This window comes from Bidens hawaiensis, unplaced genomic scaffold (genome assembly GCF_021521415.1).
Source record: "Bidens hawaiensis isolate Kalapana, Puna unplaced genomic scaffold, B.hawaiensis_p1.1 tig00000512_1, whole genome shotgun sequence".
NCBI lineage: Eukaryota > Viridiplantae > Streptophyta > Magnoliopsida > Asterales > Asteraceae > Bidens > Bidens hawaiensis.
The window spans coordinates 4,453,097-4,525,185 of record NW_027491033.1 but is presented as its reverse complement, the minus strand read 5'-3'; the positions used below and the strand labels follow the sequence as shown (position 1 = coordinate 4,525,185).

Genomic DNA, 72,089 nt, shown 5'->3' with positions numbered 1-72,089 from the left:
AAAAACCAACCCCAAAAAGATTAAAACTACCGATTTAAACTAAAACGAGTATTCATTATTAGAAACATCCGTGTCCACGAATCGATACTTGGTTCTTACCAATACTATTCTAAATATACGATATGTACACTTGCCTATTTTGTGTGTGTTTAGTCTTAGTAGAAATAACTTTTATAAATTTAAAACACGATCTTGTGTGAAAGCTAAAATTCCTTTCAACCATTTTAAGCACTCAAACGCAGCACATCACATCGCCTACCCTACGTTAGCAACATAAACGTATCGTCAACCCTATGTTATGTTATGTGGGCCGGAGAACACATCGTCGACGACCTATTCCGGCCAGATTGCGGCCAAATTTAAGGGGGATAAATTTGGAACCACATTCTATAAGTGAGCCATTTTGAGAATTTTCCCTAAATATTTTATATATACCAGTTTGTAGCCAGTGTTTCATGACGATTTTTTAGAGTTATTTAAGTCTAACACGATCTCTAATCAAACTTTCCTTTGACACTGATTATAATTGACTAATAATAATAATAATAATAATAATAATAATAATAATAATAATAATAAATAAATAAATAAATAAATAAATAAATATGCATTTTTACATGTCCTTTATGTATAGAATTAAATATGCACTAAATAATGCATACTAATTATTAGTTGTTACAGAAGACAATTTTACGCTTATAAAAAATTATTAATAATTAAAATGAATGCATCAAACATTGTTATATATCAAAACTTGTAAAAGTCTTAAAATCAAAAAAATCTTAACATGTATATTAAATGCTTTATAATATAGTATAGATGTCAAGTTATAACCAATGCATTATACAGGTTTCATTTCCTAAATGTTTTATAATATATTATAGATTATAGATATCAAAGTTAAAACCATGCGCATTAAATGGTTTTGAAATTTAAAATTACATGCAATAAGACCACTTGTAATGCGGCCCAATCCCCACCCAAGGATCCCCATAGAGCCGAGAACCACCCCCCCGGACACTATGGATATATATTTATATATGTGTGTGTATATATATAAACTAGAACCACATGTTAATGAAGCCATCAATGAGGATGATATTTATGATGAATAAATCTTCCAAATAAACATGAGGTAAACTTGTCAACAATTAAAGAAGTGAATGAGAAGAAAATTTCACATTTCTTGTCACGGGAGATGCCATCTAACTCGATGATGAGGACAATACTAATTATGATGACGACGATTCTAGTAACGAGGAATAAAGAACTTGAGAGTTGAGAGAACATATGAAACATAGAAAAAAGGATGACCGGATTTTGTATGATCACGAATACCATTTTTTAAGCATATAATATGAAACATAGCTTTGGAGCTCAAAGGCCGTTGCTATTAATACGTCAGTCAGACTTTTCGAATTTCTATATATTTTCATTGAAATATGTAGGTTAGTTGTAATGTTACTTTACGACCACGTGAACAAGTTAGGATAACTATACATAAAGATGGATTGACAATTTGACATTGTACTTAGAAAACTATAATGGAGACAACTGTTAGGTTGTCGAAACTTCAATATATTATATATAGATGGGTTGACAATATCTTACTTTCGGTTAAATTATAAGATTGAATTGGATGTTCCTCCAAAAGTCATGCTATACCCGATCCCAAGACAAGTTCACCAAAAGTACTTAGAGCACCCATAGAGGATGCAATGTCCTAGGTTTGTATGAGCTGGCAAGAAAGACGAACAAGAATGTGCTCACTTCATTATTGTGGGAGCAAAGTTTGTATGACTGGGAGCAAAGTTTGTATGACTGAGTTTGTTTTGCATACCAAGAGGTAAGAGCAAACAAAGGGTGGTGAGCCCATTTCTCCACCCTCTCACATGCATATATACATATATATTATATATGTAATTTTAATAATATTTGAAAGGGTTCTTAAAACTTTGTTATTATGGAAGTAACTTAGGTTTTTAAGTAAAAACTGAAATCTGATGTGAAGCTGATTTGTCGGTTTTTAGTTGTGGATGCTCTTATATTTGATTATTAGTACTTTCGTAATTTAAGGAAAACGTTAGCCAGAGATATTTATTTGTTTGGTATATTAAGGTAGTGCTTGGTACGCATGAACGCCAGACTAAATCGACCATTGTAAGATACTGAAAATATGTGTGTTTGATTGGTCAATAGAATAGAATCACCAATTACACAAGAAACTCATTCTCTCTAAACACATTAACAACATTCTATCCCCACCACCGCATACCTGGCCTTCACCACCGTCACAACCACCATCGTCGTTGCTAGCACTACCACAAGACCATCACCACCTCAGTTTCCACTACCATTTGACAACCAACACTGTTATCGCCACCACCGATATCACCACTTAACCATTACCACCATCGTTTCCACCACCACCATTACCATTTATTTATTATTGTAAAATTAGTATATTTTGAGACAAAAGTATTTTTGTAATTGTATTTCTTTCATTTCTTTTTCTTTTTTATGGCGACCAAACAGCATAAAATAGTGATTCATTCTATTCTCATGAGTTAATCAAACAAGTAAATGGAATGACAATGATGCATTTCATTCACCTGTCCATATCACTCCTCGTCTATTTTATTACCCTACACTAAACATACCCTAAGTATGTTGTCAACCACGCCCTTTGGAAGCGGACTATATAACCGAGCGAAAATTTTACTTTGTGTAGATGAACCGTTTTGTGTCAACTTTATTAGAGTTGGCCATGTTGTCCTCACCATGGAAAGAAAACAACAAAAGTGTCCATTAAGAAGAAATTAATTTTCTCTTTATTAGTTGAAGCATACCAAAGTACAACTTAAAGATTATTCCTTAATCAACCAAACTATATCATACATCACACAACTAAAAACATGTTACATCAAGTCCCTTATTTTGTACAATAAAATAACAAATTAAACAAACCACATTACCAAACGTGCATGTTCTTAAAACCATTTTCGTTTTCTTACTAGACACAAATGAAAAAAGAGCTATAGCTCTTCACGGATTAGTCGGGATAGGAGTGTCGCCAATGCCGCCAACTGGATTCGGAACCTCAACACCAGGAGTAGTGCCAATGCCACCAGCAGGATCTGGAACCTCGACACCAGGGTTAGTAGGGGCGTTGCCAATGCCACCAGCAAGACCTGGAACCTCGACACCAGGGTTAGTAGGGGCGTTGCCAATGCCACCAGCAGGACCTGGAACCTCGACACCAGGGTTAGTAGGGGCGTTGCCAATGCCACCAGCAGGATCTGGAACCTCGACACCAGGGTTAGTAGGGGTGTTGCCAATGCCACCAGCAGGTTCTGGAACCTCGACACCAGGGTTAACAGGGGCGTTGCCACTGCCACCAGCTGGATTTGGAACCTCGACCCCAGGGTTTGGAACCAACGTATCATCACCGCCTGGCAAGTAGCTCCCACCACCAAACCCGCCAAAATTAGGGACCGAAACTCTTGGGAAACCATTGTTGCTGCCAGTAATAGGGTTGTAGGTGAAAGGGTTGAACCCTTTCTTGGACTTGGGTTTGATACCTCGTCCAAGACCAGGAATTAGGTATCCGCGGTCATAATAAAAGAAATTCTCAGGGTGTTTAACGTCGTCATCGGGTTTTTTAACGTTGGTGTTTGGAATGTTTCGGCCTGCCATTGTCAAGGAGATCAAAAGATTAAAGACAAAAAGGAGAGCCATAACTGAGTAGAAAGTTTTAGCCATTTTGTTAAAACTTTGAAATGGTAATTTTGAGGGTTGGATGAATGTACGTAAAAGTGAATATGTGCATTATTTATAGTTAAGGTTACACTAGACATTCACCTACTTTCTCCATGCACAAGTTGGCTACAATAAATACGTGAATTATGATCTGGGTAAAATGTGCATAACGTACTGTTAATATATTTAAGCGTCAGAAAGTATAAAATAAAAGGTGATGACGCAACTTCTTCATCATGTCAACTAATTTTTTTAAACCAGAGATTTCTTTACTTCACAGAACCTTTAGATAATTAAGAGGTTTCTAGGACCATCATGTCAATTAATTGGTTTTGTAGTTTTCTAAAGTTCTGAATAAAACAAATAAAAATGCATAGGATTAGTACTTATGTTTTACAAACTTTTTATTATAGTAATCATCTTTGAGTAAAAACTAAATTCCACATTTCTTAAAATAAATATAAACATTTTATATGAGGTGTTTACTAATGTGTTAATTTGTTGATGCATCTGGATTTCTTTACGGGCGTGTTAAGCCAAAGCCGGCCTTGAGAGGGGCAGGGAGCCGGGTGATTATATATTCCAAACCCGAATTTAACAACATAGCCCGCTTTATAATCCAATTACCTAATTAAGTAACCCATTTAAAAGGGAAATTATGCACCGGTACAACCCATTAGGGCTGTAAACGAGCCGAGTCGAGTCGAGCTAGAGTGTGCTCGAGCTCGAGCTCGAACTTAATCGAGCTGGCTCGAGCTCGGCTCGTTTTCTTTATCGAGCTGAAAAATCGAGCTCGAGCTCGGCTCATATAAAGTTCGAGCCGAGCTCGAGCTTGTCGAGCGGACTCCTTTAATTTTTTTAATTTTTTTTATTTATTATTTTTTATTTTATATTTTACAAATTTTGATATATAAAATACAAAAAATATAATTTTAACATACATATTATTTAAAATTTATAAACTAGAGAATTTATAAATTTATTTGTTTTATTTTCGTTATTTGTTTATCAGGTTTTAGGTATCAAGTGACATAATATATGTATAATTTTTATTTATTTATTTTTTGGTATGATATTATTATATATAGACATTAAAATTTAGGGTTTTTTCTAAACGAGCTAACGAGCCGAGCTAACGAGTCGAGCCAAGACCGAGCCACGAGCCGAGCTGACCCTGGCTCGAGCTCGGCTCGTTTAGAAATCGAGCCGAGCTGACCCTGGCTCGAGCTCGTCTCGTTTAGAAATCGAGCCGAGTCGAGTCGAGCTCATTTAGAATCGAACTTTTTTCAAGCAAGTTTCGAACGAGCCACGAGCCGCGAGCTTTTTGAACAGCCCTACAACCTATACCATGACCCAATTTAATCTTATTTAAAAGTTTAATCGTTTAAACTCACCTAATAAAGTATACACTCGTTCACTTACCAATTATTCATCATAATCGTTTTAGATGACGTCATGTTAAATGTTATCTTTATAAAAACATATAATGAGTTTCGAATGATTCTCACGGACGGCTGTCAAACCATAAAATGAATTGTCATCTTTGTGTGAATTATGAGCTGGATTTTTGTGACTTTGTCGGACGCTTTTATTTTTGTTTAGCTTGTCGGTTGTTTCTTTCACCTATTAGAAACTTTGGACAAAATATTTTGACATTTAACTTGAAAAGCGTACTATCAATCTTATGTTTGTTTGGGAAAAAGATGTATATATATTTTTTTATATAGTTCAGTTTTAAACTTACGTCATACGGTATACAATCATGTTTCTTACCTCTTTTTATTCCGTCTCACGTGAAGAAAATAGTTAAACACCAATTAAAGTCCGTTAACATTTTAACTCATATTATTTTTAACGCCACTTCACTCAAGAAGGGAGCGATGTTCCACTCATTAACATGTGTCAAATCAGCTTTAACACCATGATAGTTAAGTATACCCTGGACCTTCTGCCATGGGGGTATACGTTCACATTCCTAAACTTCGCGTAAACACCAAATCACCTATTTTACCCCATTTCACTCATCATGACCGTCTCCGAGAATCCCTTAAAATTTTGAGGCAATGGGCGAGTAAAATAACGAGCCCCTACAATCACGTTCTCAATTATGTGATAGATAATTTAACAATTTTACCAATAAAGTTGTATTTCAAAATCCCAAAACGGACCAAAACAAAAATAATAATAATAAACATGTTACTAAAATGACTCATATAAAACACAAATGAAAATAACAAAAAAAAAACCACTTGTGGAAATTAAACCCGTAACATTTGATTTCATAGTCTAGAAGTCTTTTCATTCAACCAATGAACTATTTTGTAGTATATTGTTTTAAAACAAAACTATATATAAAATACAAACATTTTTTTAAACAATTATGGACCTCTAGGGAGAGTGGGCCTGTGTCCGTCGCCCTCCTCGCTCTTCTTTTGGGCCGGGCCTGCCGCACACCTCAACCTAAGGAAATTGTTTAATCCATATATACATCTCTTTATTTAATGTAAATTGATTCTTAAACTATTATGTGTGTAGATAATTTTAAAGTTCGTTAACATTTTAACTCACATTTCATTTAACGCCTCCTAATCCATGAAGGGAGTAATATGCTACTTATTATCACTTATCAGTTCTGATTTAACGCTCTGAATATCAAGATATACTCTCAGACCTTATGCCAAAAAGAAAATTGAAAGAACATATATATATTTACAACGGTTTGGGCGGCCATTTAAGTTTGTAGGCTTGAATTTAATCCTATTCATGAAGATGCCAAAATTTTATTAAATGCGCCAAAAAATGTACATATATTTTTACTTGTATATTACCTAAATTTCTAAACAAATATTTTCAGTTAAAAAAGCCGTTTAAGGTACAAGTCGTATTACCTAGTCAAATGGTTTGATCAGTGATTAATTTTTAAAGGGACACTTAACTTTTAATTCTTCGCCACCATTTAATTTCAAATAATGCCGATTTTGGTAAGAAATAAAGTCAATTTCATATAGCCTTTTTTTACAGCGAATTTTCTTTTCTAATCACTGTTATCTGTCGAAATTGAATTCAAGACATCCCTTCTCCTATACCGAGCCACTCAGGCGTTTAAAGGTTTTACCTTTGTTTTGTCAATAAAACACCAACTCCATTGGTGCCAGTTCCATATTGCTTGATAAATCGAAAGATGGTAATCACGCAACAATCAGTAACTTGAAGACGAGGGATTTGAGTGAATTGTTCGACTCTTTTCTTATTGCTAGAAAACCAAAGACACTTAATTAAAAATACAAAGAATGGCTTAAATACAAAACCAAACATTTGTCTTTAAAAAAAAAATAAACTAAACTTTATCTTCAAGTAATTAAAATTAACTTTAACCCTTAAACTTTAGATGATCTCACCCTCTAGATCGGACTTTACCTCCCTAATTAACCTTGCTCGTTTTTAATATATGTATCAAATAACAAACTTCCATATCAACCATTATCCAGGCCGTATCAACAATTAACCCGCATTTAATTTAGTTATGTATAAACAATAAACCATTGTTATAGTATAAATATACCAAGAAAATATATAGAAGCATTTGTCATTCGCAATCAATATTCTCTTTGTGTTAAATGGTGAAAGAAATTAAATGGCTCATGGATAGATTACTTTAATCATGACAAGGAGTGTGCATATGTTAAATATTCTATCAAAATCGATTTGATCGACCATATATACAGAGGAGGCTTTGAGGGTGTGCGAGTTGCACCATCGGCCGGGGCACATAAGTTTCGGGGACACAAACTTTTTTGTACATATTACATATATATGTTTTTTTGGTGTTAATAATAATGTTATTTGCAATGGTTTATGAGATAATTGAATGCTCGGAATAGATTCTGCTTATAATAAATTGGTCGATAAAAGTTTTATCCATGTACATTAATACCGAATAAAAAATTTTCGTTAAGGCCTACGGGCCTTTTAGTTTTGGCTTGACCGAGGTTAAGCTCTCGGAGATGCCCTGCATACCGAAAGTGAGGAGAAAGAGAGACGAGAAACCGAACCGCTAAACAATTTCCATTTCGACCGGTAATTGGTTGTCTTATAACAGTAATGTACCACAAGAACGTACCTTCACTCTCCAATGGAGATCGATAGACAACATAAACCATTTGGTTCGTGTTTCGGCCCTTCAAGTCCGGCTTTGGATCAATATGAAGTGCCCAACTAATTGGGCAGGAAGTGAATAGCAATCCTTTGGACCAATAGAATTGGTAGAGTTTTGTTGTTTAATGTAACACACTACGTAAACTATAGTAATTTATCATTCCAGTTTAAAAGTTTGTTGTACGTTAAGCTTATGTTTCGCCTTTGTTTTATATACACAAAAGTTGTGTTATGAAGAAAAATTAGAAATGGGCGTTAGAGCATCCACAACAACAAACCTTCACAAACCGACACATCATCACAACATCAGATTCCAAACCTTTTTCAAAAACCTTACTTTTTTCCACGACAACAAACATCTACAAACCTATTAAAAAATTATTAAAGTTATATTGTGTATATATATATATATGTATGTGAGATATAGAGAGAGAGTGAAGGTGCCACCTAAAGTTTGTTTCAAGTTTGCATAAGTAAACTTTTCTCACAAAAACTTCTCTTCACAATGGTGGACTTGGCTTTTCTCGAGTTTGCCGTCCGCCACATAGATCCGGACCTAGGGAGATGGAGTTTGTTGTGGATGCTCTTATAGTGACTGAGCCAAACATGACAAAAAAAATCCTAAAATCCAGTTGGTTATTGTTGTTGAATAATTAGAAAAAGGTTTTATGTCTTGAAATCCTGGTGATTTATGGGTGTGAGATTTGAATCCTGGAATGTAGAGGTTTGGTGGTATTAAAAGTAGTTAATATGAATAGAGAGGTGGCGTTTAAAAATTTGCTTTTGCCAATAATGTATACAACAAACACATTCTTTTTCACTTCTTTAGGTTGAATACGATACATTTTATACTACTGTGTAAACAAAACTAATAAATGTTAACTAGCTACTTCCAATAACAACTTCTAATATGATTTGTCATATAACACTATAAGATACTTCTATCTTTTTTGTCTTTGATTTTCCTTAAATCATTTGTATCAGTCCAAGTGTCCAACTAGTGAGCAGGTAAAGGGGCTGGTTTGATCGAGCACCGGTCCAAGTACGAAAATGTATATATATGTTTTGTTTTAGTGTCACGAAGGCCTCATGCAGCGAAACCAAAGAGAGAATTATATACATAGACATCCAGGAATTAATAATCTTTATCCATGTTGTCCTCACCATGGTAAAGAAAAGAACAAAAGTGTTGTACTTGTACCATATATAAAAATAAACCAACTTAAGCATTTATTAACTGGCGTACCAACTTACACTACTTTGTTTATTAATTGGTTACACCATCACTCAACTGAAAGACGTTAAATAACATCTTGTAGAAAGTACAACAATATAACAAAGCAAAACAAATCAAACCACATTACCAAATTAACATGACCCTTCATTTCACCAAACTCGTTTTCTTCAAGGATTGGTCGGGACCGGAGTGTTCCCAATGCCGCCTGCTGGAACCTCGACACCGGGGTTTGGAACTAACGTATCATCACCACCTGGCACGTAGTTACGACCACCAGACTGGCCACCAAAACTAGGAACCGAGACACCCGGGAAACCATTGTTGCTGCCAGTGATGGGATTGTAGGTGAAGGGGTTGAACCCTTTCTTGGACTTGGGTTTGATACCTCGTCCAAGACAGGGAATTAGGTATCCGCGGTCATGAAAAAAGAATTTCTCAGGGTGTTTGATGTCATCGGGTTTCTTAACGTCAACGTTAAGAAGGTTTGGCCTGCCAGTGTCGAGCCAATCAAGAGATTAAAGACAAAAAGAAGAGCGATTGCGGAGTACATAGTTTTAGCCATTTTCTTGAAATCTTGTAAGTTGTAATTGGGAGTGTTGACGAAGGTACATGGAGTAGGAAGGTGTCCTTTTATAGCAGGATGGTTGAAGGATGGTTGATGATACGAACATGGATATATGATACAAACAATCCGATTCAACTAGGGTTAACGTGTCTAATATTATAGAAAATGAGAAGAAATTATTGAAGAATTAAAGTGCTAAACCAAAGAGGTTCAAAACATAGTACAAGATGTCCAAACTTAAGAAACAGAAATATTAATATCATTTTATTGATTTCTTTTGGTACATTTGAAGTTTCCAATAAGTTTTATTATTATTCTTCATTTTTATGTTTTAATATATAATTTTTCATTAATTAAGTCTTAAAGCATTTGAAGTTTCTAATAGTTTTATTATCATTCTAATTTTTTATGTTTAAATATTTAGTTCTTTCATTAAGTAAGTCTTAAAACTTATTTATCAAAGATCTTGACATTTATATATGTTATGAGTAGTATCAATATTATATACTTTTTAATTATTTTAAGATATTAAATGTTCATATTGTTATAAAAACATAGATATATGATACGAAGCATGGAACACACAGATGTGATAAAGTTTCTTTGGCCCAATAAATATACGCATTCTTTGTTTACAATCTTCGAGACATAAGTGGTGGGGAAGCTTGGACAAATTAAATGTGTAAATGTGGGTGGTGTTTAATATTTTCAGAAAAAAACGGATAAATTTATACCACTGAAAAAAAAAGGGTAGGGGGGGTCTTCGTTAAGCTGTGCCACTACTCTGATATTCATACAAAATACATAGCTAAGTAGGAGTGACTTTCCTCCTTCTTAATCAATTATTTTTTCTTTTTAATAATTATTTTTTAATTTAAAATTTTAATAAAAACATAGATATATTATATAGTTTTATATAAGCTTTTATAAGTAACAAACTTTCAAGTTGATTTAGATAAAATAATTAATTCAAATTAAGAAATTTTAACTTTATGTTTATTTTGCAATTAAGATTAATAAAAGTTAAAGTCAATCCTATAGATGGTTTTAATTTGCTTTTTAGACAACATATTTTAACACATGGTAGGTTATGTGTTTCATTATCTAAAGTTGAAATAAAAAAAACAAAACGAAACTACTAATTTTGATATGTAGGTTAAAATTACAAATATTGTATACAAAAAATATTTAAAGATTTGTGAATTTTCAACAACTTTTTTATTTTCATATTATGTAATATGTAATTTATTCTAACATATATTATATCTTTATATCTTTTGAACATATTTACATTGTGTTATTATCTAAACAAATTTATTTATTCTAACCCGTGTTTTACACGGGTCTTAATGCCATATGCCATTATACATGAGTGATCGTTACAAAATTTTCTCATTTCTCTCATGTTAAATATATATTTCTTTTTCTTATTTATAGTTTTATATTTTATTCTTTTTGTTTCTTTTCAATATATTATCATTGAGTGAACTGCGGTTTTCGTCCCTATGTTTTGTTGAAATATGCGGTTTTAGTCAAATAGTTTTCCCCCATCGCTCTCATATTAACTATGTTGATCCTTACAAATTTTTCTCTCATATCTCTCATATTAACTATATTTCTCTTTTTATTATTTCAATTTTTAATAATTCCATCCTAATTTAAAAGAATTAATACCATCATAAATATTAGATTTTTATAAGTAACAAATATGAAACGGGTGGGTTTCTTTAACCGATTAAAGTATCAAACATTGTTCACGTCAAAACAGTTAAAGATTAGAAATGAGTTTTGGTTCACGAATTGGTTTAAAAAAGTTGACATTTACAACTAAGTTTTGATATAAAAAATAACAAAGAAATAATTTATGATTTATGAATTTTCTAACATTTTATTTTCAAATTGCGTAATTAGTAATTTTTTTACTGTATAATATATCTTTATATATGTGATACATTTTTTTTTATTTCAGATTATGTTATTATTTAAAAAAATTACTTATTTTAACCCGTGTGCTACACGGGTAACTAACCTACTAATATAATAAAAGTATGTATTTTAAAGTGTTTTAATTTTGTACTAATTTAACGTGAATATGTGGAGTAGGTTTATAGCTAAAAATAGCACATGGCAATATAGTAGGTTTGTTTGTTTTAGTTTAAAAGCTAAATCGTACATGACGTGTAGAGTCAAACAAAAACAAGCAAGTTGAAAGGGAGTCGATCAATACACCGGCTTGGGCGGCTACTTATGTTTCTAGGCAAGAATTTAATTTTATTCAGAAACTATTACTATTACCATTGTACATTTGCCACTACAAAAAGACCATCTGCCACTAATTTTTACGACGGTTAAAGCAAATCTATAGCGAGTCTCTTTTGTATCTATAGCAAACCTATACTGACAATAAACATTCGTTTGTAGTTCACTGACGAGCATCGAGAGATACTGTTAAAGTATATTGAAATTTAAATGTTCGTTAGTGATCTATGACGGTCTACCAACCGTCAGTGATCCATAGGTGATAAGAGACCAATTATTGTCTTCTGCCAGACTTTTTTAGGTTTGGTTCCTGATCATTTGTTTGGTATTGGTTATCAACGGCTAATTCGTCGGAAACTTACGTGTCTTTCGTAAATAGTTAACTTTATAGAATTGGTTTTAGATTTTGTCTCGTTAATTTTCCGACGGACTTTTGTTGGCAACGATTCCCATGTATGCGCGTAGATTCTTACTAAATACCAAACAAAATGTTTGTTCATTTTAGTTATCGTTTTCATACCCACCCAGGCAACATGTTGGTTCGTTTTCGTTGTCGGTGTTAGTTTAGTGCTAATAACATTTATTGAATTAGTGGTCTCGTAATTTAAATCACTTATTTTGTATGTGGTATACCCATTAATACAAGGTATATCACCTTAAAAAATGAAGATGTGCTCACGAGGTGGTCTTGTAATCCTTATCTTTGTATGCGGTTTACCTATATATAATACCTGGTAAGCCACCTAGGAAAACAAAGTTGCATAGCAGATGGTTTATTAAGGGCTATAGTTAGAAATTCAGAAGTAAAGAGTTTATTAAGTAATGGTTTAAAATTGAGATAATGTGTGTGTTATGTACGTTGAGAAACAATGGTTTAAAATTTAAGTAATTATATATATCAGTTTTCGTAATGACTCTTTGCCCATATGTGACTTGAATTATTACTAGTTTTTAATAAATTATGCTTATATGCCACATACGTGTTCCTAAACGATTAATCATCTTAAGTCACATTACAAGTATGATTAATACACCAAAAGATATGGATCAAGGATAACAAAAGATGGATCAAGATGCTACAACATAAACCATGTTATTATGAATCACGAGAGGTTAAAATACATAACATAAAACTAACACAACAAAGGTTTATAAAATAAGAGATTTTAGAGATTTTATAAACTTAAAAGGTTTTTATAAAAACCATTTAACAAAAAAATTTAATTTCATTTGAAGTTCAAATAACTCTTAGAAGTATAATACCATTTAAGGAATGTCTTTAATCTAAATTTTCCTATAAAACTCTACTTTGATTAAAAAAAAGTTAGTTAAGTTGAAAACATAGAAGGCATGTATAGTGTTTATGAATAAAAGATATGACCTAATTAATTTGGTGAAATACTTGAATAGTGTTGCAAGATCAAAACCTATGAATTGAGACGTTAAAAATGATGAAAAACATCTTTATACAAAGTGGATAAAGATAACTCACAACTTTCAAACTGCAAATCATCACAAGAATGTGTGATCTAGTTGTCCACGGTCGATGGGATTGACCGTTTGCATCGACCATCGGGCCACCAGATGCACGAACGTTGGGCTTGTGTTTTAGGCTATAAGTAGATGTCTTATGTAAAGTTTAATCTCACCCCTTTTGCTCTAATTAATACATATACTTAAATTAGATATCTCTCTTGATTCTAACATCATTCAAACATCAAACTGAACAAGATAAGATCAAAGAAGAGCAAGAGATAAAACATCATTCATCATTCTTGTATTATAGAGTGGGCATTAATAAAGCTTGTTATAGTGATTGACTGACTGGTTAGAAGATAGTTCATCATTGTGTAATGTGTTGATGATTTTATCAGAGGGAAACACTATCTTGATATTGAAATGTATTGAGGGTTGGGAACACTATCTTAACGTAGTGTTGTAAACAGTGACGGAGCCAGAAATTTTTTTCTATGGGTTCAGATTTTTCGATGCTTGATTTTTTTTCCAGCGTCAAAGTTTTCGCGCCCAAATGGGTCGGGTTGGGTTGATCATTCGGTTAGATAAATAAATGCAATATCACTATAATAACAAAAATATGTCGTTAACATTCAATAAAATATAAAATCATTAAATATAAAGATATTGCATATTATAATTTTTCTTTACGTGTTTTCATGTTTTGAAAAATATCTTCAAGTTGCGATTTTGAAAAATAACACATTCTCAATACAACAAATACAAGTATCATTTATATAATCGTCACCCTAAATGATACAAATCCGACTTCACATGCTTCATTGAAAGAAAAACATTTCTCTAACGATAGACCAACATGTATTGGTTGTTCGCGATGGTTGAAACCTTGAGGCGAACGGTGAAGAAAAAAGTTGATCAGTTGCTGAGTGGAGTTTATCGGTTGCTGAGTCGATGGCTGATTTTTTATTTGTTTATTAGCGAAATGTTTTATAATCAATGGGTTCGAATATACTTTTCTAAAACGATAATGGGCTCGCTTGCCGAAAAATAATGAGTTCGCTCGTTAATTCAACACTATAAGTTATATATAAAACCGAAAAAGGACCGGGTTCGGCCGAACCCGATGGTGATAGTGTGGCTCCGCCATTGGTTGTAAATGTACGTTGTAAGGACACACTATCTTGATATATAGTGCTCGAGTAGATTCACTATGTTGGCATAGTAAATGTCTGAGGACTTTAAAGACATTACTATCTTGGCATAGTAATGTGTTAAAGAAGGTGATCACTGCCTTTGCTTAAAGAAGGATCCCTACACCGTTTAATTTAATCTCAATTTCCAAGGATCAAGTCAGCAGGTGATATTCACAACATTATGCAAATCGTCAACGAAATTACCAAAATAAGTACTACATATATCATAGTTTATATAATTATGCATACATTTGACTATTTGTATAAAATATATAGTCTACCTGTATTGTAAAATTTTTGCTTGTTTTCATCAAAGACCGTTGTTTTACTTGTTTTCACAAAGTAGCTAGGGTAAGTGTTGGCGATTAATAATTAATGCTGGCCGGGCCTGGGTGGTTTAATGGTTATATTGTTGGAGGGTCCGAACCAACCGCCATCGATTTGATGTCCACCAAATCATTGGAGGCTGCATTTACTTCGTACGTACCACCAGATTATTAACTGGCTAGCTACCATGTAACCCGGCCAGGAAATGAGCTTGCAGTTCATCCACTGTACTTTATTTGCTGACACATGAAATCTTGGTTTCAACCAGACTCATAACCCATATCGATCGGTTACTGCGGCTAGCTATTAATGTTTATATGTTGTCATGCCCCACTGACAACTTCAAAAGATCGTCTCTCATTTAAATAACCATGGCCACTCACAATTGTTTGATATATAACATAATAGCTGGCTGTCTTCGGTTTAGATTGTAACCTTTTTTTAGTAGTCTTGGTCTTGGATCGGCCCCGCTTAAACAAATACGGTATTGCCAATATAATAATTTAAGATTAAGATATTAAAGACAAAAATGAGAGCCATAACTAAGTTCAAAGTTTTAGCCATTTTCTTTTCTTAAAACTTCAAAATGGTAAATTTGTAGGATGGATGAATGTACGTAAAAGTGAATATGTGTATTATTTATAGCTAAGGTTACTATAACATCCCGAATTTTCAAAGAATAATACTTAAATATATTATTTATTTATAGTTTAAAAATTATTCGGAGTAATAGAAAAATTATAATATTAAATAGAGAAAGATTTCGTTAAGTTGTCGTGTGTAAAATAATTAATTAGTATTGAAGAAAGAAAATATCATGGATTTGAAATAATTAAGGTGGGTTAATGGGTAATGGCCTTAGGTTCATGGGCTTTAAAGGGTATAAATACTTCCTTAAATCATCCTAAAACCTTAACTCTCATTTCCATCCGTTCCTAATCTCTACACACTCAAGAACACACACACACCTTCCTTACTATATATAAACGGCCAAGAGAAAGAAGAAGATCCGAGACCAAAACCAAGCCAAATATAGATAGATCTTCAATATACAGATAGATACAAGATTCAAGATTTATAATCAAGCTAACCGAGACCAAACGAACTCTTAAAGGTATGTTCTTGAACTTAAAATTTATGTTTTAATGAGCGTTTGGCCTTGAAACGTAAAACGAGAGTAGATCGGGTATAAACGAACATTAAAGTTGAAAACTTGACGTTTAAAATGAATGAAACGAAACCGAAAGATGAACGGCTCGTTTAAAATGAACCCTAGATCTAGTCTTGAACATTTAAGCTTAAAGATCCAAACTTTATGATTTCCCGAGTCAAGTCTTACCCGGAAATGGTCACGAGAGCGCTTAAGGGGTAAGATGGTATCATATTAAAGGGCTATATGTTAAATAATAATAATAATAATAATAATAATAATAATAATAATAATAATAATAATAATAATAATAATAAACGGGTGGTGGGTAAAACCCAACCTGTAACCCGTGGATTGTCCACAAACCCACCAGACCCAAACATTATGTTCGCTTACAATCACCATCGATTACAATCAGACCTTGCTGCAAACCCAAGTCGCTTACACGACACTCGAACACATCTCAGATCGCTTACAATGATTCCAAAACTCGCTCACATTGTAATTCGATTACATGGTGTAACCAATTAAAAGGGAGACTCGATCACACTCCTTAGCCGATTGTTCACCATAGAGCCAATACCAATTCAATTACACCCGAGTTCGCACACAATCTGGGATCACAAGTCACATACACTGGCTAACCTCCTAAACTCGCATACAATCCAATTCGATTACAATACATCGGTTACAAATAAGCAAACTCGCATACAAGCTAATTCGATTACAATTGGACACGGTTGTAAAACCCGATTATAGGTAACACTCACTACAAGGTTAGCGATTTCATTGGGAGTCGCATACAGTGAAACCCGATTACACGGGTGTTAGATTTCAAGAGTACTTGGATCGATTACATTGTAATCGATTAAGCCCTAAATCATCAACAGGGACGAGCAGATGATTTAGAATGAGGAGGTTGGGCCTTGTATTCTTATTTATTAATAAGTTTTTTCACCCGCGCGATGCGGCGGAGGCATAAACTCGTGAGAAAACAACCAATGTTAAAACCTTAACTCAATGTAAAAGTAATTTCACTATGATCTCATTGACTCAATTATGGGAATTACATCGACTGAAATGAGAACTCAAATTCTAAGAAATAGGAATCAATGAAATATAACTAAATTGCATTGCTTGCGTGTTCACGTCTTCAAGTCATCAGGTTCGATTAAGTTGACCCAAAGTTGACTTGTCACATTTGACCCGATATCTTTAACTGTTGGTGTAACGACTATAGAATTAAAACCTGCGAGTGACCAGCCATCCTGATTAAGCTACTAAAATGAATTAAGGGTACATAATATACTTTTGGTCATTACAGTTCTATAACATAATATTAGTCAACTGTGTGGTCTGCCATCTAATATGTGTTTGTCGAAGATATAAGCCCAATTTGATTGGCACAAGAACTTTAATAAAATGGAAGTACAATAGGTGTATTCACAATTACAAACGATTTTAATTTAAAATAAGTATTTTTAAGTTGGGAACCATACCAAGGGAACTACCCTGCACAGTAAATGTGGGCCATCATAATTGAGATTCCTGCTGGTTTCCTAAAATTTGAAGATTTTAAAACATAGACAATTAGTGGTTTGAATACTATCTTTTACTTTAAGAATGTTCACCTTAATTATAAATGTAATATACATTTACTACCAATGTGCATACTCACAAAGTAATTTATGTTTACTGGCAATGCGCATATTCACAAAGTGACGCATTGACCGTAAGACCCTTCGCCTTAAACTATTTAATACATATAAATGACACGCCTACAAATAATGGTTATTATAGTCCAAAAATGGCACGCAACATTTGAAGTTATTACTAACTTTATTGGCAAAGCAAAAAAATGTTGCTATCACATGATCTAATACTGTAGAGACCAAGACATAATTTAGGTAACAAACAGATAAACTCATCCAAATTAGTTCAAAGTTAAACGAGCAAATTATAAGCAATTTTCTCATTTGGCTAAAGATATAGTTACTAACAGAGTTGTTTATGCCGAATTCAAGTATATATTTGAATTTGTTTTAGTCTTGGATGTATAAACCTGAAACAAACAGGTCAACTAACCCAGAGGTGAAAGTTAGTAAGTCCGTTATAAACAAAAATCTAGTGTGAAGTTCGATTACAGTTAAGAACGACAACGATTTAAAAGAAAAGAGGGGGGGGGGGGGGGGGGGGAACTTGATTAACGAAACCAAAAAGAAACCATCCGACCCAAACTGAACCCCACCCGAATAAGCCCGAACCAATCAACACATTAATTATTATTTTTTTGTCTTACAACAATTATCTAACATAATCACCACACACAGACAATATATGAGTAGAGAAACTAAAAGGAAAACAAAATAGCACGTGTTAAGGTACTGAAAATAGTTAAATTAGTGAATTACAAAGTCTTTAAGAGGAGCCGGAGCAACAGCTGTGCAATCAAAGTTTTACCTGCACTTGCTGGTGCAGAAAATACAACTCAAGAAGCTGTAGTGGCGGTATGAGGTGAAGCCTAGGTCACTGCTCCTCTTTCTGAAATAAATGGCTTTCGTTTCTTTCATCTTCATCGCCATGATCATTCCAATTGCTTTGTTGTCAACACCTACTCGATCTGAAATTGGTAGAGCCGTTTTAAGTTCTTTCGGTTGGATGGGGCCAAAGTCAATTAGGGTTTTTGCAAAAATTGTGGTGTGGCAGAGTTGAAAGTTATTTGTGAGAAGAAAATGGAGTTGATGAGATAAAAGGCTGTGGAAGTGTGTGGCTGTAAATGAAAGTTTCCATGAATAGTGGTTTTGTGAGTGTATAAAAATGTTAGTTTTTAATATATATATAATACCCGGCCCAATTTCTAACAAGGCCCGAATATAAACGCAAATCCCATTACTCCTTACACTCAATCACTTGGGCCTAGCTCAAACTTCTTGGTCAAACCTGAAGACCATCCTAGCTCGTTACAATGAGACCCGAGTTCAAGAAAAAGGAAAGAAAGGCTAAAGCACGATTAGGGTTTTGAAATGGAAAGATAATATTAAGATAATCTAAAAGTCCTATATTAATAATAAAATATTAAAAAAAGAAAAAGGAATATTAAATAATTAAAAGCCGTATACACTAGGATTTATATATAATAATCTAAGTATCATGTAATACAATGACCATAGATTGCTCCAGACACATAACCAATATTAATACGTGTACCCTATATACAGTTAGCAGGGCACAATTAAAGAATGGAATTACGATAAATGGAGAAAGAAACAGGATCCAGGTGAGGTTCTAGGCCCCTTTCATTGTTATGTTTTCGGGGCTATGTGCATACTCGATGTGATAGTTAATACACTTACCTTAAATGGTAAGTGTATGCCATGTATGATATATGTGATAGATACGAATGATTGCTTGTCGGTACATGAACGATCACCCGGGCTTGAGGAATCACCCGAACTTTCGCTACGGGAACGCATCTTCGCAGTTGAACCCGAACTTTCAGGGAACGAGCCAGAACAGGTCGCAGGGTAATTACCGCCAGGGCGGTTATCAGCAGAAAGGGTCTTCGGGGAATTCGGATGAGTCGGTGCATTCAAAGTTGGATGCGTTGTTGAAAGTCATGAATGATCATAAAACCGAGACGAAGCAACAGTTCAAGTTACGGGATAAGTCGTCAGAGGCAATGATGAAGCAGATCGGTCAGCTCGCTTCAGATGTGGCAAAGTTACATAAGAACACGAGCCAACTCCCGAGCGACACCACAGTCAACCCGAACCATTACTGCTCAAGCTCCAAGAAGGGAAACAATGTGCACATCAATGCGGTAAGTCTTTTACCTAATTTTGAAATTTCTAGTGTTGAAGTTAATTCACCACCACAGTTTGTTGCAGGGGTGGTGGAAGATGTTAGTGATGAGAGTGATTGTGTAGGTCAAAATGAAACGATTTTCCAAAATAGCTCAAAATTAAAAGCAAATGAAACATCTTTTTGTGAAAATTGTTCTTGTGATAAATGTTTTAATGAAAAGTTGACCAACATGAGAGATGAGGATGTGGAGAATAATACCACCTCAAGTAAACTCCAAGACCCGGGAGTGCCACTTTTATCAATTCAAATTGGGAAATTTAAAACTGATCGGGCACTTCTAGATCTTGGAGCATGTGTTAGTATCATGCCTGGTAGTTGGCCCATTAGAAAGGGTAAACACCACCGTGGTGTTGGCGGACCAAACTCATACACTTCCCCGGGGCATGGTGACTAATGTAATGGTTCAGGTGGAGGAATTTTTCTACCCAGTTGACTTTCTTGTACTTGACTATGCCAAACGTGTGAATAATACACAACCGCAAGTCATATTGGGTAGGCCATTCCTTTCCACAGCACATGCGGTAATTGATTGTGCTAAGGGGATATTGGAGATTAAGTGTGGGGATCGTGATAAACGGTTACCATTGTTTGAAAATGCTACTAACCATGTTGTTGACAAGTGTGAATCCTTGAGAAAGGATCACACAAAAGAGAAATGTTTTGTGACTGACAGGAATGAGCTAAGGAGTAGCATGAAGGAGAAAGGATGGAATGAGATGTTGCATGGAGTTATAGATGGTGAGGAAGCAACTACAAGAAAGGGAAAGAAGACGAAAAAGAAAGATGTAAAGAAACCGCCAGACGTAAATGAAAAATGGCAGGATCATGTCGTTCCAAAAGGTTGGGAGAAATCTCTTGAGGAGCGTGCATGTAACGAGAAGGCTGCACGGGGGCAGGCTAGACGCCCACCTTGAATGTCATAAAATTTTCAAAAGTGTGGTATTTGTACATTTTGTATATTTTTAGTTTGCATTTTTTATTTATTTATTACTAATTGTATTTCAAGCGTACCATCATAGCAAAAGCTAAGTGTGAGGATACCACTCCACGAGAAAATGAGGTTTCAGTTAAGCGACCCAGGGTGATTTCATGTTCATTTTGCTGTGGTTAATCCAGGTACGTGTATATTATGTTGTAACCGAACTTTGTGGGTGTAGTTCACTATAAACCCTCACGAGACCCCACTCGTCCTCCCGGGCTACCGGGAGGTTTACAGGGCTTGTTGCATATGCTAAATGCAATCATGATTCCTACGAAAGTGAGTTAGGTCTTTTATCGTTTTTAACTTGTTTAACAAAATTTATTATGAAATGACTTAATTTGGCTCGGTAATTGTTTTAATAAAATTAACAGAAAATCATATTTATAACTCGTAAAAGACCTATGTCTTACACTTGTGAGAAGCTTGCTTCTACACGTCTCGAGATTTTGCAGGTTCGGTTGTCAGTTTGGTACTTGGTCGAGACGAGAGTATACAAGTGTTTATGAGAGTTCGCGAGCCGACTGGTACTTTTCCAATCTCATTGATATCAGGTGATTTCAGTTTCATAATTTATTTTGTCTTACTAGTTTAAATGTTAAAAGTGTAATTGTATATTTGCTAGGAGAACCGTCACATTTGAACCCGAATTTTTAAAATTGTTTAACAGTCAAAAAGTCAATTTCAACCCCGTCCCTCAAATGTTCATTAATTGTTTAAATATTTTAACATTGAGGACAATGTAAACCTCAAGTGTGGGGATGAGGGAAATTTGAAAATTTTAGCCCGATAGTACTCGAAGAGTGTTCAGAAACCAAAGTTATTAATTGTTAATTATTGTCATTAATGGCAAGTTATAGGTTTCTGGTCATGGTTGGTTTTTCAGCTTCTCGATAGTTTTGCTCACGAATGTTTTCAAAAAGAGAAGTTGAAAATGGGGTCGTTTAGGCGGGGATAACGAGTCAAGGGGACGGGTATACATGTTTCATATCGGCAGCCCATTATTCCAGACATATTGTGAGATGCCCCCTATACTTAATACACATATTATATAATAGATATAAAACATGTCTTACACCATTGATTGAGGGAAACCGGTATGTTTTACAGAGTTAGAACTTGCTTGTCACATGCTTATCGAGATCTTAATACCACCACCTGTATGGAGATTAGGATTTTAGAAAACCTTTACATACACTTTTCCTCCACTAAATAAATTTCCTTACCCGACAATATCCTCCTAGGAGCCCGTTTGGACCTAATTCCTGTTTATTTGCTAAACCAGACATTACACACCATTTTAGCCTTGGCCTTCACTTTATTTTAACCTTGTGTGATGAAATCCAGTTCGTTATCGAGTTGTATATAGTCAGTTGTTAAGCATAGTACACAATGTATGTATGTCTCGGTTGAGTTGTAAATATGTGTTTGTCAGAGTTGTATAATTATTTGCTTCAGTGTATTGTCTATCGGTTGGTAAAAAAAAACAAACAAAAAACAAAAATAAAAAAAGCCAAAAAGAAAGTCAGTTGTTATTCAGTTATGTAATTAGCACTCTGTTTATTTTTGATTAGTTGTTTGTGTATTTGTAAACTGGGTTACATCCACCTTAGTCACTATATATGCCTATTCCGCACCCAACCTAAGCCCTAACAAAACCTTAGTCCGAGTCTTTATGCAACCGGTGGGTAATGGGTGGAGATAAGACTGGCCTGCAAGCTTATTAAGTTGTGACTCATATTTGGTATTTGAGGGCAGAGACATACACTGGCACATCTTTTGCTAGTCCAGATATTAAACCGAGAGGAGTGTTGATGGTGTGAGGGGTATGAACATGTATGCTTTAACCGGAAACAAAGTACACTCGTCTGGACGGCTCTATTGTTTTTATTATAGCCTTAACCGTATTTGTGGAATGTCAATCTAGAAAGTGTCAGTCTGGGAAACTGGGTATGACCTTAAACCTTACTAGTATTAATGGCGATAATTCACATACCTATGATGGAGGTTAATATTTACTTTAGAGTTTTGCTTGAGGGCAAGCAAAAAATAAGTGTGGGGATGTGATGGTCGGGTATTTTGTATATATATTAGTGTATTAATTATGTAGTTTTATTGAGTATATTGTTAGAACTTTGGTACTTCATACGTGCTTTTGTATTTCAGGTAATTGATCGTTAAAGATGCTAAATACGAGACATGTACGAGCATGGAATGATATCTCAGAAAGACCGAAGCATGATTTGATGTCTTGGGAAGTGTTACAAAGATTCGGGAAGAGTAAGGATGAGAAATCATGAAACACCCTAAATTTAATAACGATACATTTTCATAAAATATGCGGAAGTTTGGTCCCAATAGTTGAAATCGTATTTCTGGTTTACAAAATGTATTGAAACGAACAACTTAACCAAAGTTTATAATATGTGACACAGTTAAAACATAACATGGATTCAAAAGTTAAACTTCGAACTAAAAATCAACATCATTAGTATGTCACTAAGTTTTCAAAATATTAGATCCATATTTTAATTTCCTTGAACCGAGCCCTTGACCATATTCGATAATCTTCCTTACTGAGTTACTGAGCTTTACCTAGCACCCAAAATCCATCATACACGTTAGTAAGATAAGTATATACACGCATAATAGACTAAAAAAAATGTAGAAATATGAGTCAGCATAAGCTATGCCGACCTTGGCGTAGCTTACGTCGCATGGCGTAATCACCCACCAGCCTACGCTGGAATATTCTGTATTAAAACCCCATGTGACGTAAGCTACGCAGCCTCAGAGCAGCCTACATCACCACCTGTAATGCACTCGAATTCAACAAGTTTGCCCCTTTCAAGATCCGTTTACATCTATATGATTATTAAAGTATTCCCATATAAGTACATATGATTTCAACCCGTTTTAAAACTACTGTAGGGTCATATTTAACACATCAACTTCAAACTCAATGAACCAAATACATGATTAATTCAATTCATTACTTACATACAACATTCTCATATTTAGGAAACTTAGATAAAAACTAAGTTGATGCAGTAGATGATAGTACCTGCAAGTTTTTCATAATTATACACACAAACTAGAATCACTTTTGAAGAGGTGTGTACCTTTAGAAGAAGGTGATGGACTCGCTTGACGATCCTCGTTCTTGATGGTCCGGCTACCTAAACGTCACCGTTTAGATTATTAGTCCTCAAATTTCTAAGTTCCAAACCACATTATGGACCACCACTTATTAAACACATCAAACCATCAGTCAAGTTTTATATACCGCATGCACTTTTAAGTTTTGACTATACAATTAGTCAACTATGGAATATATCACTATTGGCAACAAAACTCATTTAGATTCGTTTTAGACTATCTTTCATGTCAACATTTAATATAATGATAATTATCCATGGCATCTTCATAATTTAATATTCACCCATAAATTGTCTATTTTACTCTTACCTCCTATTTTAAACATGAAATTTCACCTTTCCAAAAACTTCCCTAATTTTCTTCATGCACACCTAATTTCTACTCGTTTAGACCATTCAAGTGTCGAAACACCAAAACAAAGAAATCCCCAAGTCTTACTCATGAGCCATAAATTTACTTGTCACTAAGAACTTGGATTAAATCTCAAATTAACAACATACAAACTCATGCAAGCATCATCTACATAGTATCTAAGCTAACACATGTCATAATTTGGTTAATTATGACCTAACTCATCGAAACCCATAGGCATCGCTGGAGGTACAACATAAAAGGGAAGATCATACTAACCATGAGAAGCAAACTGAAGAGGAACAAGATTAAGAACACATAGGAAGATAATCCACTCGAAATTCTCTTGAATTTGAAACCAAGTTTTCGCATACCCTTTCTCCTCTTGTCGCCCTGAGCACATAACACAATCTCTTCTCTTTTTATCTTTGATTTTACCATTTAACTATCGTAAAATAAGCCATGTTTTCATACCACTCCCTCTACTTTATTTAGATTATAAAAATGGCCTTTCATTTTAGTTACTTATTTTCAATGGCATAATATACCACATATTATTTAGAACTAAGAAAATAGGGATGTTACAAATCATAAGCCAATGCTAAAACTGAACAAGATGGGTTGACAAAATGCAACATTAAAGTAAAACGAGCATATCCTGAGCTAGAAAATGAGTTACGGGAGCCATAATATATGAATTTTGGGTTTCTCAACGAGAGGAATCTAAATATAAGGTTTTCTTACGTCGTGGTACGCGACGGGTAGGGTCTATGGCCATCACGATACGTGATGGTCTTAAAAAAACGTGAAAAAACGGATTTTGACCTATATCTTCTATTTTCCGAACCCTAATCAGTATTGACGACCAGCAGCAGCTATTAGGCGATTTTGGGTGAATTACAGGGCTACCAGTCATCTCTTGATAAATCCTAATGGTCTTCCTCATCATAATTGAAGATCTATCGATGACGATGCTCGGCTAGTCTTCTCCGAATCATACCTGGGATGTAAAGTTTGTAACAATTTCAGTTTCCTCATGTGACTAAGAACATTTATGTATAACTGTTTATGGTTAATCTATGATTATTGATGTTTAGTATTTCTGTGTGTTCAATCGGTTTAGGTTTACGTTGATCTGAACGATTAGTTACCAGTTGCTATAATAATTGATCATAGGGTTGTTTGATTAGGTTGAATATGACAAAGCATATAATTGCCCTTAACTGAGTCACACTGGCATGGACCGTTTGATCAGTCTGTAGTTAACCGTTAATGATTAATCTATTAGGTTGCATGAGATTACTGTAAGTTACCTACTTGAAGTCCCGGGTGTGATTTGCTTTGTTAAATGATTGAAACTCGTTTACTTGTTTGTTTGCTTAATTCTCTAAATTCAACTTAACTGCTTGTGTGATCAGCACTAAAAACCAGTCACTTCATAATTAGAAATCTGTTACACGAATACATTGACCACATACTCCTGGTGGATACGATACCTTACTTATCCTATCTATATAGTTTAACTAGGTTTTTGATTGACTCAAACGACGGTCATCAGGCAGGGAGCCGGGCGATTATATATTCCGAACCCAAATTTTTAAAAAACCGTTTAAGGTACAAGTCGTATTACCTAGTCAAATGGTTTGATCAGTGATTAATTTTTAAAGGGACACTTAACTTTTAATTCTACACCACCATTTGATTTCAAATAATACCAATTTTGCTAAGAAATAAAGTCCCTAAAGTCAATTTCATATAGCCTTTTTTTTACAGCGAATTTCCTTTTCTAGTCATTATTATTTCTAAAACTTGAACTTAAGACATCCCCTTCTTTACCGAGCCACTTAGGTGTTTAATGGTTTACCTTTGATTTGTCAATTAACCACCAACTCCATTGGTGCCAGTTCCATATTGCTTGATAAATCGAAAGATGGCAATCAAGCAACAATCGGTAACTTGAACACGGGGTTTGAACGAATTGCTCGACTCTTTTCTTATTGCTAGGAAAACGAAAGACAGTTAATCACAAATACAAAGAATGGCTTAAATACAAATCAACCAAACATTTATCTTTAAAATAAAAAAATAAACTAAACGTTATCTTCAAGTAATTAAATTATCTTTAACACCCTTAAACTTTAGATGATCTCACCCTTCCAGATTGGACCGTACCTCCTTGTTCAACCTTGCTCGTTTTTAATATATATATATATATATATATATATATATATATATATATATAGATGATCTCACCCTTCCAGATTGGACCGTACCTCCTTGTTCAACCTTGCTCGTTTTTAATATATATATATATATATATATATATATATATATATATATATATATGTATGTATGATTACTTGCCTCATGGATGATTACTTTAATCATGACCAGGAGTGTGCATATGTTAAATATTCTATCAAACAGATCAATTTGATCGACCATATTTAAACTGGAACTGAGGAGAACGAGAGACGAGAAACCGAACCGCTAAACAAGTTCCATTTCGACAGGTAATTGGTTGTCTTAAAAAAGTTATGTACCACAATAACGTATTACATACCTTCACTCTCCAACGGAGATAGACAACATATATAAACCATTTGGTCCGTGCTTCGGCCCTTCAAGTCTGGCTTTGGATTAATATGGAGTTGTCCAACCTGGGCTGTAAGAGCATTCTCATCCTACTCTCTGTCCCTATCTCTATAATTACACTAAAATACACTATCGCCTTGTTCTTGAGTTTTTTAACCAAGGAAAGAAAATGAAAGGAGAGAGAATGATAAGAAAGGGAAGGAAATTTTTTTTAATTAGGTGTGTTCTTGAGTTGGAAGGAAATTAGAGGAAAGGAAAGGATAACTATGTTAAAAAATAGTTATCCTTAGTAATCATCCCATTTTTTGGAGGATAACTTATTAGGAAAATACATTAATTTAATCCCTCCTAACTCCTCCTACTCCTTTCCTTTCCATCCTAAAAAAAACTCAAGAACACTCATTTTTTAACTATCCTTAGTTTTCTTTCTTTTTCATCCTTTAAAAAAACTCAAGAACAGGGCGTATATGTCTCTCTCCTGCTTAATTAAATAATATTTGTTTATACCTTTATCATTACAGTTTTCTCTCTCCTTTACTCACAACCAATCCAACAAATATTAAAAAATAAATATGGGCAAACAATGTTCTCCAAATGTTTCCCCAAATTTACAAAAAATCACTACATTTCTCTCTCCGCCCTATAATTTACACTCACAATCACTCATAACTTCACCTTATAATTTGCAAACTCCCCACACATAATTATAGGGGATGAGATGAGAATGCTCTAAGTGAATAGCTAGCAATCCTTTGGACCAATAGAATTGGTAGAGTACGTTCTACTGTTGTTGAGTTTAATGCAACACACTACGTAATCTATAATATCATTCCGGTTTAAAAGTTTTGGTTGTACATTAAGCTTATGTTTCGCCTTTGTTTTATATACACACAAGTGCGTTCTGAAGAAAAATTAGAAATGGGCGTTATAGTGATTGAGCCAAACATGACAAAAGAAATCCTAAAATCCAGCTGGTTATTGTTGTTGAATAATTAAAAAAAGGTTTTATGCCTTGAAATTCTGGTGAATTTTAAGGATATGATGGGTTGGAAGTAATGAAATACAGAGGTTTGGTGGTATTAAAAGTAGTTAATATGAATAGAGAGGTGGTGTTTAAAAATTTGCTTTTGCCAATATTGTATACAAAAAACACATTCCTTTTCACTTCTTTAGGTTGAATATGATACATTTTATATTGTGTAAACAAACTAATAAATGTTAACTAGCTACTTCCAATAACAACTTCTAATATGATTTGGTATTTTGGTATATAACACTATAAGATACTTCTATCTTTTTTGTCTTCGATTTTCCTTAAATCATTTGATCAGTCCAAGTGTCCAACTAGTGAGCAGGTAAAGGGGCCGGTTTGATTGAGCACCGGTCCAAGTACGAAAACGTATATATATGTTTTGTTTTAGTGTCACGAAGGCCTCATGCAACGAAACCAAAGAGAGAAATATACATTGTGTATTTCCAGGAATTAATAATTATCCATGTTGTCTTCACCATGGTAAAGAAAAGAACAAAAGTGTTCTACCATATATAAAAATAAACCAACTTAAGCATTAATTAATTATGCATTCAAAGACAATATATTTAACAAAACATTACTGTGTTCAAGACTTTTAGTACTGAAAAATGTCTACTTTACCCATAAACCACATTCACTTTTTAAACTTCCTTTTGTTTCTTAGGCAAACACAGACCATCGATCAAAGAGTATCATATATATATGGTTAAAATATATGATGTATCAAGAACAAGCAATATATTGCTTCAGCTCTATTTACTAACCTAGACATTTTAGTGTTATATTTGACATGGGTAAAAGCAATTTTTGTTACCTGAATGTGACAATTCAAACTGGAAAATATAACATATTATAAACCAACTTTTCTAATATGCTTCATATTGCAATTAGACTTTCTATTTGGACCCTGTAAAGCATAAACTCATTAATATAATCTACTTGGACCATAATCGTAAGTACTACCTATTAATCTAAATTTCCTAATATTAGCACTCTCTATAATTAGTTTGTGTCAAATCATTTTGCTTCTATCTTAAAACTTTGATGAAATGCACTAGCCGGTGACTGACCAAAGATAGTGAAAGCCTCAAGTCGATGTTATGGTCTTCTTGAGCCACCTCCGACAAAACCGTTCTTGGTTTAGTAGAGTACTCCATTCGCTTGTAACAGCCGCCAACCTCGTATGCCACCTTCTGCCAACAAAAAACACGCACATCAATGGGTATAAACAATCTAATTAACAAATTATACAAATATAGAAAAAGAAAAAAAAGATTATATAGTTAAAAAGAAAATAACCTTCTTGTAAACGGTTCCATCTTCTTCAACGTGCCAACCAGCTTCTTCACAAAGTGCTTTCAAGATATCAATGGTGTCAGCCTTCTTGGAAAGATTATAGTTTCCGAACTTGCGTATCCCGTAGAATATTTTCCGGGTTACGGATCGCCGGTTTTTTTCTCGTACACGGTTGCTTTGTCTCTCCTGGGTCGAGGGATGGCGGTATCGGATGACCACACGGCCATCTTTGGTGGGCCGGCGAACCACCCACGGACCAGCAGGTTTCACGGACCTTGTGCCACCCTTCACAGCCTCTTTTTGCACCTCCATATGATCAACTCTCACTGTAATATTATTAGGCTTCGTATCATACATTTTTCTTATTTATAGTCAAAAGAACAGCATGAGACAAAAAACTGAAACAAGAAAGTGAGACAACAGTTAGGGGGGTGTTTGGTACAGAGAATGGAAATGGAGAGAAAATAGAAATGGAAATGGAATTGTAGAGAAAGAGAATTGGTATGGAGAATGAGAATCATTTCTCTTGTTTGGTACACGAGAAAATAAACAGAGAACTCTACCATACCCAACCCCACCTCCACCCAACCTGACACCACTCACCACCGCAGCCCCACCACCACCAGCACCACCACCACAGCACCACCACCACAGCCCCACCACCACCACCAGCCCCACCACCACAGCCCCACACCACCACAGCCCTTTCTTCAACCACAACCCACCACCACCGGCTGTCGCCACCAAACCCCCTTCTTCAACCACAGTACACAAGAAATTAAAAAGATTCAAATTTTTGGAACATAAGATATAGAAAAAGGAGGCTCAGATCTGTCATCACTGCCTCTTTGGAGATTTTGTGGTGGTGGTTGTGGTGGCGATGATGATGATGATAATCAGAAGCCACCTGCAACCACCGCCGATTTCCACCACCACTGTCACCCACCTGCGACCACAATCACCCGACCATCTGAAAACCCTAACCTACCACGAACCACCACTTGAAACCCTAATCTCCGTTCACCCGTACCACCTGCAACCTACAACCAGTTACCATCTCTGTGTTCACCACTGCGAACGGCGAAGACGGGGTGGTGGTTGCAGACTTGGAGACGAGGTGGCGGTTGCAGACTTGGAGACGAGGTGGCGGCCGGAGACGAGGTGGTGGCCGGAGATGAGGTGGTGACATGCTATGAGGAGGCTGCTGAGAAATGGATTTCTCTTTGTTTTAAAGAGAAATGGAATTCTCTAGTTTTAGAGAAATAGAAAGAGAAATAGAAATGAAAAGTGGAAAACAAACAAAAGAAATATTTCTAATTCCATTTCTCCTCAATCAAATCTCTCTACCAAAAACCCCCTTAGGGTTTTTGATTTTATTCCTTGTTGTACAAGATATTATTCCATGTTTTTGGCATGCATACTTTCCCAGAGTGGGATTGGTAACAGTTAGGCAATGGTGCATCATTTACATGTAGGTATTGCATTTATACCTGCATTTTGGGTGGAGATAAGCAATTTTGAGAGTGGAAAGGTGAAATCCATATGGTAAAAAAAGGTGTAGGATAGCCAAATACTTTGGGGGAAAAGGTTCTTTTTGCAGGCTTTCTGTTTTATTTTATTTTTAACTTTTAACTAAAAGCCAAAGCAAAAATGTATTGATCATTAACTAGCGTGCCAACTTACACTACTTTGTTTATTAAATGGTTACACCATCACCAACATATCATAACTCACCCAACTGAAAGACGTTAAAAAACATCTTGTAGAAAGTACAACAATATAACAAAACAAACCACATTACCAAATTAACATATTGACCCTTGATTTCACCAAACTCATTTTCTTCAAGGATTGGTCGGGACCGGAGTGTTCCCAATGTCGCCTGCTGGAACCTCGACGCCAGGGTTTGGAACTAACGTATCATCACCACCTGGTACGTAGTTACGACCACCAAAACTAGGAACCGAGACACCCGGGAAACCGTTGTTGCTGCCAGTGATGGGATTGTAGGTCAAGGGGTTGAACCCTTTCTTGGACTTGGGTTTGATACCTCATCCAAGACCGGGAATTAGGTACCCGCGGTCATGAAAGAAGAATTTCTCAGGGTGTTTGATGTCATCGGGTTTCTTAACGTCGACGTTAAGAAGGTTTCGGGCTGCCAATGTCGAGCCAATCAAGAGATTAAAGACAAAAACAAGAGCCATTGCGGAGTACATAGTTTTAGCCATTTTCTTGAAAAATTGTAAGTTGTAATTGGGAGTGTTGATGAAGGTACATGGAGTGGGAAGGTATTCTTTTATAGTAGTCATCCACCTACTTCTTTCATGCACATGTATGTTACAATAAATACGTGAAGGATGGTTGATGATCATAAGAACATGGATATATGATACAAACAATCCAATTCAACTAGGGTTAACGTGTCTAATATTATAGACAATGAGAAGATATTATTGATGAATTAAAGTGCTGAACCAAAGAGGTTCAAAACATAGTAAAAGATGTCCAAACTTAAGGAACAGAAATATTAATATCATTTTATTGATTTCTTTTGGTACATTTGAAGTTTCCAATAAGTTTTATTATCATTCTTCATTTTTATGTTTTAATATTTAGTTCTTTCATTAAGTAAGTCTTAAAACTTATTTATCAAAGATCTTAACATTTATACTTTTACTTTAATTTTTATTTTTATATGTTATGAGTAGTATAAATATTATATACTTTTTAATTATTTTAAGATATTAAATGTTCAGATTGTTATAAAAACATAGAAATATGATACGAAGCATGGGAACACAATGATGTGATTAAGTTTCTTTGGCGCAATAAATATATATACATATTCTTTGTTTACAATCTTCAAGACATAAGTGGCAGGAAAGCTTGGACAAATTAAATGTGTGGATGTGGGTGGTGTTTAATATTTTCAAATGAAAACGAATCAAAAGAAAGGGGGGGGGGGGGGGGATCTTCGTTAAGCTGTGCCACTACTCCGATATGCATAGCTAAGTTGGAGTGATTTTTATCAAATATAAACTTATCAATACTACTGTTACTTAAACTTTAAAAGTGAAGTGCCCCAAATTTGAGCTTGTTGTTTTTAGTCGAGCCAACACTTTTATATTTTGTTAACGTAAGAATACGATAAAGAGAGCATATACACAATAACTATATAACAATTCCATGTAATAATTTTATTTTACTTTAAACAGGAGTCAAATTTGTTTAAAAACACTAGAATGGCTCCCAAAAAAAAATATCCACATATAATTTAAAACGAATTAACCAAACACATAATATTTTCTCACTTCTATACTTCTATTATTCTATATTTCAAACAAAGATTTGTAACATAGAGATATGAACGTAATATAATAAAAGTATGCATTATTTTAAAGTGTTTTAAGGTTATAGTTAAAGTTAACGTGAATATGTTGAGTAGGTTTATAGCTAAAAATAGCACATGGCAAATATAGCTAGTAGGTTTGTTTATTTTAGTTTTAAAGCTAAATTGTACATGACGTGTAGAGTCAAACAAAAACAAGCAAGTTGAAAGTGACTCGATCAATATACCGGTTTGGGCGGCTACTTATGTTTCTAGGCAAGAATTTAATTTTATTCAGAAACTACTATTACTATTACTATTGTATTTGCCACTTCAAAAAGACCATCTGCCACTAATATTTACGACGGTTAAAGCAAACCTATAGCGACTCTATTTTGTATACCACATACAAAATAAGTGATTTAAACTACGAGACCACCAATCCAATAAATTTTATTACCACTAAACTAACATCGACAACGAAAACGAACCATCATGTTGTTGGGTGGGTACGGAAACGATAACGAAAATGAACAAACATTTTGTTTGGTATTTTGTAAGAATCTGTGCGCATACATAGAAATCGTTGCCGGCAAAAGTCCGTCGGAAAATTAATGAGACAAAATCTATACCAATTCTATCAAGTTAACTATTTATGAAAGACGGACCGATGAATTTGGAAAACGTAAATTTCCGACAAGTTAGCCGTTGATAACCGGTACCAGACAAACGATCGGGAACCAAACCTAATTAATTAAAAAGTCTAGCAGAAGACAATAATTGGTAACTTATCACCTACAGATAACTTACGGTCATAGATTACTGACAAACATTTAAATTTCAATATACTTTTAACGGTATCTCTCGATGCTCGTCAGTGAACTACTAAGACCATCTCCAATAGGAGATACTTATGTGTTTTTAGAAAAGAGAGAAAGTTATGTGAAAGAGAGAGATGATGATGTGTTTATGAATAAAAGATATAACCTAATTAATTTGGTGAAATACTTGAATAGTGTTGCAAGATCAAAACCTATGAATTGAGACATGTTAAAAATGATGTAAAACATCTTTATACAAAGTGGATAAAGATAACTCACAACATTCAAACTGCAAATCATCACAAGAATGTGTGATCTAGTTGTCCACGGTCGATGGGATTGACCGTTTGCATCGACCATTGGGTCACCAATTCACCAAATGCACGAACGTTGGGCTTGTGTTTTGGGCTATAAGTAGATGTCTTATGTAAAGTTTAATCTCACCCCTTTTGCTCTAATTAGTACATATACTTAAATTAGATATCTCTCTTGATTCTAACATCATTCAAACATCAAACTGAACAAGTTAAGATCAAAGAAGAGCAAGAGATATATAAAACATCATTCATCATTCTTGTATTATAGAGCGGGCATTAATAAAGCTTGTTATAGTGACCGGTTAGAAGATAGTTCATCATTGTGTAATGTGCTGATTTTATCAGAGGGAAACACTATCTTGATATAGAAATGTATTGAGGGTTTGGAACACTATCTTAACGTAGTGTTGTAAATGTACGTTGTAAGGACAAACTATCTTGATATATAGTGTTTGATTAGATTCACTATCTTGGCATAGTAAATGTATGAGGACTTGTAAAGACATAGTATCTTGACGTAATGTGTTAAAGAAGGTGATCACTACCTTTGCTTAGTGAGACGTTGTACTTGAGGATCCCTATACCGTTTAATTAAATCTCAATTTCCAAGGATCAAATCAGCAGGTGATATTCACAACATTATGCAAATCGTCAATGAAATTACCAAAAGATAGGTACTACGTACATATATCATAGTTTTTATAATTATGTATACATTGACTATTTGTATAAAATATATAGTCTACCTGTATTGTAAATTTTTTGCTTGTTTTCATCAAAGACAATTGTTATTTTACTTGTTTTCACAGTGTAAGTGTTGGCGATTAATAATTAATGCTGGCCGGGCCTGGGTGGTCTAATGGTTAGATTGTTGGAGGGTCCGAACCAATTAACCGCCATCGATTTGATGTCCACCAAATCATTGGAGGCTGCAATTTATTTCGTACGTATTATTAACTGGCTAGCTACCATAACCCGGCCAGGAAATGAGCTTGCATGCAGTTCATCCACTGTACTTTACATGCTGACACATGAAATCTTGGTTTCAACCAGATTCATAACCCATATGAATCGATCGGTTACTGCGGCTACCTATTAATGTTTTATTGTTGTCATGCCCCACTGACAACTTCAAAACATCGTCTCTCATTTAAATAACCATGGCCACATGGCCTAACGGGATATTTGCCATTTTGCCCTGCCACCAATAATGTTTTTTTTAAATATATAGCTAGTAACAAAACGCATTGCATTGCGGACCGCAATTCCGTGAATCCGGCCAGTTAATAACATTTAAGTTTGTACGTAACGGCAATGACACTAAATCCAAAAATTAAATCTGTGAGTGCCCAAAAAAGTATCATTACACGTAGAACTTATGATCAAAGTAAAACCAATTCGGTTGGTATAGGTTAGCTTCGTTACAGCATTGACACTAAATCGGTAAATCCAAAAATTAAATTAGTATACGTCCAGAATACTTGTTTAATTTATGATAAAAAATAGCATATTTAAAGTAACATATTTGAGGCTTAAGTCAGAAGTTTAGCAAGTTTTGTAGATTTGGTTTTTAGTTTTGTAACACTAACACTAACTTAGGTTTACATTTAATGAAATATGGAAGGGTATTTTGGTTATTCCTAATAAATATATTTTATTTATTTCTTTTAATGGCATCCAAATATTAATACATCAATTAAAAAGGTATATACTATGTTATTTATTTCAAAATTTTATCTCAGAACACTTGATGTTAATATTTATTTCCTTCAATATGAAGATAAATGAATAGTGTAGTTAACCAGGCTTTGCCTTTCGAGTGGTTCGGGTTTGAGGCCGGTGATTATCTTAAAAATGATGAATTCAGGAGTTGGGTTATAGAGTGTGTGAATTGTCGTTAAAAAAAGTTAGAATAAGAAGATAAAAAGTAAAGTTTAACGTGAATGAATACAAATAATATAGTTGTAGACTTGTGGGCTTGCAGCCCACACCTGTGACAATTAACTTGTTTACATACATCAGCCATGAGACTAGCCCAATAATAGGTCTTGCAGCAATGCAGCCCACATAGCTGCCGACAACATCATCAAACTATTTGGATCGACCCATCTAAGTAGCCCATCATTGTATACGCCCACCAACATTAAGACTACCTAGATCAGCCCAACAACATTTGCCTTTAATTGCATCAGCCCAATAGAGAGAGACTTTCATCTTACATTTAGGGTATTAAATCGTGTCAGGTTCGTAGGTTGAATTCTCCAACCCCCTATCCAATATCCATATACAAATTTGTGTCATGTCCTAGGGACTCACTTAAAATGTTGTCTTGTTCGGGTCATGTTTTGAGTTGATTTGCTTTATTTTCATTTACTAATATGAGTAATAGTTACTGACTTGGTAGAAGCGTAAACAATTAGTTGCTGCAATTCATATGAAATTCTTTTTGTAGTTTGTGTTATTTTAATTGTATTTGTATATTTATATATGATAATCATATATTTCATTACCACATGAATACGGATTCCGTTTACTTGTTCATGGATACGAAATATTTATGATATGGTATTTTACATTTACTATGTAACTAAAGGTAATCAATATAACATTGAAAATATAAAAGTTTAAAATTCATTCGGATTGTATAATTCAGATCGAATTTTTTAAATTTAACCTATCAAACAAAAGAAAAACAGCTAAACACATACATTATTATAGAATGTGTGATGACCACTAAAATAACAATGCTCTTAAGTCCAAATGAATGTAAATGTGTGGACAGGGTTGCCAACTGAAAACAAAGTAAGGGAATGCATGAAAATGAGTAGAACATGTTGATTGCCTACAAACTACTATCATCATTTCACTCATCAACCAATTCGGATTCAGCACGAACAATCAAGCATTGAGCAGGTTATTAGAAAAGATGTCACTGAGAATAAAGGCAGTAGTGGACAAATTCGTGGAGGCATTGAAGGAAGCATTGGATGCAGACATTCAAGACAGACTCATGAAGGAGAGAGAGATGCAAAGCTATATTGAAGAGCGTGAACGAGAAGTTGCTGAACGCGAAGCTGCATGGAAAGCCGAATTGTCTCGTCGTGAGGCGGAGATTGGTAGACAGGTAGCAAGACAGAAGATGGAAAGAGAAAACCTGGAGAAAGAGAAAAGTGTGCTTATGGGGACCGCGTCCAACCAGGATTATCAAGACGGGGCCCTTGAGATTACGGTTAGTGGTGAGAAATACAGGTGCCTCAGGTTCTCAAAGGCTAAGAAGTAGCAGCAGGAGCAGCATCCACACATTAACGATATGTATTTATAACATTGTTCGAGTTATTTCGTCGGTTATGGATATTGTATGCCTAGAAATATGATTTATTCTTACAAAAACATTCAGGACCTTCAGGTGATTTTATCATACATACAAACTATACTATACGACAAAGCAAAACTGTCGTTTTTTTTATGTCGATTGTTTGGTCACAATAACAACACCGACATATAAAACCATTATGGCCAGAATGACTTTTCAGTCTGTCACGTTATGCGACCCATGGGACACTTCGTGGTGTTTATGTTATGCGTCAATGGTGTCCGACAATCAGAAATAAACAAGTTTAACTAGTTAACTTGATTAATAAATAAGTTTTGTAGTAATAAGTTGTAATAAAATTAAACAAGTCAACATGAGTTCCTCATATAAATTAGAAAAAAAGAAAAAAAAAGTAACTTATAAAAAGGATAATTATAAGTTCAACTAGAAACCATAAAACATTAGAACACATATCCAACCCGTCAACCCGACGCATGGATCATTGATGCATTTCTACAAAGTGCCTTTTTATAGTAAAAAGGTCAAATGAGGACATAAGAACCGTGTTTAAGGCGTCTGCAAGAGATGTTGTTTGAGCTTCTTAACATTAGAACAACAAAATACTAGTGTTTTTCATAGTTACAAGGTTCGGTTTAAATTAGACAATTTTACTACAAAGAGTAGAATCTACCACCAATGTTCACCACCCATAATCACCTCATCCATTTCCCGATTCAACTATATAAAAAATGAACCAAAAACAAAATAACGCCAAGCGTCAGCCCCCTAAAATCTGACCAAAAAACAATACAAAAATGAGTTCACCGACTGCGTGTCCCTCTCCAGTCAAGATGTATGTATGCGTGCCCACCTTGTGTTTTTAACTTTTAACACATGGTTTTAGCTCTAGTCATCCTTCAAGGCATAACACTGAGGTGCCAGCTCAGCTAGCCACAAATAATCAATTCTAGTAACATTGCGCAAATAAATACGCGATGTTTGGACTAAATTGTAGAAAATTATGCACTCAGGTTTTGCACGCCATAAAATAGAATTCGGGTCAATCTGTGCAATCTGACCATTTGCCAAAACCCTGCCATCATAAACATAAATAATACCTATTTAATTTTGAAATTTTAAATTAAAACACTAATTATAGTAAAATATTTATTCATCACCTGTATGTCCCATCAGGCTGCTTCAAGGCCGCATTCAAAAAATATGAAGCAGCAAGACATCGACGCAGCGGAAGCATGTCATCTCCACACGACAATATCTTAAGTCCCATCCGTTCTACATTTTCCCGAATTTGACTACAAAAAGAAAAACAAAATATAACTCGAATATAACGTTAATAAGAATGAAAGAATAAAGATAATGATGAACAAACTTGTAAACGTTACGAGCTTGCTTTAACGAACGGCTATTAATAAAGTTATCCTTGCACCACTTTCTCAAATTCTTTTCGGCCTTTTCGTCACCATTTTCCATTTTATTCTTCTCCAAAACCTCAACTGAAGCATGGTACACATTTAGTAAAGTCAAATGATCTCCCTCGGGACTCGAGAAAGATTTTTTAACCGTCCGTGACTGTCAAAAAACATTTCAAATCTATTAGAAAACCAACATGACTTAAAATGAAAAAATTAAATGATATATTACATACCTCTTCTAATTTGTCACGAGGAATATAAAAAATGGATTCCACCGAAAGCATTGACACTACGATTAACATTTCTTCCAAACAATCAAACTGGCTGGCTAAAATTAAAGCCTTTGAATCGTTTGGTTCTAATGGAAGACGAGCCATTTGAAGTCCAATTGGATCTGATAATTTCTTTTCATCGGTTAATGCTCCTAACAAGTATAATAATTCCAGTGATTTGATCACAGCCATCCTGCAGTTGTGAAAATAATAATTACTTTTTTTAGCTTTTGGTCTTTGCATAAAAAAGATTTAATTCTTTACCTATCAGGTTTTTCCATGAAGTCAAATCCGATTATATCATCAACACCAAGAGCAATAAGTTGCAAAATAACATTTGAAAGGTTGCATCTTTTGATTTCTGGCACTGTGGAGTCATCAAGCCTTTCAAATTGGCTTTCGGGATAAAGACGGAAGCACTTTCCGGGTCCTTCACGACCTGCACGTCCACTGCAACATTATAAAAACTTTTTTAATCACCTTATTCTTAACTGTATAAGGCAATTATAGTTTAATGTGGCTTACTTACCTTCTTTGAAGAGCTTGAGCTTTTGAAGTCTTAACAACAATCAAAGATTCAATCCCACTGTCAGGAGAGTAACCGCGCGCTTTCACCAATCCAGGGTCAATAACATACTTGACTCCAGGTATTGTGACCGATGTTTCAGCTATGTTTGTTGCCAGTATAACCTAACAATAACAGGATACAAAAAACAAGTACATGATCAAGCAACAAGGTACAAGTACGTTTGATCATACAAAATACCACATGCATATTACCTTTCTGAATCCAGCTGGAGCAGGTGCAAAAACTTTCATTTGTTTCTCTGATGGAAGAGAAGAAAATAATTGAAATATAAGAAGTTTCTGATTGGCTTCGGGTAATTTCTTAAGATTTTCACGCACGAGACCCTCAAGACCTTCAATCTCTTCTTGACCGGTTAGAAACACGAGTATATCGCCCGGCCCTTCTTCCAAATGTATCTGAAAAGACAAAAAAAGAGGTAAATGAACATGCTATTTTAAAAAAGTTTTATTCTATATAATAAGTATATAACTTTACATAATAACTACTAGAATTAATTACATGGATGGTCCTTGTGGTTTGCCATATGGCATTTTGGTCCTTACCTTTCTTAAATTACACTGGTAGTCCCCCTGTTATCACAAAAACATAACACATATCGACCAAAATACCCTTGTCTTTTGAAATAAAAAAGAACAATTACTAGTAATGAGAGATTCATTTTAGATTGTTTTTTATGTACAGTATGTCCCACACTAGTAATACTTGTATATATTTTTAGAATTTTCAAATAGGTCCCACAAATTTACTAATAATCGTTCTTTATTTTACTTGGCAAGAGTATTATGGTCAATTTATATAAGTTTAACAAAAAAGTCAACCTTCATCAACTCATAAAACCATATGAAGTAAGTTTTCGTATACGGTATCCAGTAAGAACTACTACTGTAATTCTAGAAATGTGAGAACCAAACACGCAATATGCGTAAACCACAAGAGCCATCCGTGTAATTAACTCGTGTGTGTGTAAATGTATGTATATAACTAAATAGTAATTGTGATATTAGAGAGAAATGAAAGACATCCAGAAATAACCTGAAATATAGTAACTAAAGCTGCATCCTGGCAATCTGTCTCGGGTAGAGCAGTGTACAGAATATCCACAGGAAATTGCCTCCCCATCACATGAACCGCTTTTGCACCACCAAAATACTCGGAAAACCCGCGAGCATCCAAACTAGCAGACATAATAATTAACTTTAACGGACTTAACTTTTTGACTTTATTAGATTCTTCATTAGAATTTTGAGATCTTTTCTTTTGTACGTCTTTAAGCAAGCCTAACAACATATCGGTTTGAACTGTCCTTTCATGAGCTTCATCAACGATTATAACCGAGTATTTTGAGAGCTTAGGGTCCAAAAGCGCTTCCCTGTTAGCATATGAAGGGAAATTATTTGAATACCATGCAAATATAAAAATAGTAATGTGTTATATGACTTCAATGACTTATATGTTAACCTTAATAGCAGTCCATCTGTCATGTACTTAATCTTGGTAGAAGCAGAGGTCATATCCTCAAACCTAATAGAGTAACCAACCTTTTGACCCAATTCAGCACCGCATTCTTCAGCTACACGCTTTGCAACAGTTATTGCAGCAACACGTCTTGGCTGAGTGATTCCAATCATTCCTCCGTTTTGACAAAATCCTCCGTTACATAAATACTGGGGTAATTCTGTCATAACAAAATCCACCAAATGAAAATGTTAATGTATGACAAATAAGCATGTGTCACATAGTGATTTATGAATAAAGTAAAATTAGAAAATTAGAAGTAAACTTACGCGTTGTCTTCCCACTTCCGGTTTCACCAACAATTATCAAGGTATCATTTTTCCTGACCTCTTCTATAAGCCTTTTCTCAACTAAACAATATAACAAATAATAATACAAAAAAGCTTTGAAAGTTGCACAAAGAAATTGCCATAAAGTACATAATCATTAGGAAAACAGAGAGAGTCCTAATAGTAGAGTGTGCAAGAAACTGAAGAATGCAATCTGAAACCCAAAAAACAGAATATTCCAAACCGAAACAAAAACCGACATTTTGGTTTTATGCTTTTGTAAAAACCGAAGTTACGGTTCGGTTTCTGTTTCGTATGTAATAGAAACCAAAAGAAACTAACCGAACCGAATTTCTAGATTTTTTTTATTTTTTATTTTAAGAAATTTATAAGAATTTAATAAAGACGTAACTTCAAATACTTTGGGCCAAACCAAATGTACAATAATCAATTAGTTAATAATTAACAAATTTATTAAACCTAAATTCATTTTTTTCAGCCCAACCTTTTTTTGGCCTAAAATTTTCAAGCTCAAATGGCAAAAACGGAAACCAAATGGTTTAAAAAATCCAAAAACTGAAGTTTCGGTTTTTGATTTGGATTTGGCCAAAAACCAATCCAAAGCGAACCGTGCACACCACTTAACAGTACTATAAAAGCATCAGCAAAAGGGCTTAAGCACAGTATAGTTACAAATCAGGTGAATAAATGTTGTTAACTCTAATTAGCCCATTGAAAACTTTTCACAAACACTTAAAAGGTGAGAAGTTGAAACAGAAATTGATTAAAAACACAAACAATAAATTACTAATTTCACTGAACCTTAAACCCTAATAATATACATATATATATGTGTGTATAATAATATCAAGTGTACCTGAAGCAATGGGTAAAGATCTTCTTTGTTGCTCAATCTTCTGTCTCCTGGCAAAGGATTCAGACTTGTGTTCTTCATTGACATATTGAGGTTTGAATTGACGATGATTGTTGCTGTTGTATGAATTGAAGTTTCTTCTGTCTCCTGTGGCCATCGAAGGCATGCCTAAATAGGCAGTGTTTATAAATGATAGAGTCAACAACACCGTCGACTGTGGCGGCGGAGAAGACGACGGCAGCGGCGGCAATAGGTTTGTTTTCCGTTAAAGGTGAACTTGGTTTGGTATTTGTAAGCTGTTTGTGAGTCTGTCTATTATTATTATTATTATTATTATTATTATTATTATTATTATTATTATTATTATTATTGTACTGATGATTGATGTAGTATAGAAGATAAGAAAACCCCTTTGGGCTATATCTTGTAACTTTATTTTATTGTATAAAGCCCAGTCCAGTTGGCCCAGAGTTCAAATCGGTTTTTTTCTAAAACCCGGTTTCGGGTTGGGTCAATAAAGTCAAGAACCGGGTCAGGTAAGAACCGGTTCAGGGTAAGGTCGGGTTTTTGACCAGTTTGATCAGGGTTTTAATGGTGAAGAGACGTGGATCGACTCACTGGTAGACGATCTACTTTCCTCGTGTGTGATTATGATATTTCACCGATGGTTCTCTTGGATCTGGGTTCTTCCACCTACAAAATGAACAGCACCGTAAACTTACCCCTCAGAAAGGGACAGAGGGGTCCTCTTTGGGGTAACCCTCCGGTGTGAGAATAAGTGTGTGTAGGAGAAGATAATGATATGAGAGTAAGGAAATGGAATGTATTGCTTAATAGCTGAATACTCTGTAATTGGATGTAATTGGATGTTATTTGATGTGCTCTCCTTGTGGAGTTGATGTGGTATTTATAGTGCTAGGGTTTCCACTGATTGGGCTTAGACCCAGTTAGGGCTTTGTTGGCCTCTTCCAGTTGCTTTGCGCCACGTGTCCTTTGGGACACCTGGTGCTTTTTCATTGGTTATAATCACGTGGTAGCACATGGGTTTTGCTGAGTTGTCCACCTTTCATTGGCAGCTGTCAACATCAGCATATTCTTATTCCTTAAAAAGATACCTTCTGGAAGGTTGTCTGACGTGCACAATCAAGGTTGCCCTAATCCTGATTTGGATAAGGACGAGGTTGATTATGTGCACGTGTGATACGCGCCTATCCTGAGGATGCGCGAGGTCTTCTCTTTATTCTCACGCGCAGATGTTTCATGCGCAGATGTGATATGCACGAGCATGTGATATGCGCCACGCGCGGATGCGCCACGCGCATATGTGATATGCGTGAGCATATGTGATGCGTGAGCATATGTGATGCCTGAGCATATGATGCCTGAGCATATGATGCCTGAGCATGTGATGCATGAGCATATGTGATGCCTGAGCATCTGTGGTGCCTGAGCATATGATGCCTGAGCATGTGATGCATGAGCATATGTGATATGTGTGAGCATATGTGATATGCGCCATGCGCGTAGGTTTTAGCTTTGTGCCTTCATAATGTCTTGATTTCAAGCCTCTTGTCCATATCTTGTGGGTTGACCCGCCTCGCTCGTTGTTGAGGCGGGTACATACCTCTTCAAGCCCCCCCAGTCTAATGTGTGTCTTGTCTCGCGCGAGCGAGGTAAGATAGATATTAGACTTAATAGTTTGCTCTTTTAGTAGGGGTTTGTCTTTTTCTTCTTATTATTCATCGTTGCGCGAAATTCTATCCTTTTGTTTGAAAACGAATCGTCCTTGTACGTGGTTGGTTGTTGCTGACATGCGTCAGTGATGGAGACGTGTCAGACCTTTCGTGTGCTCGAGGTGCTACAGTTGCCTTTCGTGTCCTCTCAAATAGTGTCAGGGACACGTGTCGCGCTCGCGTTGGTCTGTTCGTGCGAGTGGTGGCGCGTGAACTCTGGCAGCAGCTGTACAGTTTCTTTTCGTGTCCCCTCACACAGTGTCAAGGACACGTGTCGCGCTCGCGTTGGCTTACACCTGCGAGTGGGGGCGCGTGAAGTCCGATCAGCACCAATTTTTCTCTCTCCTGGGCCTATAAAAGCCAACCCTTAGAGTTTTTATTCTTCATCTTCTTGTTTATTCAGAGCTTTTCTTTCTTTCATTCTATTCCGATTAGCTGTCTTCTGCTTCCAGGTCTCTGTTCTTCAGATCATCCTTTGTCCGTTTTACAGTTGTATGTCTGATAGCTCAGACAACACAACCTCCCCTATCCATCGCCGTGTTAAATCGTTAGTAATGTCGACGTTGAAGAAGACCGGCAAGGGGAAGAGGGCTGCTGAGGCCTCATCGGAGGAGGTAGGGAGGACCAAGGCAGTGAAGAAGTGGGATGAGATCCCCTGCAAACTGAGGCAGGCCGATCTTGACAGCCTTATCGCCTCTCAGGGTTTTCTCCCTGAGTTTGGCTGCATGTTGCCTGGGGCCGGGCAAACGGCGGCGGACCCGCCTACCGGTCATATATCCCTTTACTGCCATTTTTTCACCCACTGCAACCTTCGTCTTCCGATGACAAGGTTTGTGGGTGCGGTGCTTAGGTTTTATGGGATTCATATATCCCAAGTCCATCCGTTTGGACTCGTGCGCATGACTCATTTTGAGTTCATGTGCAAATCTCAGCGCGAGGAGCCCACCCCTCGGCGCTTTCAGTTTTTTTATAAGCCCAAGATCCAAGATTCTTGGTTCTCATTTATTCCTCGCAGTCAGAAGGTCAAGTGCTCCACTGTTTCATTCAAGAGCCTTCATGACTGGTCTGAGAGGTTTTTTTACATCAGGGCTGGTGTGATCCCCATCCGCATGACCATGCGCGCGATCTCTTCTGCGCCTGCGGATGTGGGTGTCTTCAAGAACCCAACTGGCGCCTGGGTTAAAAAGTTGACCGCCGAACCATCCCCCGCCAAGAAAATTTGTGAGGAGGCGCTGGTGGGGGTTGGTATGAGCAGTCGGTGGGCTGACAGCGCGACTGAGCCCGTTATCCAAGTTGACGGCTTGTGTAAGTTAATCTCATTGCATTACTTCTGCGCGAATACTTATCTTTTTGCTGATATCATTTGACTTGTTTTGTGCAGTCAGCAAGGAGTATGTCCACGCCGCCTATGATGAGCATATGGAGGGTGGCTCCGTCGCGCTGGGCGCTGGGGAGGTTGGCTTCCCCGATCGCTTCGATGACATGTTCATCCCTGTTGATCTGGGATTTGTCTTCGACAGCGATGCGCCTGGTAAGCCTTTGTACTTATGCATTTTCCTTTATAATACCAAATTTGGCTAACACTTATGTTGCACGTATTGTAGACGCGCTTGAGAACTACGAGCTGGAGCTCGCGGAAGAGGAGGAGGAGGAGGAGGCGCCCCAGCTAAAGCGTAAAGCTAAGGGGAAAACTGGCGCAGGGGCCAGTAAGAAACAGAAGAAAGATGTTGCCCCTGTTGCTCAGGATCCTCCTACTCAGGCGAGGGGATTTGAGAAAACCCAGGAATTTCCCCCCAAGTTTTCCTTGTCTTCCCTGCCTCAAAAAGTGGGCAGACCTCCTGTCCACACGAGGTATGGTGCTACTACCTCCTCCCTTCGCGCGGTGGAAAAGGGAAGCGGCGTTGCGCCTTCGACAGGTATACTTTGCTTATCCTTTGCTTATCTTTTACTGTTCTTTGAGCGCGATTCTGATAGAATTACTGATGAATCTTTGCTCACCCAAATGTTTGTAGAGCCGGCGACCTTGGTGGATCAACCTCAAGCGCAACAAGATGCCGAGGCTGCGCCGGAGGTCGCTTCGAAGTCCCCTGTCTTACCCTTGAAAAAGGGTAGAATGGACTTCATGGCGATGTTTGCCTCGCGAACGGAGTTGCGCCAAGGTACGTATTGTGCTTTTATTTTCTGACTTTCTTTTAGATCAAGTCATGAACCATTTTTTTTTTGTTGATTTTTTCACAGGAGTCGTAGCTGGCGTACAAGCTGCTGGCGGCACTCCTGGCGCCGGTGCCAGCGCCGTTGGCTCTGCTCCTGCAAGCGATGAATCTCCCCTCATCGGGATTACTAAGGAGCAGGAGGCCGTTTTACGCGCCGATCTGGCGGCGTCGAGACCTCCCTCACCTCCTCCTGCGCACAGCCCTCCTCGCGAGACTGATTTTGATTCTAGGTCGCAGGAGAAAAGGCCTATTTCAGAGGAGGATGAGGAGGTTCATGCTGAAGACTCCGACGGCGGCCGCGCCAGCCCTGCAGCGCCACGAGGTTTCGCGTCGCCGTCTTCTCGTGGGCCTGCCGCTGACTTTTCTGCTTCGTCCCCGCAGGTATAAGTTTGTTTTTGCTCCGCTGCGCGGACTTTCATATTAGTGTTTTGATGACTTAGATCATTACTTTGTGTTTGCAGGAAGCCGATCACATCTACCGCCCGAGATGGAACATTACTGAGGACAGCTCATTTCAGTCCATGGGTGTTTGTGAGGACTTCTGGGCTCATTCTGTGCCTCCAGCTGAAAGGAGGTTTCAGGAGGCCCGCGCTCGCGATGACTTGCTCAGAGATCATCTGTTTGCTGGGTCGGCTTTCTTTGCTGCCTCCCAAGAGCTTCGCTATGATTACGTAAAGGTACGTGATGCTCTTGCGGAAGCCAAGCAAGAGGCTAAAGTATCTGCTTGGCATCTTTCTGATGCTCGAGAGAGAGCTGAGAAGCTCCAAGCAGAGCTCAGTGAGAACAGAGCAAGTGCCAACACCGCGTTCGTTAAGCGCGGGCATGAGCTACAGGCTGCGCGGGAGAAGCTGCAGGCGGCCGAGGCGGACGCGGCCAAGTACGCGCGCCAAGTGCGCGACTTGGAGCTGGACGCGGAGGCGCGTGACCAAGCTCTTGTCCAGTCTATAACTGACAAATCATCACTGGAGAGTGAGGTTGCGCGCCTGAAGAGGGAGCTGGCGGCCGCGCAGGCCGAAAAAGACGAAGCCTTGGCGACGGCAGCGTCTAGCCAGGAAGCACTCGACCTTGCGCGAGCGGAAAAAGAAGAAACCTTGGCGGCAGCAGCGTCCGACAAAGAGGAGCTGAAACAGACTAAGGAAACTGTTGAGTTATTAAACTCTCAGATTCCTGCCCTCGAGACGTCTGTTGCTTCCCTCGCGCAGGATCGCCAATGGCTAATCTCACAGGGCATGACTCGTTGCGCTTACGCGATGAAATACTCAGACGAGTTTCAGGCCCTTGTGATGGACTGCAACGCTGCCGCGCGCTTGGTGGGTCGAGCTGAAGGGTTTACGGATGGCTATGAATATGGCATGTTGAAGAAGAACCCATCCGAGTACCCTTATCAGAGCGACGTTGCCTGCGCGGACATGGCCGCGATGGGGGAGAAGTATATGAATACTCCCATTCCCATCCTTGCGCAGGTATTTTAACCTTAATGAGATTACCTTGACTTATTTTCCAAGTCTTTTTGTACTCATATTTTTCCTTATGATTTGCAGATATCCGCGCTTGCTGACCAGCCCGATCTCGGCGCGCTAAAGAAATTACTTGACGAGTGCGAAGGGGCTGGTGGCGGCGATGATGGCGCGGGGAATGCTGGCGTTGCTAGCGGCTCTGGCGTGGCCAAAGGATCCGCTCCTGACACTATTGTGATAGAAGAATCCATTCAAGATGAACAACTTGACTATGGTCAGTTTGGAGATGACGAGGAGCGGGCTGCGCCAGGTGCTGAGGGCGGTGATGAGGACTATGAAGAGGCTGACGTCGACGTGGAGACTTGAGAAGCCCTTCATGTTTTTTATTTTTATTTGTAGTTTGTATCTCATCATCTTGTAAACTTGTAAATTTCAATGCTTTGGAATGAAATTTTTGTTTTTCCCTTCTTTGCATCTTGCGCATTCCCCATTCATCTCTTTATATTGCATGTTTGCTTGTTGAATATAAGATATGCTTGCATGTTTGAAATAAGAACAAGGTTGTAAGGAAATTATTATACTTAATCCTTGTCATATTGTAAGTGATTTTGCCATATCTTGATTATGTTGACACGTGCCTAGGCGTTTTCATTATTCCTCTTTTGCGCGACGTTGTCGCGCATTTATGGAATTATGAGTTTTTTAGCCTTTATGTATCAATATGTGTTGCTCAGATATCCATTACAATTGCATGCGCGCCTCGACCTGAGACCTTAACAACTATGTTTTGGCATTTGTTTTGCCTTAGTTGTGTTTAGGTATTTTTATGGTCAGGCTGCGCAGTATGTAGGATGGATGTTGTGAGTGATTTGAGCTAAGGCTCACATTATTGGGCTAAGGCCCTGACGTTTTAGAGTTAAGACTCTTTAACGCGTTTGAGCTTGAAGCTCGCGCATGTATGTTTACTTCGTTTTATTTCGTTTTGATGTCAATACAATTTTGTCATATTGCTCAAAATTAATAAAGGGAAGTGTGAAACATGTATGCAAAAGGTAATAGAATTGGGCTAAGGCCCTGACGTTTTAGAGTTAAGACTCGTTAACGCGTTTGAGCTTGAAGCTCGCGCATGTATGTTTTACTTCGTTTTTATTTCGTTTTGATGTCAATACAATGTTGTCATATTGCTCAAAATTAATAAAGGGAAGTGTGAAACATGTATGCAAAAGGTAATAGAATCCACATTAAGAGAAGATAGCGCGCATCATTATTCATAATGGCTTAAAAAGCCTTGTTTACAAACTTGACAATTTTTACATGAAACATTTTCTAAGCTGTGCCGCGTTCCATGCGCGCGGGATCTTCTTTCCATTCAAATTTTTTAAAGCATATGCGCCTTTTCCCAATTCTTCTGAGATTTGATAAGGTCCCTCCCAATTGGGGGACATTTTTCCCGGGGGTATCGCGCGGCTAGCTTCATTGTTTCGAAGGACAAAATCATTTTTCTTGAAGTGGCATTCTTTCACGCGCTGATTGTAGTATTTTTCCAGTTTTTTCTTGTACTTGGCTTCGTTGATGATAGCCACCTCTCTGCGCCCTTCAAGTAAGTTGAGGTCCAACCTCCTTTCGCGCTCGTTATCAATCTTGTTCATCATGAGCACTCTATGGGATGGGCATCCAATTTCTGCTGGAATCATAGCCTCCGTTCCATAGGTTAGGCTGAACGGGGATTCGCCATTGCTGGTTTTGCTTAATGTCCTGTGTGCCCACAGGACATTAGGTAGCTCTTCGACCCAAGAATGGGATTCTCCCTCCAACCTTTTCTTCAGCCCATTTAACAAGCTTTGATTCGCGCGCTCCACTTGGCCATTCCCCTGAGGGTGGTATACCGAAGTGAAGATTTGGTTGATGCGCAATTCCTTGAGCCAGTTTGATATCTTCCTGTCAGTGAATTGTTTGCCATTATCGCTCACAATTTCCATGGGCAAGCCAAAACGGCATATGATGTGGCTCCAGATAAACTGCTTCATCGCTTCAGCTGTGATTTTTGCTAGTGGCTTGGCTTCAACCCATTTTGTAAAATAGTCTACTGCCACTACCAAAAATTTTACTCGCCCTTGCGCTTGCGGTAGGGGACCCACAATATCGATTGCCCATTTGTGGAAAGGCCATGTGGAGGTCACCGGAATCAAGTTGTTCTTTGGCCGCATGGTGTTTGGCGCATAGCTCTGACATGCTTTGCATTTTTGGATCTCTTTTAAAGCGTCCAAGTACATGCCTGGCCAATAGTAACCTGCGCTCATTGCCTTGGCAACCACCATGCGCGGGCCAGCATGTATTCCACAGATTCCTTCGTGTATCTCTCTGATCACATAGCTTGCTTCCTCAGCATCTAGGCATTTCATGAGTGGTCCAAGATAAGAGCGTCGATACAATGTACCATCAAGCAGTTCATAGTTCTGCGACTTGTGTCTTATCTTCCTCGCCTGTGCGCGATCGTCCGGTACTTTTCCCTCCTTCAAGAATTCCATTACTAGAGTTATCCATGATGAAGGGGTTGTATGAGTTACAAGGACAGATTTCGCTCCCACCGACGGGTTGCTCATTACTTCTACCCTGACATCTTTGCCAAAGTGATCGAAGCTGGTTGATGCTATCTTGCTCAGCTCGTCAGCAGATTTGTTTTCACTGCGTGGAATATGAATGATTCTGAAGCAGTCAAATTGCTCGATGACCTTTTTCGCCTGCTCTAGATACAGAGGCATGGTGTTCTCCTTGGCATCATAAAGGCCATTGACCTGTGCTGCTACCAAGTATGAATCAACATGGGCCTCTAGCTTTTTAACTCCGAATTTGTGCGCGATGCGCAGGCCAGCCAGCAGGGCTTCATACTCAGCTTCATTGTTGGTGCTCTTGAAGTCCAACCTGATGGCGTAAGTATATTCCTGATTCTCTGGATCCAGCAGCTTGAGGCCTGCGCCGGATCCCTCGTTGTTTGAAGCTCCGTCGTTGAATAATCTCCACACATTTTCTTCATCATTGGCTCGCGGAGGGTCTACCTCGCGCTGAGCCTCTTCAATTTTTCCTTCGGGGACTTTTGCAATGAAATCAACCAAGACTTGTCCCTTTATTGCTGGACGTGGCTTATAGGCGATCGTGTGTTCTCCCAATTCCAGCGCCCACTTTGTCAGCCTTCCTGAGAGCGCGGGACGCCGCAAGACTTGCTGGATGTTGTAACCAGTCAGAACTTCAATGGGATGACCATTGAAATATCTATGAAGCTTGCGCGACGCGTGTGTTAGTGATAAAACTAACTTTTCCATGATGGAGTAGCGCGTCTCAGGATCTGTCAGCACCCGACTCACATAGTATATTGGCGTTTGGATTTCCTTGCGATCCACCAACAATACTGCGCCGATGGCGCGCTCTCCTGCTGATAGGTACAATGTTAAAATTTCACCAGGAAGTGGAGCTGTGAGCGCGGGCAGATTTATCAAACATTCTTTTATCTCACTGAAAGCTTGCTCGGCCTCAGGAGTCCATTTGAATTGGCTTTTCTTTAAGCAATTCCTCAATGTGTTGACAAATGGGGTAGATTTGCTTGCATGGTTCGCTAGGAACCTGTTGATTGAAACCAATCTACCATTCAGCTTCTGGACTTCTTTCATGGTGGATGGTGAGGGCATGTCAAGGATGGCCTCCACCTTCTCAGGGTTCACCTTGAAACCATCCTTGGTGACCATTACACCTAGAAATTTTCCCTCTTGTACGCCGAAAGTGCATTTGCTCGGATTAAGCTTCATGTTAACTTCCTTTAGGCGCCCAAGGGTTTCTTCGATGTCTTTGAGCATTTGTTTTTCCTCCCTGCTTTTGATCACCAAATCATCCACATAGACTTCTAGGTTTCTTCCAATCTGCTCGCTGAAAACAGCATCCATAAGTCTTTGGTAGGTGGCTCCCGCATTCTTCAAACCAAAGGGCATTTTTGTGTAACAAAAAACACCCTTGTCGGTTCTGAAGGCGGTCTTGTCCTCGTCTTGTGGTGCCATTTGAATCTGGTGATAGCCCTTGTAGGCATCCAGGAAACATTTGAGCTTGAATGGCGCCACGGAGTCCACCTTTGCGTCGATGTTTGGGAGGGGGTAACAATCTTTTGGGCACGCTTTGTTGAGGTCCTTGAAGTCAATGCACATCCTCCATGACCCGTTACCTTTCTTTACCATCACAGGATTGGCTACCCATGTCTGGTATCGTATCGGGCGGATGATGTTTGCGCGCAATAGATCCTCAACCTGCTCATTCATGGCCCTCGCCTTCTCATCCCCCATGACTCTCTTCTTTTGAGCAATTGGCTCTACAGATTTGAACGTGTTGAGAGAATGTTGTGCCAGGTCTCGCGGAACCCCAGTCATATCAGAGTGTTGCCATGCGAAGACCGACATATATGCTGTGAGCAATCTTTTCATTCTCAACCTCGTGTCGTCTGATATCGTTGCGCCAATTGTGATTGTTTGCTCCGGGAATTTTGGGTTGAGAATCCATTCCTCTGGCGCGTTGTCTGCCATTGGAAGTTTCATTCTCCCTTCCCGCGGAGTACTTGTCACTGCACACAAATGATCTCGGTATACAAAAGTTACACCTGTTGGTGTTGGGAACCCCAATGCACCGTACGCTGGCGACGGTATGGCGTTGAACTGGGCAATCGTTCCCCTACCCAAGATCATATTGTGGCAAGAAGTGGTGGGCAAGACCAAAAAGTTGACAACTTCGGCTCGCTTGTGTTTCTCATCTCCCATGGTTAGTTCAAATTGTATTTGACCTAGGGGATGAATGATTTCATTTGAAACACCAGAGATCGGTGCATTCACAATCTCAAGCCTTGCTTGGTCTGCCGGATCCAGTTTCCTGAAACATTGCTCATACATGATGTCTGACTCGCTGCCAGTGTCCACCAGGACTTTTGACACTTCATAATGAGCAATGTGTGTAGTGATGACAAGAGGACTGCTGATGGAAGGGCCTCCCCTGATTCTTGGGAAGATTACTTGTTGCTCGCGCCAATCTCCTTGGATTTGCGCGCTTCTCTTTCTTGATATTTGCCCTTGCCTTCCTCCCTCAGCTACACAGATTCTTTTGTACTTTTTGCTGGCTGAGGCTCCTGATTGTTCATTTTCTGGTCTTGAGTTTTTCACCAGGTGAGCCAGCTTGCCTGACTTCACATCTTTTTCAATTGCATCCTTCAAGTGGTGGCATGCATTAGTGTTGTGTCCTGTGGACTTGTGAAACTCACAGTACTTGCCACTGTCTGATGGTCCCTTGTAGTGTAGTGGCTTGGGGCTTTTGAATTGGACATTCTCAGTGCTTAACACCTGTGAAGGCGTTTTAGTGAGGGGAGTCCATATTCTTGGCAGAGGTCTGTTAGGATCTCTGCCTCCTTCCCTCTTGTCACCCTCCCCGCGATTACGAACGTCTTTTTGGGGCTGGGGTGAGCTTGGTTGCGCCTGCTTTTCTGCGGAAGAAAAACTGGTTGGTTGCAACCTGGACCATACAGAGTTCTGTTTGCCCCTTCTTTCGTTGCTGCGCGGTGACTCAGCTTGATGCACTCTTTCTCTTGCCCTATCTTGGGCAATTTGTTTTTCATTTCTCGCGAAGACTCGCGATGCTTCCATTAGTTTGGCCCAAGTGGTTGGCATGCCATCTCTGCTTACGAGAGCTCGGCGGAGTTGATCACTGCGCGCGCCTTGAATAAAGGCCACGCGCAAGAGTTGCTCAGTGATACCTCCGATTGCCAGAGACTCCTGATTGAAACGAGTTATGTAGTCTTCAATCGTTTCATCATTCTTGCGCACGCAGTGCATGATGTCATCAGGGTCGCGCGTATGTCTGCGCTGCTTTACGAAGTGGGCTTGGAACTTTTCCAATAGCTCCTCGAACCCATCGATCTGCCCAGTCGGCAAGCTCTCGAACCAGACACGCGCCGCGCCCGTGAGGCAGCGAGCAAACATGTGACACCATGTTGGCATCGTCCAGCTTTCTAGGTTTCCAGTGTTGTAAAACCCTTGTAAGAAATCGTCTGGATCTGTTGTGCCGTCATATTTGCCCAAACCACTTGGCATCTTGGTTTTGTGCTGAATGGGGGCCTTCGCGATGCGCTCAGTGAACTTTGAATGTTTCACCAAGATGGCTGGCCTGTATGGTGTGGTTACGTCCACTTGCCCTCTTACTGGTGGGCTGTATGGCACGTGCAGATCTAGATCGGCTCTGGCTCCAGGCGCCATGTTCACGTGCGCGCGGAGCTGTGAGCCTCCTGCATGAGTATCTCGCGTCTTCCTCATGCTGTGCACTTCTTCATCACTAAACTCAGTGTGTGCAGTGTGAACGGAATGACCATCTTCCGGCGCGCGCGCCTTTTTGTTCCATGAACGTTTTGCTTGTCAAACGCTAGCCGTTGTGTTAAGTCGGCTGACTTTTTGTGTTTGACCATCTCATTGTACTTGTCCATTAGACGTCGTTGCTCGTTTATGAGCCATTCTTTGGGGTCATGGTTTCATCTTCTGGACCCATTGGTCCTTTTTGTTTCGCGCCGGCAAGATTTTGTAACGTGAGATCGTCTGGAGGAGTTTCAGTCTGGCCATGAGGAGTTGTGATGAAGGGACGGTTACTGGTGGCGATCGTAGAATCACGCGGCACCCTCAGAAACTGTTGTCCCTCATTAACATCCTCACGTTCAATATCCTCCAGAACTTGATCAACGTTACGAACGCCAGAAACCATGGTGAAAATTTGTTTTTTATAGAAATCTGATGAGATCTTGTTGCCGTTGTAAGGATCGACTCACTGGTAGACGATCTACTTTCCTTGGGTGTGATTATGATATTTCACCGATGGTTCTCTTGGATCTGGGTTCTTCCACCTACAAAATGAACAGCACCGTAAACTTACCCCTCAGAAAGGGACAGAGGGGTCCTCTTTGGGGTAACCCTCCGGTGTGAGAATAAGTGTGTGTAGGAGAAGATAATGATATGAGAGTAAGGAAATGGAATGTATTGCTTAATAGCTGAATACTCTGTAATTGGATGTAATTGGATATTATTTGATGTGCTCTCCTTGTGGAGTTGATGTGGTATTTATAGTGCTAGGGTTTCCACTGATTGGGCTTAGACCCAGTTAGGGCTTTGTTGGCCTCTTCCAGTTGCTTTGCGCCACGTGTCCTTTGGGACACATGGTGCTTTTTCATTGGTTATAATCACGTGGTAGCACATGGGTTTTGCTGAGTTGTCCACCTTTCATTGGCAGCTGTCAACATCAGCATATTCTTATTCCTTAAAAAGATACCTTCTGGAAGGTTGTCTGACGTGCACAATCAAGGTTGCCCTAATCCTGATTTGGATAAGGACGAGGTTGATTATGTGCACGTGTGATACGCGCCTATCCTGAGGATGCGCGAGGTCTTCTCTTTATTCTCACGCGCAGATGTTTCATGCGCAGATGTGATATGCACGAGCATGTGATATGCGCCCTGCGCGGATGCGCCACGCGCATATGTGATATGCGTGAGCATATGTGATGCGTGAGCATATGTGATGCCTGAGCATATGATGCCTGAGCATATGATGCCTGAGCATGTGATGCATGAGCATATGTGATGCCTGAGCATCTGTGGTGCCTGAGCATATGATGCCTGAGCATGTGATGCATGAGCATATGTGATATGCGTGAGCATATGTGATATGCGCCATGCGCGTAGGTTTTGGCTTTGTGCCTTCATAATGTCTTGATTTCAAGCCTCTTGTCCATATCTTGTGGGTTGACCCGCCTCGCTCGTTGTTGAGGCGGGTACATACCTCTTCAAATGGTTTTTGGCCGGGTCGGGTTCTGGATCGGATGCACAAGTCTAACATGAAGCTTGTTAAGATGTTTAGCTGAAATTGAAGTTTCAAGACTTCACCAGCTCCAGTTTGTACCCGTTAATATGACATGACTTCACACGAAGCTAAACCGATTGGAATTTGGAGTAAACAGGTTCGAGTTATAAACGAGTTAACATGTTAATGACACTATTTCAAACGTCTCTAAACGGGTTCAATTCATCTATGATGCGAGTAATACGTTTAACTTATCGTGCCAAACAGGTTAATAGATGTACTTGACACGTTTATGACTCGTTAGTCAAAACAACAATTTTAAATATTTTTAGTTTTATAAATAATTAAATATGTAATCATTTTAGTTAAACGTGTCATGTTTGGTTCACCAGTCGTGTTAAACATGATGTGTCGCATTTAAAACAAGAACAATATCATATTGTATAACGACCAAACTAAAAAAAAACAGAGAGAGATTATTAGATCTATAAAATCCAAAACCTTGTAAGATCTGCTCAAGACTCCATTAGTTGATTGACTAATCAGTATAAAATACAACTGAAGCATATTTACTTCCATGAATTATGCAAGTTAGCTTACTTAATCAAACAGTAAACAATTACATCAGGATACTAATTAATTTACAAATGGGATGCTAATCATCCACTTGCATACTACTGTTAATACTTTTCCTCATCGTTCGTCTTCCAATTCCTGCATTTCCTTTTGTCATCATAGCAACAAATTCCCCGTAATCAATCCTTCCATCCTGAACCAATACACAATATTTTCAGGATCAAAAGCGAATAATGTTTTATCATTAAACTTGTTAAACTTACATTATCTTGATCGACTTCTTTAATAATATCCTCCACAAGAAAATCAGTCATATTGTGATCCGTACACGCTTGTTGCAGCTCATCAACCGTAATATAACCACTTCCATCCTTATCAAAATAACGAAACGCAGAAACCAAATGCTCTTCACGGTCCAATTTGTTCAGATGCATCGTAGCAGCTACAAACTCGCCATAGTCAATTGTGCCACTGTTATCCACATCAGCCTTAACCAACAATAAATCAGTTAGCAATAATATTTTAACTGTAAATCTGTTGTTTTTTAATGAAAGAAAAACTAGTTGTACCGCATCCATAAGGTCTCGGATCTCTGTGTCCTTTAAAGTTGAACCAAACCTTTTTAAACCCGCTTTAAGTTCATCAAACGTTATTGCACCGCTGTTATCTGTGTCCATTGCCTTAAACATTTCCCTTAAACCGGCTATCTCTTCTTCAGACAAGCTTTCAGCTATTACCTGACAGCATACAACAATAAAATATGCATTCAGATGCAATAATAGCAATACTATTTTATTTTTTATTTTGAAATAAATCTTGAAATACTGCAACTACATTTATTTGAGTTAATTTATATAATAAATAAAACTTAATGCAGTTCTCAACATACTGTTATAATTAATAAGACTTAAAACATATTCTTGGTTCTCAACATATTAAAAGGCTAAAAGCCAACATAACAATGAAGTTTACTCAGAGGTGGCAATTTTGACCCATTTACTTGAATGGTTAGAATGCATTCGGTATAGTGTACGCCTAACGGGTAAAATCATGATAATTAGTTAGAAGAGTAATGGATCAAACGGATTGAAAATTGGTCAAAGGGTAATTTCAATGCTTACAACCACCTCCTTAACCATTTTTAGTTTCAAATTATTAGTGTATTACAGTAGTTTTTTGATACGTAAAAATGGACAAAAAATATGCTTACGGGTCAACCCAACCCAACATGCATATATGGAATCCCAGCCCATTAAATAAAATGGGTACAAAATAAAAACATCCACGTACCCGCAAAGCCATTTTCTTTAACTTATTCATTGCAGAGAACTGCTTCAATCTTGAAAGAACAGCCGGATCAAGTGCTCTATCAGGAGCAACACCGTTTTCGCATATCCATGGATGACCTGTTGCACATACCAATATCATTAACACAAATAACTCAAATCTCACAAATAATACATACTAAAATACCAAAACATACAGAGAACTTGATGAGCAGTTAACCGTTTTGCAGGATGAGAACATAACATCTTCTTAATAAGATCCTTTCCACTATCCGATATAAGGGGCCACGGGTCTGATTCAAAGTCTATGTGTGCCTTCAAAACAGCATCAAATATCCCTTGTTGTGTTTCTACATTAAAGATAAAAAAAAGTCAAACAAGCATACAGGAAAGTCAACATAACATGAAACATAATAACATACCGGCCCAAAATGGAGGTACGCCACTTAAAAGTATATAAAGTATCACACCGGCTGTCCATACGTCTGCTTCTGGCCCGTAATGCTTCAAAAGCACCTCGGGAGCAACATAGTACGGGCTACCAACCACATCCGTGAAAATTTGACCTGAACTGGTTAGTTAGACAAGTTTGGGGACTTTTACATACAAAAGTTAATTTGTTGGCTTTTCATGTGTTTTACTTTAGTACACCAAAATTAGGTTGCGAAACTTTTTCGAAAAAGTGTTAAACTATAGTGGTTTTTTATGATATTAACCCTTATTATTATTATTATTAAAACTAATCATCAACCAGGCTTCTTAAATAGTAAGCTAATAATTAAGCGTTAACACCACTCATTCCTATCAAGTTCACCTGGCTTGAAGAAAACCGATAGTCCAAAATCAATAGCCTTTAACGAGAAATCATCATCTTTATTAACCAACAAAAAATTCTCGGGCTTTAAATCTCGATGCATAACTCCAAGAGAATGACACGCCTCAACGACACCAACAATAATCCGGTCAACTCAGCCGCCTTCTGTTCACTATATTGTCCCCTTTGAATAATCCTATCAAATAACTCCCCACCATTACAAAGCTCCATAACAATATGCACATACAAAGGGTCTTCATACGCACCCTTTATCGTCACAATGTTTTTATGACTAGTTAAATGATGCATTATTTGAATCTCCCTTCTGACATCCTCAACATCCTCTTTCGAAATCAATTTCCTTTAGGAGATTGACTTGCACGCGTAGTTTACACCTGTTGCATTCTCGGTGCATAAATACGTCGAACCAAACTGTCCTTGACCGAGCTTTTGACCCAACGTGTATAAGTCGCGGATGTTGGGAGTTTTGTGACCAAGGACATAATAAGCCTGGTTGGTGGTTTGTTTAACCGGTTTTGATGTGGGATTTGGGTGTGATTTTGGTTTTGAAATGTGTTTTTTGGTGGTTTTTTCGGGTATTTGAAGGTTGTTTGAATGTCTGTTGTTATTTCGGTTGGAAGTGGTCGACTTTCTTTCGGGTTGATTGACTTTTATTGCATTAGATCCACCACATGAATTGCCCATCAAGATTCTTCACATGTTTCAGCCTCTTCCTCATCCCATAATATTATCATGAAATTAATTTACTGAACAAACAACATAAGAATAATTTCATATCAATTAGCCAAAATATAATATTATCTCAGAATTCAAGGACAATTAATTATTCATCAAGCAACACTATTATAAATTGTTTTAAAAATGATTGATGAACGTAAATATATGTATCTTCTTAATAATTACCAGGTTGGATGAAGAGAAACTGACGTGACGGAAACGATGATGAATTGTTTAATTGTGTTGAAAAGAAAAGAAAAAAAGAAAGTGGGATTTATGGGTTGAGGAATATCCCCTAAAGATCGGACAAAAAGAAAGATTTGATGTGTGGTTGTTGGTTGGTGACCACTTTTGTTTTGTTTTGTTTTGTTTTGTTTTGATTCTGAGTTCAGTTTCACTTCTTGTTTTCATCTCCCAGGTTTTTCGGATCGTTGGATTATATTATATATAGAACCGATTCTGATCTGGTATTGGGAATATCCATGCATTTACTTGCTAACATCTTTATATATGTTATCGAAAATTATAAATATAAAATCTTAAAATTAGTGAACTACTAGATATGTACAAAGGGGTGTTTAGGATTGTTTATTTTCACTAACTTATAACTTATAAACTTTTTGAAAAGTAATAAGGTGTTTGGGATTTCTTTATATTGTGAGAGAAAAGTTCCATAAGATACACTTTTGTAACTTATTAACTTAGTGAAAAGTTATAAGAAGGCAAAATAAGGAATCCCGAAAGACCAATATAAGATGTAGTTGAAAATACCTCACCTAAAAAGTTAAAAGAGGTATTTGAAGATGCGTTTTGTATGGGTTTGTCTCATTTAATGAATCATAATGTACAAGACATAATTAGCACCAAATGTCTAGGAAAAAAAGAAGAAAACAAAGAAAAAGTAAAAGTTAGCTGTGAATAAAGCTTGGCTTATGCTTATATTTTAAATTAGCTTATAACTTATTTTTTATTATTTGATAACCTATTTTCAAGTGTTTGGATTAGTTTATATCCTACAAATTAATTATGTGTCTTAATAAGTTGTTAAATCCACCATTCTTTAATTTGTGAGAGTAATAAGTTGCTTCAATAATTACTAATTCATCACCATTTGAAAGAAAATGAGTAACATATAATTTTAACCAAATAATTTTCTTCAAATAAGCTAAAAACCATCTTCACATAAGCTTCTCTAAATGAGCTTATATAAACTCATAAGCATAAGCTTAAAAAGGTAAACCAAACACTAAATTAAGCTTATTTTGTAAAAAAAAAAACTAGGCCAAACACCCCCTAAAATATATTTCATGTGATTTATTTTACAACAAAGGGCCCCTAAAGTGTTCAAAAGGCCGAGTCACAAGTGATGAGTTGTTTCATTGTAAGCAAAATGGTATAAATTTAGGAGTAGGTTTAAGGGTATGAGTTTATTGTAAAAAAAGGTATTTTATTTCACCATCCATGAAGTTGTGATTTGTGTATATCAATAAACATGGGTGGTTAAAAAAAACCTATTATCGATGAGATCATTAAATAATTCCCTATTACCAACTGGCAATTGATGTAAACGTACATTTAATAGCTTTAATTCAAACATTTCTTAATGAGGCGAGTTTAAAGTGTTTTAAGTTCATTGACTGTCGGTTTTATGTTGTTAGGCGAGACTTTAGTTCAATAAACGACTTAACAATATCCAAACCACCCCCTCCTCTTGTCACAGCCTACATGATTGCTGATTAACAATAGATATTACAGCAACTAAAACAATACCTAAGATCTTTTAATGTTACAGGGTTTGTTCAAGGTTCTTAATAGACATTTAGGTTAGGCCACTTACTGTATTAGACAATAGACATTTAGGTTAGGCAACTTATACACATTTTACTCTTCATAGTCGCCCTTTGACCGAGTCGAACTTCCCGACCGGACATGAGACAGGGACATCTCCATCTTTCTCTTTAGCTTGTTCTTTGATACCTCTTCTTTCTCATCTACAAAGGATAAAAACTCGCGCAGCGAGCGAGACCCAATTCGGAGGTCAGGATAGTGTTTTCTGAATTCACGAAGGATCGCGCAAAAGTATATAATGAGAGCCAGAACACAACCAACTCCAAATATGAGAAAGAGTCCCCCAAAACACTCTAGTTGAATTTGTTCAGACTCTCGCGAGTTGCAAGTTTTCCTCATGAGCCAATAGTCTCGAATCTTATCAAGCTCACTGTTCCCTGATAATGCTAGTATGGCGGTCGACATGTCAACAGCTAACGGGTAGTCCCTCGGAAATGCCTGACAAAACAGTCACAGAATCTTGACTTTAATAACGGTCAACATTACTGCATTTTAAATTCAAAATCAACATACTGCACATTAATTTTATGAACTATGACTTAATGTATCTTTTGGTTCTTATAATCTTATTCACATTGATGAACTAAACTCTATTAAAAGTTAGATATGTGAACAGAGATACTTACAAATCCCCAACCGCTTGTGGTGAACTCTTCACCGACAACTTGAAACCCGCAGTTAGTTGAAAGGAAAAGATCAATGTAGGGTCTCTCATCAATGATGGCAGCAACTATTCCTAACCTGAGTTTCTCGGCATACTCTTCAGGGGAACCAAGAGCCATGAGTCTTGATTTTGGTATATTGAGTTCTTCAGTCATATAATTCTCAACAAATGATCCTACTTGAAACCCGATACGTTCATTGGTCGAGATCAACGAATCGATTCCCCAGACTGGAGATGAAAGTTGTTGAATGGTTAAAATGGATGTGAGGCTAGCAGTGTAACTTGAGTTCATAATAAAAACTACAACGCAGTTATAACATAAAATAAAGTTCAATCAACTTATTTCCTAGTGACAAATACACATAAATACAATAAAAAGCAAACCAGAAACCTCACTTCCGCAAAATCCTAACATAAGATAAAACCCTAATCGTAAACAAAAATGGTATACCAAAGACGGCGAAGCGTAGCACAAAATCACATCAGTTAGATTCTAAAAAAAATGGTCTTTAAACACCATAATGCACAAGATATCAGTCTAACTAGGCTATTATCATTTGTGGTTGAAAGTTTAATCAATTAATCAATGGTCTTTAGACACCATAATGCACTTACCCGCCTGTCTAACCAAACCGAGTAACCGCAGTACCGCACACAGCCGAATTTTAGAACTCTATAACTGAAATTTCGGTTGAGGCTCAAAACTGAACCAAACTACCCGTATACATCCCTAACTACATCTTTGAAATAGAACTTGTAGAATACATAATTATCATTGGTAAGTATTGATAACCCTTGCACCAACTGTGTCCAATTTCTTGACCATAGCCAAAGCTTTCAACTTCCCGTCCTCCCTAAACGCCTCGACCATCCTCTCCCCAATCTCCCTCCCCTTCTCTTCATCATCCGTCACCGCCACCACCGTGGGCCCCGATCCACTTATCGTACACCCATACGCTCCCGCCCCAATCGCAGCCCTCTTCACCTCCTCCATCCCAGGAATCAACGCCCCACGCCTCGGCTCAACCACTTTATCCGCCGACAGCGCCTTCCCCAACCCCACCACATCCCCAACCAACACACCCGCCACCAACGCAGCCGCCTGGCTACAATTCCACACGTGATCCTCAACCGTTACCTCCCCCGGCAACACCGCCCGCATCCTCTTCGTCCTCGCTTCAAATTCCAGACTCACCAACACAAACCACAAACTCTTTTCCTGCGGGAACTTCAACGATACCAATTCTAATGGATCATAGCTTCTGATCAACACGAACCCACCCATGATCGCCGGAGCAACATTATCCGCGTGATACCCGGATAATTTAGCTTCCGCCTCTAAAGCCGATTTCACCAAATCCGACTCGGGTAACCTCCCGCCAAACATCTCGTTAACCGCCACGGCAGCGGCCGCGGCACTGGCGGCGCTAGAACCTAAACCACTTCGAAGAGGAAGACCGGTTTTAATCGACAGAGACATTCCGACAGACCGGATTCTGAGTTTCTTCATGACGGAGATTGCTGCAATTCCGGCACAGTTCCAATTAGGGTTTTTGCTGAGCTTATTCGGGTTTGGGTTAGGGTTATGGATGGTGGTTATTTGGGTGATTGATATTCTGCCGTGGGGTTGATGGTGAGGGTTACGTAATCGCCGACGCCGTCGATTGCGCAGCCGAGAAAGTCGAAGCCGGGTCCGAGGTTGGCGACGGTGGCCGGGGCGAACGATTCGACGGAGGTGAAAACGGGTTTGGGTTCGGGTTGGGAATGGACGGAAAGATTGCGACGAAATGACGACGGGTAAGGATTTGGGGTTGTGATTAAATTAGTAGGTGTGGTGAATGGAGGCTGCAGATGACGGATTGCCATCTTCACTTGGTGGCCGCCGGCGAGGGGTTTAAAGGTTTTGACTTTAAAGGGTTGACTACGTTTAGGAGTGAGTGTTAAAACTGATTATTAAAATTTTCAAAAAAACTAAAATAATAGACACATTTATAAACTTTTTTTTTAATATATTATCTTTTTGAAATACCAACAAATTAATAGGTTATTTTCAAAGTCAGTCCAACACATTTTTAAGGTTAGATCAAGTTATATCTATTGTGTTCTCTTTATTAACTTTTTTATCTGATACTAATAAATATTGTTGACCGGGTATAAATAGTAGAGTTTTTGGTATTACTTTACATTTTTACTATTTTTAATTAGTTTATTGCCTGAGCAGTGGCACTTAATGCATACTTTTTTATTTCATGTTGGAACTAGTTACGAGGTTATACTGGTGTCTCAGAATGAGAAGGGCTAACACACACGTGTTTCTAAGCTTAAACAAGTAAAAAGAAAATAAAAAATTGGAATTTTCTTTTATGACACGAGTCAGAGAGACCAGTCCCTCGTGACACACAATGGAGCCAGAAAATGCACCACGACTATTTTGTCACTCGCAACACACGAGGGACTTAAAAGGTAAAAAGGCCCTAAATCGTTTATATCAACTCAGCGCTTGTTTGACATATCTTTCATACCAACGATTGTTGACGATTAAGTATCTTAATTTACCCTTATTTGGTAATTTAAAAGACTATAAAAATGAAAAAAAAAAAAATAGTTGATTAATATGTCAAATAAAAAATATTGAAGAAAGTAAAACTTTAGATATGGAATGTGACAAACAAAGAAGAAAGTTTACATTTCGCCCAACCCAATTAATCAAATTCACATCACTTAGAAGCAAAAGAAGCTTCGAGTTCTAGAACTATATTATCAATGAAATTTCAAATGCCTTTAAAGTTTAAACCCTCTAATGTGTTTTTGCCAACAGTGGAATCTCATATGCAAGAATTTTTACTTTTATTGTAACTGCATGGACTGTTTGAATAGATAATTCAAATAGTTATTGACAGAACAAGTTAACGGTCATCTAATTTGTTTAAACAAAAAAACGGTTACTTATTCACAATTTACTCTTTCATTATCAGCCTTTGTCGACGGAGTCAACATCTCCGGTCTTAAGATACGGACATCTCCCTCTTTCTCTTAAGCCTGTTCTTTGATACCTCATCTTTTTCATCAACAAATGATAAGAACCTACTCAACGAGTGGGACCCAATTCGGAGGTCAGAATAGTGTTTTCTGAACTCGCAGAGGATCTTGCTAAAGTATATAAGGAGGGCTAGAGCACAAGCAACTCCAAATATTAGATAGAGTCCCCCGAAGCTTTCTAGTTGGAATTGTTCCGAGTTTGAGTTTTGTTGGTCGCAAGTTTTTTTCTCAAACCAGTAGTCGTGAATCTTTTGAAGCTCACCGTTGCCGGATAATCTCAATATTGCAGTTGACATGTCAATGGCTAATGGAGAATCCCTTGGAAATGCCTAACCAAAGAACAATCCGAATCGTTATTCAAATCGGTTTGTTTCGCTTTCGGTTTTTTAAAGACCCCTACACAGAATCTTGATTTTTAAGGTAGTCATCTTTTCAAGAAAAGGAAAAGAAAAATCATTGTGCCTCCATTTTAAATTCAAAATATGTGAACATGGATACTTACAAATCCCCAACTGCTTTTAAAGAACTCGTCACCGACAACTTGAAACTTGCAGTTGTTTGAAAGGAAAAGATCGATATAGGGTCGCTCTTCAACAATGGCTGCAACTATTCCTTCCCCGAGTTTCTCAGCATATTCTTGTGGGGAACCGAGAGCCATAAGTCTTGATTTTGGTATGTTGAGTTCTTCAATCATATAATTCTCAGCAAACGATCCTACTTGAAACCCAATACGTTCATTGGTCGAGATCAATGAATCAATTCCTCGGATTGGAGATGAAAGTTGTTGAACAGTTAAAATAGATGTGAGGCTAGCAGTGTAACTTGAAGTTATTGCTAGAACAACATAGAGCCACATTAAGAGAACCACTCGACCAAGAGTGCTCACCGTGTTTTCTCCTGAAAATAGTTTTACCCATTCATAAGTCAAATTTAGCCAACACTTTCAAAAAGTGCAGACGAAATATCTAAATTAGCCTACGCTTTCTCAAAAGCATAGGCTAAGCCGACGTGTAATTTGGTTTAATTTAGCCTATTGATTTACGTGATACCGTGATCTAATGAGGTGGATTGTTAGGCTATATTAGCTTACAAGTGGACAGGCGTACTCATTCTTTGAGTGATTAGAAGGTGAGACCCTCTATACTTTTTATGAGTTTCAACTCAAAAGAACGTCGGTTATGACTTAGCCTACTTAGCTGATGTGACGTGTTCTGCCTGGTTTAAAATAGATATGACTATGAAATTGTACGCTAAAAAGTATGACTATTTCAATCTGTGTGACTAAAAATATTGATAATTTTCCCTTGATACATACTGTGTGAGTAAAACGAAGTTGAAGAGGTAAACCTGCAAAACATCAACAAGACTAAGACTTAGTTTTTGAAAAAATAACATAATTTTTGTAATCAGGATCTAAACTACTCACCAGAAGATGGTGACTAACTGTTGCTTAAGTGGCCCCCCAAATTCTTCGTTCCGCTTGAGTTCCAGTATCCACATAACAACTCCGATCATGATGAAGAAGCATGTGGTGACGGCCCACATTAGTGGAGTAAATGGCCGAAAGAAAGCCCAAGCACTCGAGTCTAATTTCTTTATGGGGATCACTACAACCAAACTCGAATCTAGATACGGTAATGTAAAGTCAACGACCTTTGTACGGTTAGTGGTTATTGTAATATCTCCAACAGCAACATCAAACACCTACATATATATAATGCAAATGTCATATATTAACAATAAAATGTAAATATCAATCATATTATAATTTACTTACGTTGTGTGCAACTTTATTTACAAGTTCGGTGTAGCTCGGGTTCTTGTGACCGTCCCCAAACATGACAAACTCGTAAGGAACCGGATATGGTATCAACTTTAATGCGGCAAGAAAAACATCTATACTAAACCCATGATCTTCATGTGATCCGTTAACTTGTGTAACAATTTCTCTATAACTTGTTCTTAACGGAACTCCAATTCTTAATGGTCTCCCGTTATTTGAAAACTCCCATCCACGGGGCTTTTCTGTTGTGTTCGCAGGCCATACCACACTTCTTAAATGCTTATTAGAAGAAGTCGTCCGGTTTGGTGGTTTTGCATAAAGAGTCTCTGGATACTGGACCGATAGCCCAGAGTGGTTCGACCAGTATCCAACAACCCGAACCTGGTTCCCAACCACGTTAATGATATCAAAAGAGGGGTTGATCATGGACCGGTCAGGATTGAACTTGACCGGGCCAGTTAGCCCACTCATGTTTGTTTGTAGTAAGTTGGAAAGCAACTTTTTTTCCTCCATCAAAAACCCTAAATGCTCCAAGATTCAAACCTTTTGTTCTCTTTAAACCGGTTAAACGTGCATCACTTGAGAAAGAAACGCTGCCGCCTTTGTTAAAAAACTTGTCAAGCTCGCGTGCAATCATCCAAACTGTATCATACGTGTATAACCCATACACGTTCAGCCCTATTGACCCGTTACTCAAACTCTCCCACCTTCTTTCAAACTCTCGTTTTTTACCCGAATCTGGTACGTGGGGCCGGAGCGTGAGCACCCCTTGTGAAACCCATGCGGTTTTAGAATTAATACCGGTAGAATCCAAAACATTTGACAACCAAGCGGATGCAATCCAGACATATCCTTTATTCATCATGCCAAGCTTCTTAGCAGCTTCCAAAACTAAAAGACCCGCTCTATCGTAACCATGTACAACAATGACACGAGACTCCATTGAGCGAACGTTGACGAGCACGTCATGAATATATTGTGGAGATAATGAGTCGGATGGCAATGGGGCTTTGTAAGAAAGCTTACACCGTTTCTTCCATAGTTCTTCACTTAATATGGACATGCTGTTCCTAAACTGGTCACCATATGAATATATGGCACTTACTTTTCTATAACCGAAATAACTAACCATTTCGGCAATGGCTGTCATTTGGTAAAGGTCATTACGGGCTGTTCGGATGAAATAGGGGTATTGAACTGGCGAAAGTGAGGGGTCTAAGGCAAAGCACGATAGAAATGGGACATGGAGTTCATTTGCAATACTTGAAAGTACATGAGCTATCGTAGAACTAAATGGACCAATGACAGCCACAGTATCATCCTCCATGTATTCCAATGCTAAAAAAAATTAATTATATCAAACTTAGATAAAAGAGTTTGTTATATCTCATATATATATATATGTATATATTGATCTCAAAGTGAGTAATGTTGATTTATGATCTCATCAGATGATAAAACTATTTGCCTACGTGGAAAGATCGAGAGATCAAAACTTTCAAACACACAGACGGAGTGTAGATTCCGTCTAGATGTAGATATAATGTTTAGTTTCTATTGAATATTGTACGATATATGTAACAATACAATACGATGCAATATAACTGTTACATATATCTAGAGTATTCGACAGAACAAGTGCTAGGTTTTAGCTAGATGGGATTCCTGCTATTGTGGTTTTGGGTATGTCTAAACCTCTGACAAAATATGGTTTCTTATTTAACTGTTTAATCCACATAACTATTCAAAAAAAAAAAAACTGTTAACCTGTTTAAAATTTAAATTAACAAAAAAATAAAAAATATATATTTGTAAGGGCAATCTCGTAGAATCCTTCACCAAGACTTGTTAACCAGATTAAAAGTGTATTATCTTGGTCATTTTAGTAAATTGTGAATAGATTTTCCTTCTCGTAGAATCTTTTATCTTAAATAATAATTAGGAACCATCACAAATACTCCTTTCCTTTGTGTTTTATCTTGGTCATTTTAGTAAATTGTTTCTTAATATTTAGAAAACTGAATTTTTATTATTGCAGTGGTTTAATAATAATCTTACCTAAGAATTTTCATACCACTAGTCCCACCTTAGAGCATTCACATTCTTTCCCATATCCTTAAACATAAAATTACACTAAAAATCACTATTTCTCCCTCATTTTCAAGTAATAATATTTTTTATGCCTTTATCAATATATTTTCCTTCTCCATCAATCACAACCACTTTGAAAAAGTATTAGAAAATATATGGGGTGAACATTAATTTTTCAAATATACAGAAAAATTATTGATTTTTCTCTCACAATTACTTACAACACCATAAACCACTCTCTACGTTATAAAAAACTCCCCACCACAAAAAAAATGAGTAACAAGATGTGAATGATCTTATACACTATTTTACTCATTGGACCTTCGTTAGGAAAAAAAAACTTGAACGCCATGAAGTTTTATCCTAATTTCAAACTGATGTTTTAAGACTTTTGATAAAAAATGATGCTCCAAACAACGACCAACTTAATTAATTGTATAGTTAAACACCCGTATCCTCCTTTCGATTGTCATACAGAGTACGTTTCGAGGTAATTTTAACATCAATCGACCTCTATTCTCCTAATCGAAAGTGCTAAATCATCAGTTTAAAATTAGATAAAACTCACCCAAAGAGAAAAATAGTGTAAAAAGTGGGACTTGTAGCAAACATATTCTCACGTGATATTATATACTAGTCAAGTGCCAACTGCAAAAATACGGAATCATTTTAATCCAATTCGCCTTATTATTATTTTTTTCTTTGGTCCGTTTTGGGCTATAGAAATTCAACTCAATTCGTAAAATTATCAAACTATTTATCGGATAATTAAAAACATGATTTTAGATGTCTTATTTTGAACTCACCCCGAGCCACAATATTTTAAAGGATTCTTAAAAACGATTATGTGCTCAAACTCTATCAATTCAACCAAACAACCTGTCAATACTAGGGTCAAGTTATTCTACAAAGGGTAACAAAAATGAGAAGTGTGAGAAACCATAAATAATTGACATGTGTCAAGTGGTGACCAAAAGAAAAAGGGTATAGAGGTAATTGTACACATTTTCTCTCTCCACATGCAAGGCATATAATACCCCCAACATTTTAGAACGTTTATAACTTTTTCGTATGATATTTTAAAAAAAAAATCATCATAATAACAAGCGTTTTTTTATCTTTAATATGAGTATGATTTTTGTTATATAAAATTTAAAACAAAAATCACGCCATTGTGTCTTTTCGCTTATCATTGTGTCTTTTCGCGCACCATTGTGTCTTTTTTCGTCATTGTGTTTTTTCGCACACCATTGTGTCTTTTTTCGTCATTGTGTCTTTTCGATTATCATTGTGTCTTTTTTTTTCACACCATTGTGTCTTTTTTCATCATTGTGTCTTTTTTCGCACGTCATTGTGTCTTTTTTCGTCATTGTGTCTTTTCGCACACCATTGTGTCTTTTCGCACACCATTGTGTCTTTTTTCGTCATTGTGTCTTTTCGCTTATCATTGTGTGTTTTTTCGTCATTGTGTCTCTTTTCGCACATCATTGTGTCTTTTTTCGTCATTGTGTCTTTTCGCTTATCATTGTGTCTTTTTTCGTCATTGTGTCTTTTTTCGCACACCATTATGACTTTTCGCACACTATTGTGTCTTTTCGCTTATCATTGTGTCTGTTTTCGTCATTGTGTCTTTTCGCACACCATTGTGTATTTTCGCTTATCATTGTGTCTTTTTTCGTCATTGTGTCTTTTCGCACACCATTGTGTCTTTTTATCTTACATGAAACACAATGCCTAATACATGTTACACAATAACTTGAAACGTAAAACACAATAGTGAATACGTATAACACAATTACCTAAAACGTAAGACACAATGGTGAATACGTATAACACAATGACCTAAAACGTAAGACACAATGGTGAATACGTATAACACAATGACTTGAAACGTAAAACACAATGGAAACAACATATTACACAATGACACAATAAACAATAAAAAAACACAATTAAAAAAACCTGTTAATTTTTTTTTATTTTTATATAATAATTATGATACTCATATTAAAGATAAAAAAATGCTTATTATTATGGTGAATTTTTTTAAAAAAAATAATGTCGTATGAAAAAATTATGGACATTTTAAAATAATTGGGGAATTGACATGTGTCTTGCATGTGAAGAAAGAAAGTCAACAAAGATGAGTTATTACCTTCATGCTCTTTTCATCAATTTTTATTAATTAAATTAATCTCAGTCATTCAAATCTAAGATCAATGGACTGGATTCCTTCTCACCCTTCTCATTTTTGTTATCCTTTGTATTTTAACTTTACCCATACTACTACATAAACTAAATCCTTATTGGGTTAAACAAGGATATTGATATAAAATCATTCAATATCCCAAGTGATGCTAAATCTTTGATTAATTTCAAATTTCAAAATTCTAAAATTTGAAGATTACACATTACCGTTAATAAGACTGAGGAAAAAACTGAAGTTTGCATCATGAATGGAAAGACTGAGTGTTTTTTCGGGCAAAATGTTAGGATCAGAATTGATATCATCCACCGCTGCCTTCATGGCAATGGTTGCCACCTTCCCGTCCATGGAGTCCAAGCTCAGAGTGGCTCCGATGTTCACCGTATCCGTCGTCTTTGAAAGCACAACCGAGAATGTTATTAGCACAACAATTAACATCACCGAACCCCTCATGGCATTAGATATGAACACAACAAAACAAAAAAGATGCTATATATAATGCATAAAGTAACAACAATAGTGAAAAGCACAAACCCATTAAACAAATATAGCATCTTTTATCAAAAACACAAACCAAAAGAGGAAGTAAACTAAAGATTACGTGGGCCATTGGGTTGACTGTACCTCTATAATTTTTACCTCAAAATTTGTTTATAATTACCGCTCGCGAATGCTAACGTACAATAATTGATGGTGCATCATATCAACACGTTATTAGGTTAATATACCTTCGCGGTATCATAAATCCCTCTTTAGAAAAGAAGATTCATTTCTTAATTTAGCAAGATTTTGCAACAGTTTCATAAAAAGAAAAATTATGAATCCTAATTTGTGATCTTTACTCAGTTTACTAATTCAGGTCATGTGTCTTATATTCAATTGTCAGGAGTTATTTGTATACTAAACAAGAGATCTTAATTCTTATATCCAATTGGTTCTTTACATTTTGATAATTACAATGTCTCTTTACTAATAGTTATTTTACAATTTTAAGACTAGCAAGAAGCTACAGCCAATGAAATAAACCCAAAGAAAAACCTTGTAACATTGTCACATTCAAAATAACAATACAGAATTGAACATTGCCTTATGTTTTCTATCTTTGTCTTTATTCATTCCTTGTTTTTGACCACAGTTATCCAATTAGTCACTCAATTGTCGTCACTATAGAACCTCAAATAATTTAGGTCAATTAGATCTAGTTCCAAGAATGATGAAATTTTGATGTCTATAACGCTATGCGTAATGGGGTGGTAAATCCATGCGATTTTGGAGCGGAACACTGCCCCCGGGCGATATTCAGGCGAAATGGGGCGGGGGCGATGGGTTGTTCTCGCCCTGCATATCTGTGTTTTTTGTTTGTTTATATTATTATCTATACTATTTAATAAAGTTTTCTAAATGTCACATATCATTATTATATTCATCTTTACAGAATTTTCTTTTCTCTCTCTCATATTAAATACATTTCTTTTTTTAATATTTCATTTTCAATTTTTAATAATTTCATCATAACTTAAAAGAATTAGTACCATCATAAATATGTTAATTTGTTTAATATAAAATATATTGCATTAGTTATTGATATTAGATTTTCATAAGTAACCAATACAAAACGGGTGAGTTTCTTAACTGATTAAAGTGTTAACG

The 72,089-nt window shown here is 37.1% G+C and overlaps 5 protein-coding genes and 4 pseudogenes across 6 annotated transcripts; 1 reads left to right on the top strand and 8 right to left on the bottom strand.

The window, feature by feature from the left end:
• Positions 1 to 2,819: 2,819 nt before the first annotated feature.
• Positions 2,820 to 3,960, bottom strand: LOC143631647 (uncharacterized). Its single transcript, XM_077100342.1, has one exon. The coding sequence runs from the start codon at positions 3,760 to 3,762 to the stop codon at positions 3,046 to 3,048; it is 717 nt and encodes a 238-aa protein (XP_076956457.1). The 5' UTR covers positions 3,763 to 3,960; the 3' UTR covers positions 2,820 to 3,045.
• A 5,161-nt stretch (positions 3,961 to 9,121) lies between these two features.
• Positions 9,122 to 15,569, bottom strand: LOC143630424 (putative cell wall protein). The gene is made up of 2 exons (XM_077099442.1): positions 15,455 to 15,569; positions 9,122 to 9,666 (listed from the first exon to the last, which is right to left on the bottom strand). The coding sequence occupies exons 1-2, from the start codon at positions 15,533 to 15,535 to the stop codon at positions 9,319 to 9,321; spliced, it is 429 nt and encodes a 142-aa protein (XP_076955557.1). The 5' UTR covers positions 15,536 to 15,569; the 3' UTR covers positions 9,122 to 9,318.
• A 21,221-nt stretch (positions 15,570 to 36,790) lies between these two features.
• On the top strand, positions 36,791 to 37,144 carry LOC143631635 (uncharacterized). The gene has a single exon (XM_077100338.1). The coding sequence runs from the start codon at positions 36,791 to 36,793 to the stop codon at positions 37,142 to 37,144; it is 354 nt and encodes a 117-aa protein (XP_076956453.1).
• A 722-nt stretch (positions 37,145 to 37,866) lies between these two features.
• LOC143634533 (pre-mRNA-splicing factor ATP-dependent RNA helicase DEAH10-like) lies at positions 37,867 to 42,299 on the bottom strand. The gene is made up of 11 exons (XM_077102582.1): positions 42,133 to 42,299; positions 41,256 to 41,336; positions 40,930 to 41,146; positions 40,504 to 40,840; positions 39,663 to 39,866; positions 39,412 to 39,572; positions 39,147 to 39,332; positions 38,844 to 39,075; positions 38,568 to 38,767; positions 38,356 to 38,490; positions 37,867 to 38,270 (listed from the first exon to the last, which is right to left on the bottom strand). Exons 1-11 carry the CDS (start codon positions 42,293 to 42,295, stop codon positions 38,084 to 38,086), a joined length of 2,103 nt encoding a protein of 700 aa, XP_076958697.1. The 5' UTR covers positions 42,296 to 42,299; the 3' UTR covers positions 37,867 to 38,083.
• Positions 42,300 to 55,912: 13,613 nt separating this feature from the next.
• On the bottom strand, positions 55,913 to 58,781 carry LOC143634522 (calcium-dependent protein kinase 26-like; annotated as a pseudogene). Its single transcript, XR_013153871.1, has 7 exons — positions 58,071 to 58,781; positions 57,679 to 57,822; positions 57,454 to 57,606; positions 57,261 to 57,376; positions 56,540 to 56,707; positions 56,234 to 56,458; positions 55,913 to 56,163 (listed from the first exon to the last, which is right to left on the bottom strand). The product of XR_013153871.1 is annotated as a calcium-dependent protein kinase 26-like (transcript).
• A 1,908-nt stretch (positions 58,782 to 60,689) lies between these two features.
• LOC143630417 (glutamate receptor 3.2 pseudogene) lies at positions 60,690 to 61,474 on the bottom strand (annotated as a pseudogene).
• A 509-nt stretch (positions 61,475 to 61,983) lies between these two features.
• On the bottom strand, positions 61,984 to 63,186 carry LOC143634500 (homoserine kinase pseudogene; annotated as a pseudogene).
• Positions 63,187 to 64,325: 1,139 nt separating this feature from the next.
• Positions 64,326 to 65,904, bottom strand: LOC143630406 (glutamate receptor 3.2-like). The gene is made up of 4 exons (XM_077099433.1): positions 65,786 to 65,904; positions 65,675 to 65,706; positions 64,862 to 65,256; positions 64,326 to 64,688 (listed from the first exon to the last, which is right to left on the bottom strand). Exons 1-4 carry the CDS (start codon positions 65,902 to 65,904, stop codon positions 64,326 to 64,328), a joined length of 909 nt encoding a protein of 302 aa, XP_076955548.1.
• LOC143635022 (glutamate receptor 3.2 pseudogene) lies at positions 65,657 to 67,469 on the bottom strand (annotated as a pseudogene).
• Between the last annotated feature and the right edge of the window lie 4,620 nt (positions 67,470 to 72,089).

Excerpts from the sequence above, each read along its gene's own strand:
- LOC143630424 (XM_077099442.1), bottom strand. The coding sequence starts at position 15,535 with ATGGCTAAAACTTTGAACTTAGTTATGGCTCTCATTTTTGTCTTTAAT. Across the intron at positions 9,667-15,454 it reads ATTATTATATTGGCAATACC|TCTCTTGATTGGCTCGACAC; the intron begins GTATTTGTTTAA and ends TTTTGTCTTTAA.
- LOC143634533 (XM_077102582.1), bottom strand. The coding sequence starts at position 42,295 with ATGCCTTCGATGGCCACAGGAGACAGAAGAAACTTCAATTCATACAAC. Across the intron at positions 39,573-39,662 it reads CTCCAGCTGGATTCAGAAAG|GTTATACTGGCAACAAACAT; the intron begins GTAATATGCATG and ends TGTTATTGTTAG. Across the intron at positions 39,076-39,146 it reads TTCATGGAAAAACCTGATAG|GATGGCTGTGATCAAATCAC; the intron begins GTAAAGAATTAA and ends TCACAACTGCAG.
- LOC143631647 (XM_077100342.1), bottom strand. The coding sequence starts at position 3,762 with ATGGCTAAAACTTTCTACTCAGTTATGGCTCTCCTTTTTGTCTTTAAT.
- LOC143630406 (XM_077099433.1), bottom strand. The coding sequence starts at position 65,904 with ATGTGGGCCGTCACCACATGCTTCTTCATCATGATCGGAGTTGTTATG. Across the intron at positions 65,707-65,785 it reads CAGTTAGTCACCATCTTCTG|GTTTACCTCTTCAACTTCGT; the intron begins GTGAGTAGTTTA and ends GATGTTTTGCAG. Across the intron at positions 64,689-64,861 it reads TTAAAAGCAGTTGGGGATTT|GCATTTCCAAGGGATTCTCC; the intron begins GTAAGTATCCAT and ends TTCTTTGGTTAG.
- LOC143631635 (XM_077100338.1), top strand. The coding sequence starts at position 36,791 with ATGTCACTGAGAATAAAGGCAGTAGTGGACAAATTCGTGGAGGCATTG.